The 72089-nt window shown below is 36.4% G+C and overlaps 1 protein-coding gene across 1 annotated transcript; it reads left to right on the forward strand.

Moving 5' to 3' along the window:
* The first annotated feature begins 3859 nt into the window (after window positions 1-3859).
* On the forward strand, window positions 3860-53357 carry LOC131068819 (uncharacterized). The gene is made up of 4 exons (XM_058004095.2): window positions 3860-4511; window positions 9469-9581; window positions 9933-10037; window positions 52418-53357. The coding sequence occupies exons 1-4, from the start codon at window positions 4043-4045 to the stop codon at window positions 53273-53275; spliced, it is 1545 nt and encodes a 514-aa protein (XP_057860078.2). The 5' UTR covers window positions 3860-4042; the 3' UTR covers window positions 53276-53357.
* The last annotated feature ends 18732 nt before the right edge of the window (window positions 53358-72089 follow it).

Below are 72089 nucleotides of genomic sequence, written 5' to 3' on the forward strand. Positions count from 1 at the left end.
TTTGAGCAGTGAGCTCTAGGCAGTTGGCCTTCCTGCATGTGCAGGCCCCTCTTGTAGCAGTAATAATCTCTTATTGGCCAGTAAGTGAATATTGTGGGTCATAAATCCCATCGAGGTTTTTCCCACACCGGGTTTCCTCGTTAAATCCTTGTGTTATGGTGTGTTTTTCATGTGGTTGTTTTTATCTCTGTTTATTGCATTGCTTTCTGCTTACCGGTACACAGTATTAATATGTTTTGCATGTTTTAAGTTAAGAAAATCTATTAACCGGTTAGATACTGATTCACCCCCCCCCTCTCAGTATCTGTGGGAATCCTAACATAGGGGGGGATCTCTTCACCTGACCAGTCTTTGAGAAGTTGCCTATCAGATTTTGGGATAAAGGGCACTTTAAGGTTGAAAGGTGAATGGTCTCAATTCCCTACACTATCAACCTTTGGGTCAACCTTTGGGTTGAAGGATTCTCTAAATGTGGGATCTGAAACATCTCGGTTCCCTACGAATGGAATATTTTTCGGGAAGGAGGCAGAATGATCTTAGCTCCCTAAACTAACAGACTTTGGGTTGAAGGATGCTTTGAGTTTGGGATCTGAAGGATTTGGGCTCCCTGCGATTGGAATATTATTCAGGTAAGAGAGGAATTTGGGATTGCGTACTGGTATATTGTTGGGCTAGGAAGAATATGAGGGTAAAAACTGGCCGTAGGGTATGTTTGTGCTTTTGAAATCCACTTCTGTACGACTCCTTAGGCGATCTAAGAACCCTTTACCCCTTTACAGGTTCCCGTGAATGTTCAGAGCAATAACCCTCGTAGATATCAAATATTGGCTGCTTTTGTTTGGATAGCCTTTTGAATGGAGGTCTGTGATTTTGTCGAGAATTCCAGTTCTGCTTATTCCTTTGAGAATTTCTGCAGCTCCCAATATTCCATTGGTCTGGTTCCTGCCATCTGCTGCTGCTGGGTTGGTAAATGCTTTGCCTTGCAGGTTCAAATTTTTTCCTTCTCGCCCGCGTAACTCCTGCAGACCACATGATTTTTTCTTTCATTCAATTAAGGGGGCATATTATTACTAATTACTTTCAAGTTTATGTGTAGTTCATAGGTTAAATCTAGATCATGACTTCAATTATTTGCTTCTAGTTGTGTCTTTTTATTTTTTACTTTGGTATTCTTGCTCATGCATATTCATGTGCACACCAAAGTGGGGGTAACATGTGAAGGTTAAAAGTGCATACCTACACCCCTTATTTTTACACCAATTTGCATGGATGTCCTAAGTAATTTTTTTTAATGAATGTTCTAATTGATCTTGTGCTTTTATTGACCTTAGACTCATATTGACAATTAAGAACAAACTCTATCATCTACTAAGATATTTACTTGACATGAGCTCACATACTTTTCTTCAAGGTTCCCACACGTGACTAATTTTTACCCAAGTTAATTTCACATGTGGTTTTGACTTGTTTATCCAAAATTCAAATTTCATAATGGGTCTGATATGATCACCTTCCAACTAGCCATTGTTCATCAATTCCCATGCTAAAAAAGTCAAATAATGTGTCTAGGACAAGTATAAAAAGGCACCCTTAGGTCATTTACATCAATAAAGACAAACCCTCTACACCTATCTATTAAAAGGATCACTAAGTAGTTACCATTCGCTTGTAAAATCAACCACATCAACCCTTGCAAAAACACAAAATAAAACCTTTGCTCTTGCACTATGTCATTCTAATATTTGTTGCAGTACATTTTATTTTTGTATCAATTCTCAAGTGTAAATCACCTAGCATCGTCACATACACTTCACTAACATTTATATTATTGCACGTTATCTTTCAATTCTTTTCAAAATTATAAAATCAATCAATAAGGTTTACATTAGGTAAAACAATCCATAGTAAGATCCAAATGATGTTTATCAACACCACTAGGTTTTTCTATTATAGGTAGAACCACTAGGCGAGTATCTTTTATGATTATAAAGGATTTGTAAACATTGAGGTCAAATTTACACAAGAACTTGGTCAAGTTTATTCAAGGCTCATGAAACTGCCCCAAGTTCTTGACTAAATTTAGGATGCATAAAGCTCTTGATCATTTTGATCCATTCATCCCAAATCTAGATTTTGACTCTAGGTAATAATCATCTATCATGGTATTTTCCATCTCTACTTTCATGGTACATTTTTGTTGTTGTTATTTTAATCCCATTCAAATGTAATTAGGTATGTTTTCTAGCTTAGCTCTTTATCAAGAATAATTTGATTATTATTTTATTAATTTTATTTATCCCAAATTATTTATACAGGGATATATTATTTCCTTGCAATAACATAATTTGAAATACACATTTTATTTAAATGTATTTTATATTCTTTATTAAATATAATTTATTAACATCAATCTCCTTCCTAATTACTACATGCATATACCTTACATTCTCTCAAAACTTCTCCATACTATGTCCTTTAATCGTAAGATTATTCTTGACTTCCCTATAATCATTGTTGCAATATTTAATCATGGAGGGTTGACATAATTAAGTCTTTGGATGGTGAGCTCATATTTTTGAACATCTACTATGGTTATGAATTATGTTGTATAAAATGAATCTTTTCCATGTATACACAAAGATGATTATGAATGATTTATATTTATTGCTAACATGTGTAAATTGATAGTTGTAATTACACCTTCATTCATTCCTCCCCAGTCATATAACCATCTATAACAACTCATTACTCATCTAAAAATAAGAGTTCCTTTACTTGTTGGTATGTGTTCGTGTTCAATGACATCTTTCTAATTTGCAAATGTAACATGTTTTTCATTATTAGGGGACTCATAAAACATATGGCCAATTAATTTTACAACTACAAATTAAATGTCAAGGGTTAATTTGGAATGTATGAACGAAACTCAAATTTAAACCTTGCCAATATTAGATATATAAGTTGATACACCAATAATTCCTCAACATACATTTATTTTTAACTAATCAACACTACTCTAACATATAAGTCCATAATGTCATACCTATTTTTTCATAACTATTTCAATTTGAATGAGGTAGAACCTATCCATAAAAGTTTGAAATTGGTGGGAGATAGTTTAAGTTCACATTTGGTGATAAAACTCCTCTCCAAATACATGCATAATAGAATCCATACCTCATTTATAACAACAAATCTAGTCATTTTGAATTTTCTATTGTGGCTTGCCTTTCCATCTAAAGTGGAGGTTGAGGATTAGACTTTTGATTATCCAACATTTTAGATGCACTTTTTATACAAATAATTATTAGTAAAAAATTAAATACATCATCTATTAGATTTAATAAATGATTAGTTATTTTGGTAAAAATATAAGTCTAAAATACTAAATAGATATAATACCTAATAAAAATATTATTCATGTATATATAAAAATTTCTTTTTATCCTTAAATTTATGAAGAATCTCTTAATAAAAACTCAAATAAATATTATAGTAAGGTTGTGCGTGCACTTCTAACTTTTTTGGAATGTATATATAAAAATATCTTTTTATCCTTAAATTTATGAAGAATCTCTTAATAAAAAGCTCAAATAAATATTATCTTCATAAAAAGACTCAAATAAATATTATAGTAAGGTTGTGCATGCACTTCTAACTTTTTTAGAATGTATATATAAAAATTTCTTTTTATCCTTAAATTTATGAAGAATCTCTTGATTAAAAACTCAAATAATTATTATCTTCATAAAAAGACTCAAATAAATATTATGAATCTACACATTTAGCAGCACTATATATATATATTGTTTTAATAGTAGCTAAGTATCCTGTAAATATATATTTTTGTATAGTAGCTAAGTATAGTGTATCATTCTCGGAGTACACATAACTCTTGGAAAAAGAAGCGAGATGTATCTCATGTAAAAAGAAGTGAGATGTATGCTCATTTCGCATAAGGAATTCGAACCGTGGAATACAGAAATCACGTCTGCAATTCCTTGTTTTCACATCAGAAGCAGAAATTGCAAGTGATTGAAGGATGGATGTGAAAGCCGCAGCTCGTTCGAAACGAGCTCAAACACAGAAAGCCAAATCCAAGCATAGCACCAAACATACCCATCATTCTAAAGAGCAGAAGAAAAATGAGGCTCAGCTTACTCAAGACCACAGGAAAAATGAGGCTCAGCATTCCCAAGAGCACAAGAAAAAAGAAACACAACAGGGCCAATCCTCACATCTTCAAAAAGTTTCCCAACCGAAAATTGCAAAACCCTCTCCAAAGGAGGCCCAACAGGGCCAATCCTCGCATTTTCAAGAAGACCCTCAACTCCAAAATGCAAAACCCTCGCAAGACCTCCCTACAAATTGGGACCGCTATGAAGGACCCGATCAAGGCGGAGATGTTCCACCGCAACAAGAGAGCGTACCCATCAAAAGCAAGGGTGCAGATTATGCCTACCTGATTTCTCAGGCTCAGGAGCAAAGCGGATTTGATGCCGTCATGCCAGGTCTGGAATATTGTCGCCAAATATCCCACTTATCTTTTAAATAAAACATTGATTGCTTTTGAAAGCCTTTTGCTGTCATTTTTCATGATACTTTTCGTGTTATGGATTTGTTTTGGAGGACACCTGTTTCATATTTAGCTTGCTAGTTCTAAAACTTTCTGGGTTCATTTTTTTTGGGTTTTCGTTTTGTTTTTTCTCAAGTAATTCTCCGTTTTAAAATTTTTCTGTGGTAATCTTTAGCTGAGTTTCGACGACCTAAGAAATTTTTCCTGTCAAATTCATACCGGACTTGTACCGTGCGGAGGCTGATTCTGTATGCCGCACTCAGCGAGTTGACTTGCCTCTGCTATTTCATTTAGTTTCAACACTTAATTGTGTATGATGAATTTATTTTCTGCTTTTTACTATTAGGGAGAAAGGCCGAGTGGACAAAGAGAGAAGGTTGAGGATTCAAGTGATACTCGTACTTTATGTAATAGGAAGTAGTTCCCGAGTGCGCATCAATCGATAGGAACCGGAAAGCCTACCTTAGGTTGTTTTTGCTTTTGACCGTTAGAGAGAAAGGCTGAGTGGGATAGATCAAGGAATTTCTTTTTCCCACATTAGGAGTTACAATTACATGGAGGAAACGATATTTGGTTAGCTATTGATTTTTCTGTTCTCTGGCTATCCTGATGATGGATCACAAAGTTGGATCCAAAACGTCATGAAAGTTTCACACAGTCCAATCTAGAAATCTGTGATAAATAGACAATATAAGGTTACCTATATGAACTGTATTTAGCTGGCTATCTTCATTCTTATCTCACAAATTTTGATATTCCTAGCAGTTGAACTAAACAACTACATTAGAATACGCTTCCCCATAAAATAAACAGCACAAAAGGCATTACTGAACCTAACTCCTATTGGCCTAACGTATGGAAAAATATTTTATTTTATGTCTTTATATTTAGTTGATAAATGATACAAATTCATTGACTGAGTTCTCTTTCCTGTGGATAAGTCTACACCAGGCAGCTTATTATTCTATTCTGACATTTGTTTGATAAGAGATGTTTCACTCCTCTATATTCTACGTATATAACATAGATATGTAATGTCTGTTGGGCTCAGTTGAGGTGCAACTTCCAGACTCTAGTCGTGGAAATTGCCAAAAAAATGTGATAATTTGGGATTGATTGAGATTTGCCTCTGTTGCCAACAATTTCTCCAGAAAGATTGACGGCTTTTTGAATTAAAAATCAGACAAATCATCACGATTTAATTGGGAAAAAAATCAGGATTGCAAGTAATTGAGATCTATTTGAAAAATTGGTGCACCCCAATTTCTTGAAGTTTTTTTGCAATTTAAAACTTATGGCACAATTTTTTCCCTATTTAAAATTTTTTTCCGCATTTTTTAATATGCCAATTTTATTCCAACTTTCTTCCCAATGAAAAGAAAAACTCTTTATATTTTGGTTTGCAGAGTTAATTCCAAGAAAGATTTTTGCTAGTATGAGCAAGACAACTACTTTTCTCAACATCTTCAATGCTTTTCCATCTGGTTATGTCTATTTAATTGATTGCAAGTAGCTATATACTTCAGAGCCAATTACATATTATTTGTAAAATATGTTTAAATCGCATGTTTATTGGTTTCACTTTCATTGTTTCCTGACTTTTTAAATGTGGGAATGCAAAAATGGGGATGCCTAGAAGTACCCCAAAAATCCTCGAATAATGTTGGAATAGGAAAGTAGATCAGGGGCAAGTGCATCAGTATTTTGAAGTTCTAAACTTTTAAAACAAGAAATTACATGAAACTTAAAGAGAGCAATCATCAAGACACCAACACCAGATTTATCGTGGAAAACCCTTTCGGCTAAAAAACCATGGCATACAAAGCTTTCATTAACAAATAACGGGCACCAACCCAGATTACAAATGTGAGCACCAGCCCACAGTGAGCATCAACTCTCAGATAGCACCGACCTTCCGTTCTGTTGAAGCACCAACTTTAAATTGTGTTAAAAAACAAGATTCAATAAAACTTTTCTTAAATGCTCTGCATAGAACCATTTATAATGCACTGCTGTAACCTGTATTCTGAAATCATGCAGACATTCACAGCATAGAAATCATTATCTTTCTTTCTTGACTCCTCACAGTAATCTCTCCTTACATACTAAACTCCTTAACACAACTGTTCAAAAGATACTTTCTTCTCAGCACCTACACCGCTTCAATAATCACATACTTGTCACTCAAAAACATCGTTCTGCACTGCACTTCTTTTCAGGAACACATTCATATTATAATGTTCGATACAGTTGTTCCAAAAACTTTTGAGAGCTATACACTCATAGATGGACCACTCTGCTAAAGGAAAGTAATAATGATTCAGCTTAATCACCTCTCACTTTGTTGAAACGGCTCAGTTATAGTTTCTAAACTCTACTACACACCACGGCAATGAACCACTCTTACACAAAAAAACGTCCCGCCACTTACATTTGCAAACGCACAGCGAATATATATCCAGATACGTCACAATTAGAAAGAAGCTATTTCCCTTTTAACCATCCCATAACAAAAATACTCAACAGGGGAATATTTTTATCTCAGAAACTCATTATTATTTTTGACAAAGAATCACCCAGCATATCAACGCTCAATACACATCAACCTTGCAATCATGCATCGACACCAGCCTCAACCCACTAAGCCACGGCTTCCAAATCTTCTTACGTTACAAAACCACTGAATAAGAACGACTTCTTTTTCAAAATTTCATTGAGTCCTTAAGCAGCATATTTTTTTAAAAGTAAAACCACCCACTCATGTCTCTCAAAAGTAACATATCGCTTAGTCCAGAATTGTCTTTTTCAAGCATCGACTGCTAACTAACTGAAATGCACATCTGCCACAATTAAATTTGCTAATGCACAATAAGCCTCCCAACAGTTTTGAAATGGCACCATTTCTAAATGATATTGCACAGCCAAAAAAAAATGTATTCCAAAATGTCTCAAAATGTTTCTAGAACACACGGCACAAAGGAAAAACGCCCAGCTTTACTAGAAAGATATGACTGCCTTTTTAACCACATCCATGATACATCACACACCTGTGATGAACCTGTGAAAGATGAGGCCACCTGGCTTGGATGGCAATATTGGTTGCCAACTGTGCAAGTTTGTCTCCTTCCAGAATAATCAGAGGAAGAAATCAGATCTATGCTAGCTATTAGTCTTATCCTTTGTAGGAAAAAAAAACCAGATTTGGTCTGGAATCTTCTATTAGAACCATCGACTTCTTGAAAAAGCCTAGTTTTGTTTTGTAGTGGCAGTTGTATCCATTTTGTCTGATCTGTTTTGTCTTTAGCATCAAACCGCCCTAGGATTTCTCTTTGGCAGCTATGTACCAACTGTCTGCAACTATCTGTGAACGAGAAGCTTCTACCAACTTCAGCTAACTCGTTGCTAACTGTGGTTGGCCTCTTTACAGATTGGCATCCCTTCATTGAAGGCAATCCGATTGTTTACTTGCCTTGCACTACAAGTTAATGTACTGCCCAAAGTAGGTATATATTGAAGACTCTACTTTGTCTTTTGGTATGCTGAATATTTTGGTCTGCCTTTGTGCACGATTTGGGTCTTGGGACGGAACCCCCAAGAGATCACCACTGCTGCTGTGTGTTGCTATTCGAGCTCTATATGGTCTTGAGACGAAACCCTCAAGAGTGTGTGTTGAGTTCTATGTAATCTGAAAGCTCAAATTACTGTTGTAAAGAAACTCCATATCAGTTCAATAGCAAATATATTCCTGCTTTTGCAGTTCTTAAGTTGAAACGTGTTTATTGATACTCTAAATCTGTGTAAGCACTAAAAAATCTGAATGTGCTATAAGCAATTTTGAGCTCCTTACAGTGTGTATTTCTTTTTCTAAACTAGTCTGAATCTATATTGTGCAACCAGTTTGTATCTTTGAATTTAGTAGTTAAGTAAGTACAAAGATTTAGGTCATATAGACTTAACTCTTAAGATCCTTACACACCTGTAACCCAAAAACGCATAGCCAGAAGAATTAGTCACGTACATCTGAAATGGCTCACCACCAAAGAATAATGAACATCTGGATCTTTAAATCAAACTTAACAAATATCTTTCAAAATTTTGATCTCCACATAACTGCAAAGGAAATGCAACAGTCCAGATTGTCTTATTCTCGAAGAGCCCGCCATATGCCAGATTTTCTTATTCTGCAAAGCATGATGTGGCAAATGATTAATCTTATTTGGCACAAAAAATGGATAAGTTAGCTGCTGACATTGACAAGCAACCAAGCTAGCAGGTAGCACAACCAAGCAGACAAGCAAGTAGCTCAACCAAGTTCTCTGAAATGTAAACGACTTTGATCAGCAACCTTTGACATCAATGACAACATGCTCAACAAAACTTGGGCCCAATTTATTTCTTCTGAAGCTCTTTTCTCCTAGGTTAATAGTTTCAGTGGTTATCCTGGAATACTCCAGTTTTTCTTCTGAACAGAATAATAATCTTTACATCTTGGGTTTTCTTAAACTGTTGACATGTACAATACAAATTAGCCATTTATACTTAATTACAACAAGATTATAATAACTATATTTTTTAACCTGGTTGAGTCCATGGAGCCATTTCCATCTGTGATTAGAATATAAATTTTTTAAATTTCTAGTATAGTAGACTAGCTAATGCAATAATTTGTTGAATGCTGATCTTATATGTTACTGGGCATTAAATGTGAACATTTTCTTATCTACTTTGATGATCCTATTGCTTTGGCCAGTGTCAGTATTGGTAGTTCTTTCCAGCATAACAAAATGTCAATTTTTGGATTGAAGTAAAAAATAAAAGGTGGAATTATCTGTGCTGGGTCTGTGTGAATTCAATTATAGTGTAAAAGATTCTGACATTGATCTGTATTGCAGCATATGCAGAAGGTATAACTTCAATGCTATATGTTAGAGGACAAAATCTCCTATCATGGGGCAAAGATGACAATTTTATTGTCAAGGATGACAACGCATCTACAGAATATGAGGTCATTATAGCTACAGCACTTTTCCCTTTTAATACGTTATATGAATTCCTCAATGTATTATGAAATAACTATACGTTTTAGTTTGGGATATTAACCTGAGATATGCTCTTTTAATGTTACCTTTACAGTATAGACTTTTTCTTTAAAAGCTTTATTTGAATTTCCTCATTTGTTGGTTTTTTTAACATAAGGGGAATGCTTGGAAAAAAATGCTTGGGCCGATTTTATAAACATAAGAGGAATAATTGGAAACAGATTTTGGAGCTATTTATTTTGCTTTAAAATTCTTTTCTACTGAAGTTGAAAGTATCTGAACGATAAGGGGTTGGCTGCCGGGAAGCAATTGTTCAGGCATCATTTCTCTCACTGGATTTACATTGGCTAGCTTCACAACTTGCACAATTGGAGTGTTCTAAAAGGCTTTTTATTGAAGAAGACAAGCTTCCTGCAGAAATGGTATGATCATGGACCTTTAAGATGTATTTTTTATTTGTTTTTGTCTCTAATGTTTGTTGTGATTATTGAAATTAGTAAATTGTTTATGATTTAAATTGATGTTTCTTATATTTAGGTTTGAAATTAACTGGTTTGAAGTAAACAATTGATGTATGCAGCAGTAGTAATGCTTAAAGTTAAATTCATGCTCGCTCTCTTCAAAGTCAGCAGAAAGTCCCAAAGGCCTATATATTTTCTGAAAAGCTACCCTAGTATTTCTTTGGCAATATTTAATTATAGGGTATAAAACTGTGCAAGTTCCACATGTTTATGTAGAAACCTAGATTACGCATAAGGTGAAATTTTGCAAACAAATAAATCAGTAATGTAGATGGGAGGGTGAGGTATGGTTTCTAGGAGTGGACACTGTCTACTTTGGTGTGTGTTGGAGGACATCAAGTGAGCTAGCTAAGCACTAAATGATCAACCAAAGGGGATGGTCCATGTGACTGTAGTCGGTATAAACTTATAGCTTTTAGTAAGTCTCACAAAAGGGAAAAAAACAAAGGAATGAAAGGCTAGAATAATGTGTCCTGCCTTTGTATTTGTATTACTTTAGCTAAATCTAGCCTATCTTGTTTTACAACTTTATTTATTTTTATTTTTATGATTGATTGTTAAGTGATGGTTAAATCGGTTGCTCTCTCATAAAAGATATAATGGTATTTACATGCTAAAGAAAACAGCAATGGAGACTGGGTATATCAATCTTGTGTTTTCAGTACAATCCATCTGCTGTTAACATTTACAGTTTTAACGTAAAAAGAGAACAACTGGCCATTCAGCTGTCAAGTACTAGCTGATGCATCTAAGCTACTCTCATATCACCATTGACCAATGCCACATCCTGCCGCAGCCTTCAGCCTTGTAGGAAGGCAGTTCACTTGCCCTTGAATCATAATCTAAAATCTTGAAAAGGATCTATTTTTCTTGACCCAAAACTACTAGGTTTTTACAAATTTCTTTTTAATAAATGCCTTGGTCCATTTCTTTCCAGTGTTGGCTGTGTCCTCTTTATTGTACACAACGTGAATCATTGTCAAGAATGACAGAGTCCTCTGTCTAGAAGAGGATCTTCAAGCACCTATCCAAGAGTCTATTTGGTTTTTTACGAAACTACCCATTAAATTGTCTTAGTACAAACTTATTTCATATATGAACTAAAGTTACAATACGCATATAATTTACCTTATAAGAATATGATAAGGTCCATTAATGGGTTTTATTAATAAGATTGTAATCTCTTAACCTAAGTTGTTGGATCGAGGTTTGGGTTCCCTAGTATGATGATTTTTTTGTTGTCCTGAAGTTCGGTATATAAAATATTAATAATAAAGAAAAATACCCATATTTTGCAAAAACAAAAATATACAAAATTGAAAACACAATTCATAGTGGTAAAATCAATACGAAGTACAATCAATAACCTTCATCTTGCCCTTCATTGAGAGAACCAAAGTCATCACTTGGTTCATTTGAACCACAAGCAACCATAATGCTACTCCCACTAGCTACATCCTATGTAGAAGCCTCCTCATCTTATTACATCCTTAAACCTATGGTGTGCTGTAATATTCACCCCTGATTTTTTGTTTTTTGTTTTGTGATAGAAAGAGAAGGAAATGCAGAAGTGTTTGTATTTCATGTTTCATTTATCATGATGTTGTGTACAATGAAAATAACATTGCATAGAAAGAGTTTAAACATATACTATCTTTCAAATCAACTTGGAAAGCCAATTCAAATAAAAATGCAACAGCAGTAATCAGAAATCAGACTTACTGAAACACATTGTAGACCTGGTATTCATGCTAAGAAGTGTATGTTTCATTTATCATGATGTTGTGTACAATGAAAATAACATTGCATAGAAAGAGTTTAAACATATACTATCTTTCAAATCAAAATGCAACAACAGTAATCAGAAATCAGACTTACTGAAACAAATTGCAGACCTGGTATTCATGCCAAGAAGTGTATTTTTTCAGTTCATGATGAAATCAGCAACCTCTCCAAACTTATTTCAAAGAGTCAGAAACAACTAGTGATCATATGCAGATTTTAAAGTCAGACATACCACTATCAAGAGCAGTTTGAATCTCTAACAGGCTTACAACATTTGCCAAAACCCACATGCGATGCAAGAATAGGTGCTCAATACATTGGGCTGATTTTGCCTTATAAAATCAGTGCTCCCTCAAATGATGCAAATAACCTATCACAACGAGTCGCCCAGGTCAAGGAACATGTTTGAAACAATATCCATAAGCCAAAAAGTCTTCCTCCATGAAATATGATCAAAACTATGATATTCAGTAATTCTGAAATAGCACAACAGCACTCAGAAAAAGCTTAAAAAGTCTACCAAACTCAAATAGCACTTCAAAAAGGCTCACCACTTACCAAAATCACAATTTCCATATCTAAATACTTTATATATCTTTGATATCTTCAAACCCATTACACAAAACCAAGCCAAAATCACTGTCAAACCAAACCCGAGAGCACCAACCTGCTAGGGTGGATGTTTCAACACCGAAACCAGCAAACAAGAAGAGGGTTTTTGTCCTCAACCAGGAAAAGAAGAACTTCCTGAGCTCATTCCAGCAGCATAACTTTAAGTTGTAAAAATAAGCATATCAAAATGAGAGCTCAAAACATGACTATATAGAGTGAAAAGGAAATTAGGGCAACCATCCTTCAATTTCAAACCTTTTCCCTCCAAAACAGAAACTTGAAAAATCCTCATAGAAGTTCAATTTTTTTTGAGTTCTCAAATAAAACATTTGAAATTTACTTATATGTTCTATTATTCATCCTTAATGCCCCCCTTTGGGAGGATAATATAAGCTCAATAAAATAAATATTTATCCTCTTCCTTAGGCATTGATTTTGGATGTCAAATGACCCCTCTTTTAAAAACAACTTTATGTTACTAGGCCAAGGGGGGGTATTTTTAAAAGCACTTTATAAAGGCTTAGTGAATAAAATAAAATAAATCTCTTTTGAGAGCAATATAACTCACCAAGTCCAACTTAAATCCATTATATAGAACTGAGAGAGGAATAGAGACCATGACCAAGTGCTAAAAATAGCACGCACTTAAAATAACCTTTTGTTTTAAATAGCAAGAATTGCCCAAAACCCTAAAAATGAAGATGCTGCACATTGAAGCTAAGAGGAGACTGAAGCTATGACCAGCTGCCAAAAATAGGGGTTATTATAAATAGTAACTGCTAAAAAATAGCAATTGCTAAAAATAGTAAGTTAGTCAAAACTCCCAATTGACCAATCGGTATACAAACTCACACTTACTAGAAATAGTAAGTCTCAAGCAAGTTGTCTGAAATCACTCCAGAATTCGTTGTTCATCTCTGTTAATCTGTCTGAACACACTAGTGACATCAAAATACCCCTTTGATCTTGTTGACACCGACTTAGAAAGTCAACACCAATTGCACTATAAGAGAACAAGAAAATTGGGACATGGCAGCATAGAGTTCTGAGTAGTTGGCTTGTGGCTACTTCAACTTTTAATTAAGTTATATGATCATTATTGTATTTTAATTTAGAAATTTTGGTTTTCCTAGGTTTTATGTTTAGGCATCTAAGTTAGCTAGGTGTCATCCAATGCACAAACAAAGGTATATATAGGAACTAGTGGCTAGTTTATTATCATCATATTGCAATTTGTGTTTTCCTTGGAGATTTTTTGAGGTTTGCCCCTTGAAGCGGCTTATAGTTCTCTAGAATTATCAAGTATTTGCAACATATTTCCTCTTTTATGCAATTTATTTCACTACAAGTGGTATTAGAGCATGATCTTAGCATTGTGAAGGTAAGTAACAAGGTGTTTTTTTCTTTCTGATTTTGGAAGTGAATACCTCTCTTATTTAGGTAAAATATTTCTTAATTTTTAATGAGTACATATTCAACTTGCTATACTCCAAATTTGAGGCCAATTGGACCATAATTGAAGGAGTTGCAAAATTAGGGTTTCCATAAAATTCCCTCTTAGGGCAACAAATAAGCAATTTTTTTCGAAATTCAAGAGGGCTGAACAAGGGTGCATTAATCCACTTCTAGTCTTGCCTAGAGGCATTTGGAGTTATTTGAGAAAGTTATTACAAAATTAGGGTTTCCACCAAATTTGTCCCCAAGGCTACAAATCAGAAAATTCCTTGGAGATTTTATTGACAAAAAGGATCGAGGCCCAAGTAAGTTATAGTTATTTTTTTGTGATTTATTGCAAAATTAATATTTTCACCATTTTGGGGCTTGCAACAAGGAGTAAAAAGAATTCTCTCACATATGGAAAATTTTTGAGCTTTGAAGATGTGGTTATCGAATAGAAAATGTCATAACATTCCAAGGGATAGTCTCATCTTGATTGTCCAATGTTTGCAGCTCCCATTGGTGTAGTAGATATAGTGGCTCATTACATTAGGAACAATTGAGATGAACTTCTAACTACTACTCATGAGATTTCATTTAATAGGCAAGATAGTTGAACTAAGAGGGTTGCAATTAAAGTCCCTACAGATGATAAGCTCTCATCAAATGCAAAACATGCTTAACAGTGGGGCTGATGGAGATGTGGCCCAATTGTTGTCATTAGCAACGTATTAGTCTAATGCTATTGCCTAGCTAGATTTGCAAACAGTTATAGATAATTACTTAGTGGACTTTGTTGTGTCTTCATCTAGTACTAGGGAGCCAAAACTCCAACATTAGGCTTTTTAGGTACCCATATATACAAATATTTGAGATCGAGAAGATGGTCTAGGATATGCTAGAGGTAGGTATAATTAGGCATAGCTAGAGTGCTTACTCCTTTCTTTGGGAGATTGTATGTAAGAATGATGACTGACTCTTGGCACATGTGTTTAGACTATGGAGAGCTCAACAAGTACACTGTCAAAGATAAGCTTACTATTCTAGATTGATGATTTACTAGATGAACTAAGTGGAGCTATGTTTTTTACAAAACTTGATCTCAGATCAAGGGAAAGTCGGGTGGTGCAACAACATGTTGAGGAGACTCCACAACTTCAGAGTTAGAGTCTGCTGAATCTCTCCTATTAGGTGGACCTAGGGGAAGACGAACACCCAAATCCGTAGCCTTTAGAGGCTGATCCTCAGGGCTCAAAATAGGAGAAGAGAGCTGAAAAAGCCCTTGTTCTTCATCAAAAACAACATCCCGATTGAATACGAGACTATCAGTGTTTACATCAATCAGTCAGTAAGCTTTTTGGTTATCAGTGTACCCGGTGAACATAAGTTTTTGACTCTTAGAATCCATCTTTGTGCGTCTGGCATCTGAGATTCAAACATATGCAAAAGAGCCAAAGACTTTCAGGTGACTAATTTTGGGCTTCCTACCAGACTAGGCTTCCTTTGGAGTCTTCTTCTTCACAGCCTATGTGGGAGACTGGTTCAGAAGATAGACAGTAATGTAAACTGCTTCTGCCCAAAATTTCTTTGGAATTCCAACATAGATTGAGCCATTTCAATTATTGTGTAGTTTCTTCGCTCAACAACACCGTTCTGCTGTAGGGTGTTAGGTGCGGTAAGCTGAGGTGCGGTAAGCTGATGTTTGATGCCATGATGTGCATAGAAGTTGGAGAAATTAGAAGAACAAAATTCCCCCCCATTATCTGACCTAAGAGTTATAATTTGTTGACCAAACTCTTTTTTTACTAAGGCCTTAAACTTCTAGAACATACCAAACACCTTTGATTTTTGTTTAAGAAAATACACCCACATTTTGCAACTGAAATCATCAACAAATAACAAGAAATACCTAGACCCAATAACTGAAGGAGTGTTAATCGGACCACAAATGTTAGCATGAACCAATTGCAATACCAAGAAATACCTAGACCCAATAACTGAAGGAGTGTTAATCGGACCGCAAATGATAGCATGAACCAATTGCAATACCTTAGAAGCTGGGCAAGAATCACCGTCCGTAAATGGAGTCCAATGCTGCTTTTCAGCTTGACAAGCTCCACAAACTCCATGATTTTGAGTTTGAATCTCAGGTAGACCAACAACAAGATCCTCCCAAACTAGCTGAGAGAGATAGTGAAAGTTTAGATGCCCATATCACTGATGCTAGAGATATCTGATGGAAGAAATTTTTGCTGCCATGGCGTGCTCCTGAGAATCACCAGTGTCAACAAGTCTATAAAGACCATGATCATCAATACCCACAACAATTGTAGCATGAGTGTCCCAATCAACATTATTGCTTTTGTGCGAACTGAACACCACATCAAGCCGAGGAGAGTGTCTCATAATTTGATTGACAAAGAGAAGGTCGAGTTCCATGCTGAGAACATAGTATACATTGAGGAAAATTAAATTCCTCCCACTAGACTGAATGTGCATGTTGCCCTTATCGACAACAGTATACTCTTCCCCTCCAAAGATCACAAAATTGGTGAAAGGCTGATATTCTGTGATTCAGTCATGTTGATGAGTGAAGTGTCGAGAAGCCCCTGAATCAATATACCAGGTAGAGGACTTCACATGATTTGTAGGTCTTTTAGCCATAAAGGTGTAAAAGGCAGATTCCTTCTGCTCAGTGTATTTTGCAACATTAGCTTTCGACTGAGACCCTCCTTAATTCTTTTGTTCAGAAGCCAAGTGTGATCAACAGTCTTTCTTCATGTGACCATACTTGTGGCAATAATTACATTGAATGTTCTTTTTCTCGGAGTTGTCTTGGGATTGACCCGAGTCTTTTTGTTGAGAGGATTGACTTTTCCCCTTATCCTTAGCAAAGGATTTAGCAGAGAAGGCTTGCTCTGTGGAGGACGAACTAGCACCTCTTCCAAATTGCTGTTTCTTGTGATCTTGTTGTAGAAGTTTGTTGCACACCTCTGGAAAACTTCAAGTCAACATTAGTTGAGGTAGTGTTGAGCGTCTCAATAAAGTGCTCATAAGACTTTGGTAGACTTTTCAGAGCGATGACTACAATGTCTTCTTCCTCCATCTTCCAGCTAATCACTTCCAACTGATCACGAATGTCCTTAATTTTGGTGAGATGCTCCTGCAAAGACATTCGTTCAGGCATCATGATGGAAAACAGTTGGTTCTTCAGAGAGAATGTGCAACTTTTGTTTGATGTTTCATGGAGATCCTTTAGATGGGTTTAGATCTCTTCAGCTGTCTTGCCTAGCGGCACTTGAGGCACCTGATCATTAGTAACAGAAAGTTTGATAAGCATCACAACTTCCCAATTGTGCTCGTCAAATTCGTCCAAGTCTTGTCTAGCTGTTGTAGTACGAGTTTCCTTACCTAGAACGAGAGCATAAAGGCGGCAATATTAAAAAATGGTCACCATTCGTTGCTTCTAGGTGTTGTAGTTTCTGGCGTTGAACCTCTGACTGCCTTTTAACATAATGTTGGTCAAAGAAGCTATCTTGCACGAGATCTTGCATGCATTTTGAGACACAAAAAATATGGTAGACATAAGAGGCAAGAATTTGAGTGCACAAAATCTGAGGCGCAAATCCCAATGCACTAAAACAGATGTAGATTTAGGCACAAAATACGAGGTAGAAATGCTTGCTGGCACATATTCCAATGCAAGTTTTGCTAAAAACCCAATTTTTTTTTTCTGAAGGCCTAGAAATCTTCCTAAAAAACCCAGAAAGATTTATTGCACAAGAGGAAACGACAGATTGTAATAGAGGATTTTTACAAACCCTAGCTGTAGACAACATGAAATCCTCAGAAAACGAAGCAAATTTAAAAAACGCCAATAACATAAATGCCATAGGATTGTTGCAGAGGCAGGAAAAACAAGACCAAAAGCAAGTGCATGAGAAAAACGCGAAGTCACAAAAATCTTCCCGTTGCATAGGACAATGTGCCTTAGCCACAAAAAACACTTGGAAATAGCAACAAACATGAACCCAGATTGCGAAACAAATTGTAGAGCTGCCAAAACGCTTCTGTTCGAGGACCTTGGAGAGCCGAAGAAGATTGGATGCGGGCTCTCAAAAAAAAAAGGGGCCCAAAAATATTAGAGCCGTCGAGTTTTAACATGCGAGCGGTCAAAAAGGCGAGCTGCAAAAAAAATTGCGTGGGCTCACAAACCCACAATCTATAGAAAATGAGGACGCACGGGTGAACGACCTAGGAAGTAGGTCGTGCGGGCATAAAAGGGACAAAAAACAACACCCACGAATCTTACAGAATACAACCACTGAGTCAAACAACCCCAAATATATATATATATATATATATATATATATATATATATATATATATATATATATATATATATATATATATAGATATATATATATATATATATATTTTTCAAACAAGTCCACAAAAATGTTGATAAAGGCATACAAAATCTCACATGAAAAGTTCACAAATTACAAACTTTAAGAAATTCACCCAAGATTTTGATTACAGCTTTGATACCATGAAGATTTGGTAAAATGCATTGTATTATTTACAAAATGAACAAGAGTTCATATAGCAATTACATTAGATGATGTTTCCTAAATGAAACAATCGTTCATTGAAGCCAAAATCAGAAACAATCTAATGAAACTAAAAATACAATATTGACCATTAATTAAGATATACTAATATTATTCTTATAGTTATCACCAAATTCAAATTAAAGAAGAATATATTCCGTAGTGTTGTTGTGTTTTTTATGCACATGCAAACACAAAATAAAATACCAAGGTATCTTATCCTCTCTTGAACAAAGTCTCTCATATGCTATGCTTTGCGATCAAATGAGACAACTCCAAGGTTACGAAATGTTAGGTCTTGACTTGTGGATAAGTTCAGTGGTTTGATGTGATAATGTTGGAATCACAAGGGGGCTTACGTTGTACATGAATGCTCAATCTTATCATGGATCAGGATAGGTATGCTGATAACTTAGGATTTGGCAATGAAGCTCCGGACTTAATTCTTACTAAAAAAAAGGGGCAAAAGGAATAGGGTTCAGGAAATCTATTTTAAGCCTAGGAATGTAGGAAATGATGAACAAAATTAGTGGAATCAAACTAGGCAAGGTCTCACAAACAGGTATTGACACAAGCTTAGTGCAATCATCTAAGGTATACTTATGGATTTTCAGACTATTACCATCAAACGTTGACACCATCCAAGTTGATGCTTGTCAAGGGACGCATAATAATTGAAGTTAAGCTTACTCAAATTCCCAGTTGACCACACATGGTGCACTTACCAATGACAAGAGGCTAGTGATATGGATTAAGGATTCCACACAAATATATTCAACAAATCTTCCACTCAATCTAATAAACATGACAACAAATTCTAATCTAACTTGGAAGAATTGAGACCCATGAATGCAAAACAACATTTGAAGAGCAAAATCACCAACAAATTGAACAATGATTTAGATTCAAATAGCTGCAGCATATACCAACAATTCTACAAAAACTCTCGCTTACAAATGAGAGGCAATGGGGTTTATATAGAGCCTCAAAAGAAATCAATGGCTTAGATTGATTCAAGATCAATGACCAAGATTACAAGATAAAACCCTAATTAGGGTTTGTACAACCACCATTACATTGGCCAATATGAAACGAGGGTAGGTAAGATAAATAATATTTGATGTAGCGCCATGTGTCACCTATTCCCTCCTTGAATGAATGTTGACTTGGCACCCTTTGATTGAACGAATGGTGACTAGGATGCCACCTCAACTTGCCTTGTACACTTAACCAATTTGCCTTGTACATTCTTCATCTTCACAATGTTTGGAATCCCTTATGATACTTTACATTCCATCCTTATGTTAAGGAATTCCATGAACTGTTCCCTCCTCATGTTTGGAAAATTTCCCAATCTTGGAATCCTGAAATATGTCCTTCCTTGATGCACTTTGATATTGGAATTCCTTGATGTAGTTCTGGATTTCATAATGTGCAATCCCTTTGTGCTCATGTCTTGAACTCGCTTTCCTTCATTTATTCATCATCAAGGTGAAGTCTTCTTCATGATTGATCTGGTCCTCATCTTCACCTTCTAGAATCTTTGTGCAGAAATCCCCATCCAATCTTTGAAGTATTGATCTTCCTCATCCGCATTTGTGTGCATCCTCCTTCACCTCAAGCCTTGATCATCATGCTTCCTTTCCTCGTAACAATCTTGCAAAACAAACAAGCATTGAATCAAATACCCATGTGATAAACTTGATTTCAATCTTGGTGGGAAATCCATCCGCATAGGAACGGATCAGTCCTCAAGACCATCCGCATCATCCCCGTCCATCCTTCACTTGGTAGAAATTTGATGCCTATCTGGACAACTTCCTTCCTTTGTAATTTCGTACTCAAGTGGAAATCCGACCCTCATCCAGACTTACTGTCCTTGAACATCATGTGTTGAGTGGAAATTAGAACCTCATAGGGACTTTGTTCCTGACATTTGTCCCAACATGTGATAGTTTATCTTAGAAAATTGTAACACCAATTCTGGAAAATATGAAGGTCCGGATTGAAATCTGGAAGATTTTCCTTAAGAAAAACCGATTTCAGACTTAGGATAAGTCTTATCATAATTGCTAAGTCTGAAGTTATCCATTTAAACTCAGAAAATCAAGTATGTGGAGCCCAAAAATGAATGTCCAGGTTTGGAATATCACTTGGAGGTCTTAAGACACTCAGAAAATATCACATTTGTCCCAACATGTGATAGGTAATCTTAGAAAACTGTAAGACCAATTCTGGAAAATATGAAGGTTCGGATTGAAATCTGGAAGATTTTCCTTAAGAAAAACCGATTTCAGACCTAGGATAAGTCTGATCATAATTTCTAAGTCTGAAGTTACCCATGTAAACTCAGAAAATCAAGTATGTGGAGCCCAAAAATGAATGTCCAGGTCTGGAATATCACTTGGAGGTCTGAAGACACTCAGAAAGTGATTGATTTTTGATATCACAGTTGTAATAAAAATCTGATTTTCTGAGGACAAAGTCTGAATGCGCCCTCCAATGCCTGAAAACACTCAGAAAATGGTGTGTTGAAGTCTGATTTTCTGATTCTTAAGTCTGAATACACCCTTTGAAAGTCTGAAATTGGCTCCAAAAAGTCTGAAGACACTCTGAAAATGATGAATATCAATGGCTGGAAGTGGTCACAGCCATGTCACATGCTTGCATTTGAATTATTTTGACCTTTAAAACTCAGAAATGGTCACATCTGGGCACAACTATGTGCCTGGAAGTATACCACAATGCTTGGAAAAGGGTGTGGAAAAGTCTGATTTTAGTTCTTAAAGTTTGAAGGCACCCTTCCAAGGTCCAACGATGGCTGCCCAATGTCTGAAGACAACCTGCAACTTCAATAAATCAGTCATTTAAACTTGTCGCAGTCATAGGAAACACCTGTATTTGATGAATTTCACCTTCCCAAAGTGAAGTTTGTCAAATCTGGGCACAAACAAAGGGCTGGTAAAAAAAATTTAAGTCTGAAGGCAAATCTGAAAGGGAAGTTTCAGATTTAGATTAGCAATGGAAGCTCCACCAGATGCCCAAAAAACTCATAAGAATGATGCACAAGTGAAATTTCCCAAGTGGGCAAGTGGCTGGAAATGAAAATCAGTCTAAAGACAACTTGCAACTATGGAGTTTCAGACTGTAACAACAATGGTAACCCTTGAAAATGCATTAAAAACTCTTCCAAACAACCCTTAACCAAAATCGCCTTAGTGTAGATGAGCTGGGCAATGAAGAATAATTCTGAAAATGTGTTCCCAGCCAACAATGGAGGTCAAATCACTCCCAGCAATGGCGCCCAACAAGGTCTGAAAATAATGGCAGCCTCTTAACACTTAAAAATATCACCAAAAGTCATCAAGATATGGAGGAATCAGCCTCCCAAATAAAATCGCCCAAGTTCAGCCATGGCACCACCTCCCAAATTTGAAAATTACTCTAAAAAACTTGCTCCAATGGCTGCCAAGAAATATCGCCCAACTGGGAATAGGCAAAAGATGAACAACAAAACAAACTTTCAGCTCCAAATGTGTCAAGTAGACACTTCAGCTCCAAATGTGTCAAGTAGACACTTCACCAAAATCACCCAAGTCAACAACTTAGCAATCGCACTCAGCAAATATAATGATATTTTAATGCTGGTCACCTCTCTTTAAACATGTTTTCACCTTGAGTTTTCACCACACAAGCAATGTGGGATAAAATTTTTGCTCTTTTACACTTGTGGGAAAAGCAACTTGCTTGGGAAATAATATTTATTTAATTTAAAAAAAATTGCAAGTCATTAAATAATTGTTTTTAATTTTTAAATAATCGTCAACACTTGTAAAAACAATTAAATTTGGGGTCAATTTATTAAAAATATTCCAAAATTTAGATCAAAATTAACCCTTGGGGGAAAATCGCCCCATGTTGGGATAAAAATCCTAATAAAACCTCATTAAAAATCATTAAAATGCTTCATCTACATTTCAAAGTTTGATAAATTCCATCTTTAAGACATTTTTGGGGGAAGTTTGTATTAGTGTTATTTGATGATATATTAATTTAGGAAAATTTTGGCCTCGTAGTTTTAAATTTTTTTTTCTGGCATTATAATTATGTTGATCAAAGCATTATCAATTTGGCACTTGGTTGCGTGCCACTTGTTAAGGGCATTTGAGCCCCTAACATGCCATGTAAGAATCTTCATGGAGCCCTAAGATAGGGCACTTCTCCCTTTGATTTTAGAAGGTAGTTTTTGATTTTTGATTGGCCCGTGTTCAAAGCCAAATCTTCTCTCTTCTCCTTATTCTTTTCTTGCCTATCTTAACAGTTGAGATGCAAACACCAATATTGAGGAGTTTGGCAACAAATTGGCTAATTGATCTAGGGTCCACAATATCAATATGATCTTTGACTACATTTCCAAGCTTCCATCCTTTGAGCTTTCAACAAAATCATGCCTGTTATTGTCTGCCTAATTAACATAGGAAATGATTGCTAAGTTTGACATTGTGCCCTCAACTAGATCACTCTCCTTAATCTAATGGTCTATATTTGCAGTGTCAACAAGGGGATCCTCTTCCTTTTGAATGTTTGGTAGCTAGTGCATTGTGGGGATCAGATTTGAACGGTTGAAACTGTTTTCATTATGGTCCTTGCTCTTACAATTCAAACCAAAAAATTTATGTATTTCCACTTAAACTTCTTGAATCCATTCATTGAATTGTGCGGCAAGCATAATATGTTTTGGAATGTTCTTTTATTAAGATCACGTTGATTCACACATACAAAAAGTAATTACATCCAATTCCATCACCAATTTGGGAAAGACATTTCTCAGACCAACATTCTAGAGGGAGATTTTGTAGTCTCACCCATTGTGGGGCATCCTCAAGGGAGCAATCCCTAGGGTTGAATTTTGGGGCCTATTTCTACACAAAGAGAAAGAAACTATTGTTCAGCCACGAACCACATTAAGGACCATATCTGGTTGACCTTTATTTTGGAAAGCCTTAACAAAGAAACCCTTAGGAAGGAACTGCAAGGTGAGACCATCAACCCATTTGTCCTTGCCCATTGTTCAATTTCCTACTGTAAAAATTTGTCTCCCACAAATCTCCCAACAATAACATTTTTTACCAAAGAAGAGGTCTGCTGAGTGACAAAAGTGGAAACATCAATATACTTGATGTCTTTGTTTATGATCTTCAATTCCTCAGCTTCCTTTCACATTTTCTGATTTTTGCTGTGAGTCTTGCACATCAGTTTTGGTACTGGTGCTATAGTTATACTTCTGTCACTGTCAGTGATATAAACTTACCTTACACCTATGTATCTGAATCTTGGTATATTTATTGCTTCTATATTGTTGTCATTGCAGCCAGTCTTAATTTTTTAATATTTATAATTTTATTGCTGTCATTTTTTTAATTATATACACTACTGTCACTATCTTGATTTTGATGGCAGGCATGGCTAAACTTGTAGAAATTTGAAGATGGGAAGAGAGGGGACGGTGGGGCGTGTTTCTGGTGTAGGGGTTTGCAAGTTTCAATTATAAAGTGACAAAAACATAGAAAATATATGGCTATCCCTAATCTAAATTGGTAGAGGCAACTGAAAGATTTGTATCAAAATTAGAGCTTGAGCTTTAGTCATTGCCAATATAAGGGGCTGTCTCAGGCAATTGAACCCTAACCAATCCCTCGTGTCTCCTCATCAATTTGTATAGTGTATTCCGGATCAATATCCCAATGTAATTTCGGAGTCAAACGATACACAAGAGTTTGTCGATCTTGTAGCCGTAAAGCACTATGTATAACCACCAACTTCTCCGATTGTCTAGAGGTAAGGTTGTTCCTCTTGAGTGATTGGATGAAGCCATATGTGGACTAATTACTTTCTGCAGTAGAGGAACTGACAACTTGTGAAAGAAGACGAAGGGCAAGTAACTACAACTCCGGTGCAAACTTGCCATGCCATGTCCACCATCTAGGCTTGGTTGCATACCATTTGGGATTTAGAGCATAGGCTACCTTATGAAGTGGGGTGTTCATAGTGTTCCACTGTCACGTCACAATGGGCTTAAGATGCTCCTTGTAAAAACTTTATTTGCCCAAGCATGCTATCAAAAGTCTCATATCTCTCTAAGGCTAGGAGAGTTAGTAACAACATATGTAATTACTTGCACAATAGGCTCAATAAAGGAGTGAACATGTCTACAAGTGACATTAAAATCTCTAAAAATAATGATTACAAGTTAGAAACATTGATAAATCATTCAATTAACATTTTAATAATTAATTAATAAAATCAGCAATTTTTTTACCTCATTGTGGACCACCAATCATTAGTAAGATTTTTTGTCTCTCACTTATTCTTTCTAGCGTGCTTGGCTCTAACCATCTACCCCACGTTGCATTAACCACCATTAATTGTTGAGTCTCCTTGATCAAATAATCGATTGTATTAAACAAAGGAGACAAAGGCTCCTTAAATAGATTTGCAAAGACATTGTTTCTTAATGAAACAATTGTGAACTAAAAACGAATATAGAAACAATCTAAACTAAGATGACCATTAAAGAAACATTACAGTATTTTAATACCCTCCCTTAATGGTCATCGTTCTAACTACCCTACAAAAGATAATCTGTAGGTCTTTTGGTCACAAATGTATAAAAGGCTGCCCCCTTCTAGTCATAGATGCATAGAGAAAGCTGCTCCCTTCACTTCAGAACGCTCTTCAAAATGAGCTTGTTGCTGAGACCCTCTGTGATTTTGCAAAACTTTTGGAAATGACCAAGAAAACCAAAACAAATTGAGCTTTGTCCAAAATTGTCCGTCTCTGTAGCCAAAGATACCTAGAATAGCTTCTCAAACTGAAACCACGATTTTGAGGAAAAAGCAACAAACCTTTGTGCAGATTGTTGCCCTAGCAACTCTAGGAATTGTTGCCCTCCCTGATTTTGCAAAACTTTTGGAAATGACCAAGAAAACCAAAACAAATTGAGCTTTGTGCAAAATTGTCCGTCCCTGTAGCCAAAGATACCTAGAATAACTTCTCAAACCAAAACCACGATTTTGAGGAAAAAGCGACAAACCTTTGTGCAGATTGTTGCCCTAGCAACTCTAGGTGCAAGAAAACATGACTTTTGTGGAAAAAATCGTCAAACCCTAAAAACTAAAGTTGCAAATCATCTTTTTCGTGGAAAAAATGGTAAAACCCAGCAATAATTTTTTAGGAAAAATTTATAAACCCAAAATAACCAAAATCTCACGCGAACTTTGCTAATTATAGATGATTTTTGAGGACGAAATTGAAAAAACTAAACACGATTTTTGGGGAGAAAAATCAATCAAAACCCACAGACAATTTTTTAGGAAAAAATTGTGAAAACCCAGACATTGAAACATCAGGGAATAGCTGGCACAAAATTCGAGACACAAATTAGCATACGAAATCTCATTTTTGAGGAAAAATTATAAAAACCTAGAAGTAATTTTTTTAAAGGACATTATAAAATCCACTCAAAATTTTTTAAAGGAGAAAAAAATTGTAAAAAACCCGTCACTAATTTTTATGGAGAAAAATTAAAAAACCAAACACTAATTTTTTATGGACAAAAATTAGAAAACCTAGAAATAATTTTTTAAAGGGAAAAATTATGAACCCCATCCAATGATTGAAACGGAGTGGTTGAAGAAACAGACGCAGAATAGACTGAGAGCACGAGCAAATTTACAATCATACACACCCTTTGCACATGCGTATGGGAGCGAAAAACTCGCAGACAATCGAAACAAATTCACGTGCTCTGTAAACAAATGCCTAGAAAAGGACATGGTCGCGGGGGAGAACCAAATCTTGATACGCATAGAAACCCTCATGTGAATTCTAGAAAGTAAACGCGAATTACAAAGAAAAAAATTACCCAAAAACCTTGAGCCCTTCTACGAGGGAGTCAGACCCAGACCGGTACTAAAATAATATTATATCTATTCTATAATGGTCATCTTAGTTGTCGACTTAGTTATCTTTTTAGTTCGTTTAGTGTTTTTAAGTTCAACTATTGTTTCTTTTATTAGAATGGCTTTTTAGTTTTTTTAAAGCGTTTTAGCTTTTTAGCTTCATGTTGAAGCTTCAGTTTAACGATTCATTCTTTTTAGAACACCATCATGTAAACCTCTATATATACGTTGTATATTTGTAAATATAATCATCCAATTATTTTTCATAGTATCAGAGTGGGTCGATGGGCTTTTTTAGGATTTGGTGAAATTTTTAATAAAAATTTGTAAGCCTCTACTTGGAATTTATTTCCTGAAATTTTTAATCAATTTTTTTATAAAACAATTGTTGAAGTTTTTCGGTGAAATTTTCAGGGGTTTTGGGTAGTTGGTTTCACGTGGGTTTTTTGTGAGCCATTTTCCTCCTTTCTAGTCGCACATCAAGGGTTTTCATTTGCAAGGTCATGTTTGTTCTGTTTGGTGGTTATGTGGTTAATTGTTTCCCGTCGTGATCTACCCTTTTTTTCTGTATTTTTCGGCCACGGGTTTGAAATAGGCATGCGTAATAGGGCCACCACTATTGTTTGTTCGGCCTGCAGAGCTTGCACATAGTTTTTCAACCATTTTTTTGGATCCTTTGTGCAACGAGATTTTTTGCGATTTTTTATTGACGAGATTCGTCGTGGTTTTTTTTGTGACTCCTTTTTAACGCTCGTTTTCTAGTTACATCTAGGGTTTCGCTAATATTTTGGGCGCCATTTTTTGGAATCGCGTTTTTCGCGAGAAGAAGCCTGTGTTTGTTGTTTTTGGCTTGTGATTTTTAAGTGTTGTTCTGTGCGCGATTTTCTGTGTTTGCTCGCGACTTGCGTTTTTTTTTCAACCAATATTTTTCTCGTATGCGACTGTTTTGGGCACCTGTTTTGGTTTGGTGTGGGCATGGCCGTGTTTTCTTTGCGACCTCTGCTTTTCAAGCTCGTGCGACATGGTTTTTTGTTGCTCTCTTTTCTTTGTCTTTTCGGACAGCTCTATTCATGGGTTCTTTGCACCCTTTAGATCCGCGACCTCCTATTAGTTCGTTCCATCTTTGTTTGGGCCTTTGGCATGTTTTTTTGGAAATAGATGACCTAGGCATGCCGTGTTTGATGGTTTTTTTTTATATTTTTAATCCTTAAAAAAATGATCTAATGGGCTTTTTATAATTTTTTTGTCCTTAAAAAAAATTATTTTGTCCTTAAAAAAAATTATTTTGTGGGTTTTAAAATTTTGCCTCTTAAAAAAAATTATATTTGGGTTTTTAATATTTTTTTTGCCTTAAAAAAATAGTTTTTATAATTTTTTGTTAATAAAAAAATTGTTTGTGGGTTTTCATGATTTTTTTCTTGAAAATTGTTTGTTGGGTTTACACGATTTTTTCCTCGAAAATTGTTTGTAGGTTTTCACAATTTTTTTCTCTAAAATTGTTCGCAGGGTTTATAATTTTTCCTTAAAAATTATCATCTGTAATTTGCAAAGTTTGTGAGGGATTTTGATTATATGGGTGTTACCGTTTTTTCCACAAAAAACGATGATTTGTAACCTTAGATTTTGGGTTTTTCAATTTTCTCCTAAAAAATCATGAACTCTCTTTTGGAGGGTTCTTATTTTCAGGGTTTGATAGTTTTTTCCACAAAAATCGTGCTTTGTTGTACTTAGTTTTGGGTCACACTTGGAGTTGCTAGGGCGAACATTTGCAACCGTGGTATCTTGCAGTCTATTTTGGAGTTGTTGGAGTGAACAATGCTCAATGCTCTTTTGCAAAAGTTTTTGCCATTTTTATCAAAATCGTGTTTGCTGCTCATTGGAGGGTTTGCCGATTTTGCCTCAAAATCGTGGTTTTAGGCTTCTAAGGATTACATCAAGTTGGACGGCTTTTGGTACACTTGGTCATTAACATTCTGTAGATCTTGGGAGGGTCTCCATAGCAGCAAAGTGTTCTTTGCATTTGTGCATTTGTGATCAAAAGACCTGAAGTGTCTTTTGCAGGGTATTGAGTACGATGACCATTTGGGAGGGTATTAAAATAATATTATATCTATTCTATAATGGTCATCTTAGTTGTCGACTTAGTTAGCTTTTTAGTCCGTTTTGTGTTTTAAGTTTAATTATTGCTTCTTTTATTAGACCACATAGTTAGCTTTTTAGGTTTTTAAAGCATTTTAGCTTTTTAGCTTCATGTTGAAGCTTCAGTTTAATGAGTCATTCTTTTTAGAACATTGTCATGTATACCTCTATATATATGTTGTATATTAGTAAATATAATCATCCAATTATTTTTCAATTGGCTCCTGCCTTGATACCATGTTCAAATAATTGATTGTATTAAACAAAGGAGACATAGGCTCCTTAAATATATTTCCAAAGACGATTTTCTTAATGAAACAATTGGGAACTATGTTTTAGTAGTTGACTAGTGTAGTAATTTTTACTTGTCATCATATAATTATGTTCTCAATTGTTATGAAACAATTGTACTTGCTTTTTATATAATTGTCAAATTTGACGTGTTCATATTCATCGAATTCTTATTTTACTGATTTTTTTACAAAATCAAACTTGAAGCATTAGCAAATAATACATATAAAGCTTAAAATCAGAATAAAGATTTGGCTCAAAATAATTTGTCCCTCTAAAATTTCACTTTTGAATATCTCTGCAAAGAGAGGGTTTTAGAAAGAGAGTGCCCATTTTGTGACATTTCCCTAGATTAGGAGGAGTGAAGACTTGTTTGCATAGCTGAAGACATTAAAGGATCAACAATTTGTTGCAAATATTTGCATAATTTGACATTGTAGTTTCCCAATTCTTTAAGCTTTCTTCTATCTCTGCTAAGTCCTCCTTTAGTTGTTGCACCTCTAATGCAACTCGTGAACATATCTGACAACATTTTTTTTTTTCGTGGCAGGCTAGGAGCTTTTTGTTTGAAGAAATAATAGTTATTGCATTGACTTTCAATTGATTTGTTGTCATCGAAGTGGTGATTGTTCGACATGCCTTGCATGTTTGAAATCTTGCCAACTGTATAGAGCTTGGTAGAAAGTATGTCACCTTCGTGGCATAGAGTAGTTGGTTGGAGACAACTTTGAATATTGTCTACAATATATGGGCACCACAAATTGTTAACAATTCGAGTTATTGAATAGCAATACTGAAAATTGGAGAAATCATGTGGAATTAAGTTTCATACCAATGATTTGCTCTAGGTATAGAGACTTTGAATCTGTACATGGTCCTTTTTCTATATTTCGAGATGAGAAATAGGGTGCAACAATAGAATTTTTCAAACATTTAGAGGCGATATGATTTGTACAATTCTTGCTTTTGCCTTCATTAACGTTACCAACATTTGACAGTGGTAAGCATTTGTGGACAATTTGATCGAACAAGCTAGTAACTGGATAAGCATTCATTCTAGATGTATTTTCCACTGTTGAGTTAGATGCGTTTGATAGAAACAAGTCAATAGTATCAGTTGACAATATGCAACTACCCTTTTCATTCGTTCTAGTGATATTGTCAATGTCAATGGTATTATACACAGTGGATTTAGGATAAGAGACATATTAGAAGGACGATCAAGATATAGAATGAAACATTTACTTGTGCAACTCTTGCAGTTTTCTTCTACCTTGTAACTGGATTCTTTTGACAAGGATGACATAAGACTTTGTTCAAAGAGCTTGCATGCCGTTGACTTGATATAGTTAATATTTTTAGATGCTGTAATTCCTATCAAAGATGTAGCAGCTCTATCATAAGCAGTGGCTGTGTCTTCAACTTTATCAAATGTTCCAAGCCATTGTTGTTGCTTAGATATTGGGTCTCTTATTTCTGTAACCCAGTGACCCCATTACCGTCTTCTTACCCCTCAATTCCTCTTTTGGATTTTAAAAAATATGTGCACTTTTTGGGATTCAATTTCAGGTTATGAGAAGATTGGGTTTTCTTCATTGTAGTTACCATAGCTTGATTTCTTAAGCAGTCTTTTTATATTTTTTTTTGGATTTAGAAGCAGTCTTGTTGAAGTTAAAATGGAGCAAGCTTTGGTTGAACATGAAGAGGCCAAGATAGAAATAAATGTTCCAATCCGCAAACTGCCCATTGATTTGTCAGAAGGTAATTAATTTTTAGAGTTTCCATGTTGAGGAAGTTGCCTTAGTTGATTGTAATGGCAAAATTCTAAGTCACAGGGACGATTGTGTTGGAGTGAGTCATTCAACATCTAAATCTAAAGGAATTAAGTACTCTAATTACCCATATCATTTCAGCTCAACATATAAGACTAATAGCAGAAACTTATTTCAGTTTGCCATCATGAAAAACATCCTTATATGGAAAATGTGGAGGGTGCATAACCTTTTTTCTCCAAAAACATCTATACATTAGATTTGGATCCGAGAGATCATTTTTGTTTGGTGAGGGATATTCAAAAGCTGGATATTGGACCCTAATCTCTTGCAACATCAAAAGATGTTTCAACCTATGCTTTTGTTGGAAATCTATTAGCTGGGTGCTCTACATTTACTAATACTGAAAGTTTGGCAACTAGCTTACCAAACAATGTTCTATTAGAATAATATCTTAGTTATTAATTATTAATGGTCAATATTGTATATTATTGTAAAAATATTAGATGTTTCTAGTTTTGTTTCAGTTATCGATTGTTTCATAATGGAAACATTGAACTTGTAATTCTATAAATGATTGTTTGACCATTCATTTAATTCATTCAGTATTTTACCAATTACTTGCGTAATATGGTTTAGAGCCAGAACACAAAAAAATCGTCAAATTTTTTTTCTAAAATTTTGAAATAAATTTTTGAAAAGTTTTTTAGCTCAAATTTTTTCGGTCCTTTTTTTTGGCTTTAGTTAGCACGACCTTCATATATATATATATATTTTTTTTTTCGGCATCAAGGGTTTTAGTAGCTGTCTTTTTTCGTGGCGTGTAATTGTGATTTTTCGGATTTGTAATTCATGATTTTCTTTTTTTCGTGTGAGATATTTCCATCTTTTTGCAAATCACGCGGCTACCCAGTCATTTTCTTTGTGACCTGCGACTTGTTTTTCGGCTTCACCCGCGATTTTATTTTTGCCTGCGATTTTTTACTGTTTGCCAATGCCAAACGTTGAGTTTCTTCTGTGAATTTTTTTCTTTGCTATCTTGAGCGACTTGCAAACCCACAACGGGATTATTTTCGGCAATTTTTTTGTTTTCAGCCTGCAAAATTCATGTTGCTAGGCGAGATTTCTTGCCAAGGGAAACCAACACCAAAGGCTGAAAACCAAAAACCAAGAGCAAAACAAAACGAAACAAATCAAAACCAAGAGGCAAAAGGGAAAACCAAAAACCAACGGGAAAACAAACAAAACAAAACAAAACAAAGGGAAACTTAGTCTAATAGGAAAGAAAATAAAATAAAAAATTGAACTAACAATACTCACAAGACCTAAATATATACAACTCCTAACATGATTTCTCAGGATGTGTAGGAGCAATAGGGCATTAGTCATGGTTCAAAGCCTTGCAAATTTATCTTTAAACTCAGAAAAGTAATCTTTCGTAATGCAAATCTCAAACTCAAGCAAAACTTCAAGAAATATTAGCAACTGTGGCAACTCATCGGGACCATGATTATTCATAAGCAAGTTGTTCTTCCTAAATTTCCGTAATCAAATTCATAACTTTCAAATTTTGGAGCAAGGAAAGAGACAACCTGGTGGTTTTCGTCTTCGGGTAGGAATTCTTACACATCATACTTTGCTTCATCAAGAGGTCGAAGCTAGTGATGTATCATCCCGCTCGCATCCGCAACATGCAACCCAGAATTCCAATCCTTAGTGGGCACACAGTGGCAGAATTTGGACTCAAATGGAAACTTGGAAACATGGAGTATTTCAACCACTAGCTCCTTTTGAATCTTTAGTAACAGGTCTAGCCCTGACCCAAATTGCTCTTTGTACTCTGATTCCATCTTGGTGACCCATTGATCATCAAATATTCCTTCCTGCCTTGAGCTGCTTATCATTTCTTCCATCTTGAGGATGCAGGAATGAACTTCTTCATCAAGGACTATTCCTTCTTGAAGTGCACTAAAATCACTTCCCTCTTCATGTTTTCCTCCTTGGATGGATGAAATTTGGAAATCTCTCACATCATCTCTACTTTGAGCTAAGTCTTCCATTTCTGGTTCTTGATGATCTTTAATAACTTGCAATTTTGTATATTCATCCGCTTCCATATGCTGACAATCCCCTTGGGTGGTTCTCCTTGCTTGGATTTATTCCATTGCTTCCTCGATCTTCACTCCAATTGCTTCTTCCTTTGGTCTGATGCAAGAAACGTTGTCCCCCACTTGAATGCTTGGATCATTGGGTTCAATTGCGCTGTCCACTTGTAATTCATGTCCATTATCTCCAAATGGTGTTGCAATGCTTTGTTCTTTTGACTCCCTTTGTTCGAGATGGACACTCTAGATTTTATTTGTAATGCATTCCTTTGTAGGCACTAATAATTTGGACTGATATCTGACTTGGTTGATAGCCTCTCCACACATTGGACAAGTGAATTCTGAGTGGGGTGCATGGTGAATCCGACACCAGCGGGGAGGCAATACGCCTTCCAGTCGTTCATTACCCAATTCTATTTGATTTTGAATTCTCAACTTGAATCTCGAGAAAGGATCATTTCCATTGCAATCATCATCGGGCTTTATGCACAATTCTAGATTTGGAACATCCCAAAAGAGAATCCTCCCTTGTAGAACCAATTCTATGCTTGACAAGAATGTCAAGCTATTCATCTCATCATGCTTGGTGGTTTCATGAATCCAGCACCTCCTCGGTAAGGCAAAATTTGACAAATTCTTGGGGTGCAATTGTGCATTCAAATCTTCTTGAATCTAAGTGACGTCCACAAGGTGAGTGTCCTGACAACAAGAAATATGAAACGATTGCCCATCCATTGAGAAATCTTTTTTTGATTTTCTATTTTCTGATTTATTTGGATTTTTTGAATTTTCACTTTTTTTGGATTTTCCGACATATAAGAGATCTAACATATCTCTGATTTGGCACTTGAAAGCTCCTACTGGCTTCAACCAACATGAATTTTTTTGGTTGTGAAAATGAATGAGTTGATGTTCGCCCTCCTAGTGCCAATTCTGTTGACGTGTTTTTTATGACTACGTCTAACACAAAATAAAGTTACCAACAATCACCTCTCTCTCTCTTGAACAAAGTTAAACCGTAATGCTAAGATTGCAATAAGATCAAACGGCTAACTCCAAGGTTCCTTAATGCACAGACATGACTCAGTTGGCGGATGTGTTCTACTGGTAATCCAAGGGGCCTTACGTATGCTCACATAAGATTTTAACAATTTGTAGCTTCAAGGACTTTAAGTGTAAATGATTTGTCAATAAAAGCTCTTCTTTTTGGATTTTTGGATTTAAGATATGTAGAAAGTAAAGAGGAAAGGGTCAAGAGAACTATGCTAAATCTAATCTAATCCTAAGAACAAAGAGACGGGATCACTTGAGCAGAATCAAACCACTCTTTGCTTTGCCAACATAGCACAACTACATGAAGGCGGTGCAATCTTCCAAGGTTGTGTAATGGTTTTTCTGGTCACCAATGAATGCCATCAACTTGAACAACATCCACCTGATAACCAAAGTTAGGCACACACATAAAATAGGCTTTGACTAACCTTACAAAGTAAGCAACAATTAGCTGCATACAAAAGGTATGAGCTCGGATTCTACAACAAGTAATCCTATCAAATCCTACTCACTTAACAACATGAAAACAAATCTAATCTATATGAAGAGAGTGAGACCATGCGAACTTCAAAACAACACAAGAATACACCAACAATTGAACAATTTATTAAGTGACTGCTCAAAAACTCTTAGCAACAATCTCTGAAATCAACCTCTCCTCTACAAATGAGGGGGGTCACCCATTCATATAGGCCTTGAGCCATGAGAACATGCAAACTCTAATTAGGGTTTCACCCTAGAAGATTCCCCACTCAAGATGCAACAAGGTGGGAATCAACAATTAATGCCCACTAAACCCATATACAATAAATTCAAACATCCCAAAATGGCATCCATTGTGCATTAAATACACCACTTACTCTCAAATTCGCCTAACATGTAATAAATGCTCCACCATGTCTAAAATACGATAGTTACATGCAAAAGATGCTCCATTGACTTAACATGCGCTTACCCGACTGCCACTTGGCAAGAAACCCCTAGAGAGAGAAAACTTAGGAGAGGAAAAAATGATCCATGAAGAATTTTCTTGAAGTTTTTCGAACTTTTCTTGCTCTGGAGGAGTTTTTTAATGATTTTCCTCCATGTGCTATTTTTAAGGAACTTTTCAAAAATAGGGTTCCAGGTTCTAGATTCCAAGAGAGAAAATTTTCTCACGAATCCAAATCTGAAAGAATTTTGAAATTTGGATGTGATTTGATGCCCGAAAATGGATTATTCAAAATTTTTCTCAAGGGGAAATTTCTTGTTCAGTTCATCCTTGATTCCTTCCTTGCCTTTTTCCATCACTTAGCCAAATTTTCACCTTTCCTAGAATTTTGTTCCGAAGGAAGGAATTTCCAACACAGCGCCAAATTTTCACCTTTTTGCCAAATTTTCACCTTTTCCAGGAATTTTGTTGTGAAGGAAGGAATTTCCATCACTTTGTTAATTTTTCCACTTTCCTGGAATTCTTCACCTTGGGCGCATTTCTTCCTCGAGAAAGGAATTTTTTGAATTCTTGAAGTTTCCTAGCTGAACCTTGATTTTCATGTTTTGCTTCCAACCTTAGGCATGTTGTGGAACTGGAGAAGAAATTTTGGAAATTTGTTCCTTGAGGAAGGAATTTTTTGTGCTTTTTGAGTTCATATTATCCCGAGGAGGCTTTTTCATCAATTTGCCACATTTCCTATTTTTTAGGAACTTTTCTAAAATTTAGTAACTGGGTCCAAGATAGAGAGAATTCTCTTACGAATCCAAATCTGCAAAAAATTTCAAATTCTGATGAGATTTGGTGTCTAAAAATAGATTTTTAAAATTTTTGACCGAGGGAAAATTTTTGCTTGTTACCATTCCATTCTTGACCCTCATTTTACCCTTTGCCTTGGAAAAATTTATTCATTCTTGACCTGGCGTGGATTTCACTTGGTGGTGGAATTTCATCATTTCCTGGCCTTAACCATTTAATACCTTTTCCTTGTGCATGGGCGCCATTTCCTCGTGGAGGAGGAATTCATCAACTTTGGAGATTTCCACAACCCCTCTCCTTTAGCGCCCTAACTCATCCCTGGGCGGAATTTTCCACTGGGTAAGGAATTTCACAATTTCCATGCCATGGGCATTTTGGCGCCCTACTCCATCCTTGGGCAGAATTTTGCATGTGTCATGGAATTTTATCTTTTTAAAATTTTTCCATGCCTTTCACATTTTGGCACTTTAGTCTACTCCTTGGGCAGAATTTTGCATGTGTCATGGTTTTTATCATTTTGAAGTTTTCCATGCATTGACCATTTCAGCGCCCTAGTCAGGACCTAGGTGCTGATTCCATTAGGTCAAGGAATTTTGCATTTTTAGAGTTTTCCTTAATGTCTTGCTTTTGGTGCCCTACCTAGGATATGGGTGCCATTTCACCTTGGTGATGGATTTTCAAGTTCATATTCCATACTTAGCCAGTTTGAATGCCTCTAGCTTCAGGATGCCATTTCAGGAATTGGTGTGAATTCTCCAGACTTAGAAGATTTCCCGAGTTTTCCACTTCTAGAAGGTGAGCCCACACTTAGCCAAATTTTGATCACTCTGCTTGCTCTTTGACTTTTCCGGATTTAGAAATGATCGTGCATATTTGGTCTTCAATGTCAGCCTGCAAGGACCTGTCACAAATAGACTTTCCAAAAATAAAAACTTTTTCAAAATGTCAGTGTTAGAGAAAAACAGGATGCAGGGACACTTTCTAAAAATAGAAACTTACTAAAAATAGAAATTGCTAAAAATAGTAAGTTTGATTTTTGGCAAAATTAGACCAATCCGAGGGACAGTGAAATCCCTAAAAAATAGGAACTTTCTAAAAATAGTTAGTTACTCATAATTCATTCAAATTTCACTGGGAGGTTCTTTGAAGGGTCTTGATTCTAGTGCAACGTTTAGTTTTTTCAAAACCCTAAAAAACCCCTAAAATCTAGGACTGAAGGCAGGAATACCTAAAATAGACAAAACAAGCCCTAGAGTTATCCAAAATTGCTCAAACGAAAAGCAGACTTGATCAAATTGAACCCACTCATTTGTAGACCTGGAGGAGACTGACGAGACTCCCGCGAAATGACCCAAAGAACAAAAGCCAAAAGACCAAGAGGGCCTAAAAAATAGGGGGTCCCCATTTGCAATGGGGCAATGTGTGAAAATGTCACAACAGGACAAAAACCCTTGCACTGGCAATCTCGAGGTTTTTGGACGAAATCCTGAGTATTCCTTGGCAGTTCCTATCCAGGGATTGCAGGCTGAACTATACTAGATGATTTGAACCAATTTTCAGCAGCCGTTCACTTTAAGGACTGTAAAGCGGAAAAATCGCGGTCGAACCCTAGTTGATCTCCCCCCTTCCAACTCCGAGGAGAGAGAAGGGAGGTTCGCTAGGATTCGATGGGTTTTTCACTTAGGGGAGAGACTTTACATTCAAAAGAGGGGCTGAAACTCATAAGATTCAATCCCACACGATGTAAGATTGGATGCTAAATGAATTTCAAGGGTTTGGAAAGCAAAGCTACCCTCTTTTGTAAAGAATGTTGATTAAGGAAATTAAGCTAAGGATGCATAGAAAGTCATAAAGATTCGCTTATAAACTGAGTTCGGGTTATAGGATGAAGCTGCGGACCTGGAATTAGCAGTAAAATGTCGATACGGCGCTGTCCTGCAAATTTGAGAAAAAGTTGTCGGGACGATGGCGCCTGGCGCCACGGTCCTCTGAAAAATCCGCGAAACGAAGGGGGATCTGTTCGTCTCTGCACAAGGATTCCAGATCTTCAATCTCAGCCGCGCACCTGCAACCTACACACAAAAAAGCGAAGACGGTTGGGGGGTTAGGGATTAGGGGTTTGCCTTTAGGTCAAACCCCGGTTTTGGAATTAACCAAGAAATGAGCAAGTGCTGTAAATGTAAATGACTGTAAAACAAGTACTAATACCTTGTTCTAAGGATGTTTGTATCCTTATGTGCAAAGGTTTAGACGTTGTATGTTGTAGTATGTAGCATGTAATAAGTGATCTCCTCTTCAATGGTTGAATCCTTGACTTGAATGCAACACTTAGCCTTGAATGGAGACTTGGAATGATTCACTTAGCCTTGAATGGAGACTTGGAATGATTAATTGCTTGAATGCTTGAATGCTTGAATGCTTGAGTATAGTTTCCACGCTTTGTACACATGTCCTCTTCATATCATGCCAAATGAGAGAGAAAAATGTAGTTTATATACTTGACAATTAGGGCTGATAGACTGATTTTCCCGACCTTAGGCCGACCAGGGAAGTATATTTCCAAATTGCAATAAAAAAGACCCGATATCACTTCGGAAACCGGGCCCAAAATAGGACCCAGGGACCAGGGCGCTGGGCGCTCTGGTCCCACCTCCGGGACAGCGGGGTGCAAGGAGGTTCAGGCCAACAGTGCTTGAAAAATGCAGTTTTCAGTGTCGTGAGCAAGTTTTGGGGTCTCCATTCAGGTTGTGTGTTGCGTCGCCATTGTGAAGACCGAAATGCAGTCGAAATTGCAAGTGTCGCAATTTTAGGACGCTACATTTAGCCCCCACTTTAGCGGGAGTATGTATGCTCATACTTCCGGTAGAGTACAAGGAAACAATATTGAAAGACTTTCACCACGTCAAGGAGGCAAGACACACCAAGCCCCCAGTGGACTAAGGATCTTACGACTTCGATTGACAAAGTAAAAGGGAAGATCACGAGGGAGAACCATGACTGTCAGTAGTAAGGTTCCCTCACTATGAGTCATGTAAGAGAAATACCGAAAATTTTCAAGGCAAAGCTAAGTTCGCCAAGAAATTTTCAAGTATCGTGAAGGGATAGTCAGGGTGTATGCCCCCCTACGTTAAAGCGATCGCACGCGCCTCAACGGGGGTGATTGTTTTAACGTAGTGATACACATAAGAAATGAGAAAGGAAAGGAGCACGTTATCGCAAAGATTTAGCCCCCAAGTGTGAGATAAACCCAAGGATAATAGACACAAAACACAAAACACAAGGTGACTTCGCTTTCCTCGGGGTCAGTATGCTGTATGATAAGTTATGTATATATCATATGTATGTATGCATAATTGTTCTTCATTCCCCAATCAAGGAAGGTCACCTAGAAGAAGGGAACACATGTGTCTTTTGAGTCAACATGAGAGAGACCAAAGAGATCTCAATGCTTTGCATCGTCCTCAAGTAGACAACACTAAGGACAACAAATAGAAGAATGAGAATAACATATAGAAGAAGTAACAAAAGAGAGGGGGAGAGAATCTGCCATGCTAATGTAACTAGTCTAGCACGTCATCTACCCCCCGATCTTGCTGATCAATGTTTCGGGAAGGCAGGGAACACGCTAGAGGAGGAACATCCAACACAGCAGATGGAGCTATCACAAGATCCAAACAAGGGCTATGTTCATGTTCCAAGCCACATTGTTCTTGTCTAGGAGCTAGGATAAGTGCTTTAGAAAATTCGTTAGATAAATGGTTATCAACATCAACAAGTTCATATTCGCTATCAGAAGCAAGAGGAGTAACATTTTCATCATGAATAACATTTTCATCTATATCATCATCAAGATTTATAAAAATAGGATCTTTAACTCGCACAGGATCAAGACCATCATGCATCTTATGTTTAGGAAATTTAGGCTCAATATCCGGCTGAGGAGAAAATGGAATAATGCTTGTTGAAGGTGTTTTTGGAGATTGTAAAGTTTGAGAAGCAGCTGTTTGAGCCCTAAGACGACGCTTTCGTCGACGTTCACGTGCAGAACGATTACGTCTAGTCTTAGTAGGAAGTGTAGAAGATAGAGGAGGAGGAATGTTCTCATCCTTATCACTTGGGTGTTTAGGTTGTGGTCTCTTAGGCTGGATAATAGGAGAAGAAGAAGGTCTCTTCTCTCTATAAAAGGCAGGAGGAGGAACTGCTCCATACAAAGGAGGAATTTTTGGTTTAGGGAGAAGACCAAGTCCATCATGACGAGGAGGTATAGGTCTACTCTTAGGAAGTTTATTAGGTATAGACATAGTCGCATCCATAGGGATGGGTTGAGATTCTTCTTGAGGAAAGACATTAGTTTTATCTTTCAAAGGAAGAACTTCCTTCTCAAGAATGATAGGAATGTCAAGTTTAGGTGTTCTAGGTTCACTTAGAGATAAGATCATATCTGTTTTCCACTTTTGATAAGATTTGAAAAGATGATCACTTCGCGGAGGAAGAGATTGGAATTGTTTGGGCCAAAAGTAATCAATAGGAACACTAGAGGTTCTTTCAGCTGGTTTAAAGAGACTATGATTGACAGTAACAACTTCACCATTATGGGGAAATTTCAAACACTTATGAATAGGAGAAGCAATAGCTTTCATGGAAGATAGCCAAGGATAGCCAAGCTTCACACGAAATTGTTCGGAAGAAGGAATAATAGCAAAGTTCACATCAAGAGTTTTATTATGGACCTCAATAGGCAATGTAATAGAACCAATTGCAGGAGAAGAAAATGCATCAAATAGTTTCACAATCACATCTGTTTTGTCATAGATCACTTGATTCAATTGCAAAGTAAAAAGAAATTCTTCAGTAATAACATTAACCATGCACGAAGGATCAATAAGCACTCCACGGCAAGGCATATTCTTGACTTTTGCAACTATGTATAAAGGACCATCAGGTGCTCTAATGGTTTCACTAGAATCAAATGTGATGGAAGGTTCTTTAGGGATTTCTTGCTGCTCTACAAAGTTAATCACATTCGGAGTCATAGACACAAGACCATCAGATGAGAAAGAGGAATCATTAGCCTCAATCACATTAGAAGTATGAGAAGTATGAGAAGGTAATGGATCAGTAAAAATCTGAAGATTTTGGTTAGGAGGAGCTACAGATGTGTTGCCTTTATCATTCACTCCAGAAACAGAAATAGTATTATTATCAATCAAATCCTGAATTTTACCCTTTAAAGAAAAACACTTTTCAGTATCATGACCAGGCTGACGATGAAAATGACAAAAAGCTTTGTGATCAAAATAAGGTGAAGTAATCTTTGCAGGATCAATTTGTCGTATAGGAGGAAGAGTAAGCACATTTTGTCCCAATAACTTATTCATAATATCATGCAATGATTCATTCAAAGGAGTATACTTTCTTTCTTTCCTGAAAAATTTAGAAATAGGAGGCACACTTGATGCTGCATTCACATTGTTGTTGATGATGTTTTCATTGAATTTGATGGAATCTCTGTTCGGTTTAATCTTCCCAAATGGTTGTTGACTGCTATCACCCTTATCACTCGGAGCCATAGGATGTGATTGTTCCATTTGACTCACAGTCAGTTGATAATTGTGAAGAGTGGCACACAACTGTTGGAAAGAAGTAAACTCAGAAAACAGAAGTTTGTCTCGAATATCTTTTTGCAAATTAGAAATAAAGATTCTTTGAATATCATTATCAGGCACTGGAAAAGAAATTTGAGCATACAAATGCTTATATCTACCAATGAAATCAGTCACTTTTTCTTTAACACCTTGTTTACAATGCATTAAATCAATCAAAGTAACTTTAGGACTTATATTGTTTTGAAATTGTTGAATGAAAGCATTTGCAAGTTGTTCGAAAGAAGTAATAGAATAAGAAGGCAACGAGCAATACCATTGTAGGGCTTTGTCTCTTAATGTTCTGGTGAATAGTTTTGCAAGCAACCTTTGGTCATAAGCAAAATCAGTACATATTGTTTGAAAAGTCTTAACATGTGTTAGAGGGTCTCCTTTACCATTATAAAGTTCCAAATGCGGGATTTCAACATGCTTAGGAGGAATAGCTCGAACAATGTCAAGAGAAAGTGGGCTTGCAACATCAAATGTGGGCACACTAAACTTAGATTGATTCATAGAGGCAATTTGTTGCTGTAAAGAAGAGACAGTTTGTGCAAGATTATTAATGGTAGCTTCAGTCGAAGAGTTCATATTAGGTGTGTTAGATTGAGATGGAGGTGTGATGTTATTGAAAGAAGGTAAAGAGTAAGGTGGTGGGACCCTATGATAGTCAACCATAGGGGATGATTGGATAGGAGGAACACTACAAGGAGGAATGGAATGGTTAAATGAATTGCCCCCTTGCGTCATGTTCATTTGTGAAGATGTAATAGGAACACTCATTGAAGGAATGTACGAAGAAGTCGGATTGAATGAAGGAATAGGGTTAATTGAAGAAGGAGGATTGCCCCCATGACTGGTAATCACAGGAGGAATGTCTTGTATAGAGGTAGCCATGATGTTTGATGTAAAGGTAGGTAAACTAGCAATAGAAGTCATCAAAGGAATAGAATGATTGACTTGTGTAGGAGGTTGTGTATAACCTAAAGATTCAGCACAACTCTTCATAGGCATCACATTCGAATCCACAATGTGTGCGATACCGCGCAAGACATCAATTCCATTCTTATCATTTTGAAGCATGCGTTTTAGACCCTCAATTAAAGGAAGAGCTTGACTATCGGGATACTCATGAGACATCCATTGGTGAAAATCATCAAATTGGTTATCCAATTTGGAAAGTTGTTCAACAGAAACTTCATGGGGAGCTTCTTCATCATTAGGAGGATTAGAGGAATTACCCATGTCCTCGTTAAAAAGGCTACTCAAATTAGGTTCCATCTCCTCGGTAATTAAACCTCGGAAGGACTTAATTCTACGGCTTCGTCTAATGGGAATAGTGTAAGTAGGGCTTATTGTTGTAAAACTCATGCACTAGAAAGAGAGAGAAGATTTTGAATTTAGAGGTAGCAATTTTCAGTAAAATCAGCCAATCTTCTGGATTTAAGCTGTTAAATGCAATCACAACAGTCTCCCGAAATTTCGGAAAAAATGTTCGGGACCGTGGCGCTCGGAGTGCAACACGGTCCTTGCAACTTTTTTAGAAATTTGCAGGGATGAAAGGTATGATGATTTTAGAGATAATTTGAAAAAATTGAGGGATTTTACGATCTGTAGATAGGCCAAATTAAAGTTGCAATCTCAAAATTGAACCCTATCAAGATTGTCGAAAAATGCAAAATTTGAATTTTGAAAAAGAGAGGGAAACTGAAATTTTGAATTTTATGATTTTAGAGGGAATGTCAAAAGCAGTGCAAGTTTTGAAATTTAAAAATTGACTCAATTTCACGCTAAATTCAATTTTGAAAGCGGAAATCAAAGTTGTTGTAATTAGGCACTTAATTTCAAAAGTCACAAAATGCAAGAATTTGAATAAAGCACTGAAATTTTGAATGAATGCAAATACAATTTTCAGATCTAAGACAGTAAGAACACAATTTTGACACAAAATTTCAGTTTCGATAATTTTTGAATGATTAGGAGCCTTAAACCAAGCAATCACAAGACCAACTTTGACTGTAATTTTGAAAGTGTTAAAATTGATAAAATCAGCCAAAATTCTGGATTTTAGCAGGAAAATACAGCAAGATCTCGCTCCCGAAATTTTGGAAAAAATGTCGGGGACGATGGCGCTCGGAGTGCAACACGGTCCTCGCAACTTTTTTCCAAATTTTCAGGGATGAAAGATATTGTGATTTTATTGCGGAATCCAAAGTTACAGCTGATTTGGAGATGTTTTGATCGGTCAAATTGTCGGACAAAGGTTGAATCAAGAGGGTTTCAAAAATTAGGGTTTTGACTTTTAACCACTTAATTTTCAAAATTAAAGCACTGATATGAATTGATAATTTGTAATAGAAAAGCAGATCTGAATTAAGCATTAACAATTAAGCATTTCACAAGTTCAATTACTAAAAAGAAATTTTAGGGTTTTTATGCAATCACCTCTAAAATTTTGCAAAAGATCAAACATGGAAATGTAATCAAGGAATCAATTTTCAGATCTAATCATGAATAATCAGAAAGGATGTTCACGTCGGGTTCACCAAAATGTAAAGCGGAAAAATCGCGGTCGAACCCTAGTTGATCTCCCCCCTTCCAACTCCGAGGAGAGAGAAGGGAGGTTCGCTAGGATTCGATGGGTTTTTCACTTAGGGGAGAGACTTTACATTCAAAAGAGGGGTTGAAACTCATAAGATTCAATCCCACACGATGTAAGATTGGATGCTAAATGAATTTCAAGGGTTTGGAAAGCAAAGCTACCCTCTTTTGTAAAGAATGTTGATTAAGGAAATTAAGCTAAGGATGCATAGAAAGTCATAAAGATTCGCTTATAAACTGAGTTCGGGTTATAGGATGAAGCTGCGGACCTGGAATTAGCAGTAAAATGTCGATACGGCGCTGTCCTGCAAATTTGAGAAAAAGTTGTCGGGACGATGGCGCCCGGCGCCACGGTCCTCCGAAAAATCCGCGAAACGAAGGGGGATCTGTTCGTCTCTGCACAAGGATTCCAGATCTTCAATCTCAGCCGCGCACCTGCAACCTACACACAAAAAAGCGAAGACGATTGGGGGGTTAGGGATTAGGGGTTTGCCTTTAGGTCAAACCCCGGTTTTGGAATTAACCAAGAAATGAGCAAGTGCTGTAAATGTAAATGACTGTAAAACAAGTACTAATACCTTGTTCTAAGGATGTTTGTATCCTTATGTGCAAAGGTTTAGACGTTGTATGTTGTAGTATGTAGCATGTAATAAGTGATCTCCTCTTCAATGGTTGAATCCTTGACTTGAATGCAACACTTAGCCTTGAATGGAGACTTGGAATGATTCACTTAGCCTTGAATGGAGACTTGGAATGATTAATTGCTTGAATGCTTGAATGCTTGAGTATAGTTTCCACGCTTTGTACACATGTCCTCTTCATATCATGCCAAATGAGAGAGAAAAATGTAGTTTATATACTTGACAATTAGGGCTGATAGACTGATTTTCCCGACCTTAGGCCGACCAGGGAAGTATATTTCCAAATTGCAATCAAAAAGACCCGATATCACTTAGGAAACCGGGCCCAAAATAGGACCCAGGGACCAGGGCGCTGGGCGCTCTGGTCCCACCTCCGGGACAGCGGGGTGCAAGGAGGTTCAGGCCAACAGTGCTTGAAAAATGCAGTTTTCAGTGTCGTGAGCAAGTTTTGGGGTCTCCATTCAGGTTGCGTGTTGCGTCGCCATCGTGAAGACCGAAATGCAGTCGAAATTGCAAGTGTCGCAATTTTAGGACGCTACAAGGACGAAAACCTTGATTGTGTGAGGAGGTCTGAACAATTATAAATCCGTAGCAGCAGATCCAAATTTGAGTTTTTAAAAGGTGCACACCTATTGGAATACATCTGGAAGCAAATCAAGAACGTTTGGTGGGCTTGTAGGTGAAAAACCTGTGAAGGGTGTTCACTAGTTATGATTATCATATCATAATTCCAACTAGGCTTGGCATCAACTAGAGTGAAGCACACCGCCATACCAGCACTCAAGAAGCAGCAAATCATGAACGACAACATTGAATTAGCCCTGGTAACAACAACCTTGGGTGGAAATTCCTCAAACCCTAGGTAGCAACCTTTTATTGGCAACTTACATTGCCATTGCACTTTCCTACCAAGATTGTTATCAAATTGACAACTACAATTCCAGATATGCAGTTGCAATTTGTTTTAAGGCTTAATAGTGATTAGCAATTCATTATCTGTATAATCTCACTTGTGTTTGAATTACTATCCTAGTCTAATTTAGAACTTTGTCAAATCTGGTCCTATACTAGTTAACCCTAGGGATATATCAAACCGATGAAAGTGAGTTTAACATCTTCTAACTATGGATGATCAACTTTGTGAACCATCATTAGAATTGCATTAGGGTTAACAAAAGCCAAAGGAGTGGGATCCATTGCATATATATATATATATATATATGAATTTAAGGGCACCTTGCAATGGTTAAGTGGTGATGCTTTAATAACTACCTAGGTTTAAATCTTTGCTATGTTTATGTGCTTGCGGGCTTTATGCCCTTGTTGGCCTGCAATGTTTGCAAGCTATCATTTATTTAGTATTTCTTGTTTTGTTTTATACTTATTTAATTTTACCACTATAATTTTATGTTAAAATACATATTTGAAGTAAATTAACCAAAATAAATAAATTATAATCTATTATTTGTAAATTATTTATTTATTGGGTAAGTACTACTAGAGGGGGTAGCTCCCAAATTAAATAAAAAAGAAAGTTACATTGCTTTCAAGATGGAGTTAATTCCATCCGCAAGAATTAGAACACAATCAATCTATTGGGGGGAAAACAGTTCCCTAGACATACTTATGAAGTTGGCAAAGGCTGACATCACATTTTTCGAGACTTTCCCTAAAGAGCTCAAGGGCTTGCGTGGCAACCTACTTGTTGATATCTTTTGCATCTAAGATACCAGCTATAAATTCACTTCTTGGATTGGTTTTGATGGCTGGATGGCATTGATTACTAAATGAATAAATTCTGCCTTGATCAAGAAATATGCAAAAACTAAGGCCCGATGAATGAAAATTGTAGCTTGAACCAGAATTGTAGAGGGCATCTCCATAATCGCCCCATCTTGTATGTGATTGCCTTGCAGTCAATGTTCGCCAATAACTCGCTTTACAATCTTTTTTGTATCATCTTCCTCAACTTTAAATAACCCGTTGAATTGTTGCTCCTTCAACTCATCTAATCATCTGCATTTGATGTAATCTATCAACTATCTTGTAATTTGGCATTGAGATTTATATAAAGCCAGTCTAGATCAAATTAGGTAAGCACGTTCCAATACCCCTCATCATTGAGCTCCGAAGGGCAGCTAGAAACAGAAAAGAGATCAGCTCTCGTGATATCACTTGGAGAAACCTTCCACAGTTTGACAAAAAATCACATTATTCGGCAGAAATAAGAGAGTGATGGTTCAAACATATGCCCCCCCACATTTGACTGCTATTTCATTTTGGTTGTGTAACTTGGGTTAGAATCAAGACATTGGCTTCTCCTTTGTTATGAACTTCTCCAATTCCTCTAATGGGGATGTTGAATTGACAATTACTTTGAGGTGGTCTTGTAGAATGCCACGGTTGGCCAGCCAATTTGCCACCATGTTGGCTTCTTTGTACACATGAGGTAGGGAGAAACTTCCTATCTTGTCCAAACAATTCCAAATCTTCTTTATCCACGACTTCAGTCTCCAACTTTGCACACATTTCTTACTGATTACATTGATGAAGATCTGGGAATTGCCTTCAATGTCTATGTCTCTTAGACCTTTCTCCTCACAAAGCCACAAACCACAAGCTAGAGCCTGCATTTTTACTTAATTATTAGTAGTGATCCCCAATTTTTGAAATAAAGTGCATAAACACGCTCCCTTATCGTTCCTAATGATTCACTCCGCCCCAATTGGGCCTGGATTACTGTTAGTTGCCCCTTCAAAATTAAGTTTGAAGCTTCCAATGATAGGTGCCACCCATTTGGCATCTCCTCTCTGAGTGGCTTTATTTGAAATATTCCCTACAATTGGTTTTAATTTCTCCCATCGCTTCTAGATCTTGTTATTCCAATTCATAAATTAGGTATTGGTTTTGGCAAATCTATTCAGATCGACCACTTTGCAAATACCATCTTCAATTTTTTGAATAACTTCTTCAACTAAGAGGCATTGATCACTAAATATCCTCCTATTGCACTCTTTCCAGATGTGCCAAACCAGCATCAAAGAGGCAATTGGCCAAAAATCTTCACAAGAATTATTTTTAACTCTACACAGCTAATTGAGAAGAAATTTCATGAGATTAGCATGTCTTGGGGAGCTCCAACCAAGGAGGATTTAGAGCTAGTCCCAACACCTTTTGGCAAAAGGACAAGATAATAAAAGATGGTTTGTAGATTCCTCATTTGCATTCATCATCATCGCAAGGTAAGGATCAAACTCATGAACTAAGGGAGGATCCGGTATCACGGAAGTCTACATCAAAAAGAAAACATGGAAAGAGGACTTTGTTATTGAGGGAAGCACCAAAGGGAAGGCACTATAAGGCAAGGGTGGAGGTCATCGACATCAAGGATGAGATCATCCTCACGGAATAAAGATCAACATCAAGAAGGATCAACATAGAGGAGTTCAAAAGGATGAAGAATGAAGCCCAAGATTCACAAGAGCAAGCATAGAAATGCACGATCTAAAAAGAGAAAATTTTCACAATCTTGAATTTCCTTTGGAAATCCAAGTGAATCCAAGAGCCATTGCCAGTATAGCTAGAAGAGCTAATCAAAGTTGAAGGATAAACTTGAGCAAAGTCATCATCGATGCAGTTTGATTGAGCTTGGATAATGGTGAGATGTTCAAGAAGAGACATGCCTCCATCACCTACTTTTGTGATGAGTTACAAGGATCAGCTAGCTGAGGTTGCGCACAATCATCACTTATCCAATCATATTATCAAGATGAGGCGTCCAAGTTCAATGCACCTGACTCATCCATTAAGGGGACAACTTCTACATGTGGGCACAAACTTCAATGTACCGACTCTCGCCATTCATTGGTCAATTATTCAAGGAAGGATATGTGTCTTATAAATGTAATTTTATCATTGGTCAAGCATTAAATGCTTTGTAATGTGTTTAACAAACTCTAATTAGGGTTTTCTATCTCTCAATCTTGGCTATTGATGGGGATTTGATCTTGGCCACTCATTGTAAAGAGAGCATTATATAAGGCTCACTCTCATTTGTAAAGGTTAATAGTGAATAGTGAATAGTTTAATAGTAGGTTAATAAGCATTAGATAGCAAGCGAATAGTTAGAGTAGAATAGGAGGAGAAGGCAGAAATTGTCGCCAAGCTTGTAAATAAACATCCTTTTCATTGAAGATATGGTGGAATGTGTTGTTTCTTCTACATAATTGCATGGTTTCTTGTTGGATCCTCATGTTAGATGATGATAATTAGATGGATGGAAGATCTTTGTGCACGATTGATGGTGAAGCTCCTATGTTCATACTACTAGTATTTCATTGATTGTGAAGCATCTTGCGTAGTAAACTGAACTCGTTTATCCAAGCTTAACTTCAATTGCTACTTCTTCATTGATATGCATCATCTTGATGGTTTCTATGTTCGTGGTGGTGATTTGAACATCATATGCTTACCTCGGGAGATCACACTAAATTTTGTGGAGTTGTTGCTTCACATGGCAAAGTCTAGTTGAGTTTCACCAAAGATTGTCCATTGCTCTTGCATTCTTAGGATTAGATCAGTTTCCTAAACCCCTTTATCCTTTTGCTCTTTTTTCCAAATAAAGTAAAATTTCACATTCCAGCAATATTCAAGCATTCAAGTTCAATGTAAGTCCCCCCTTGTGATTCCAGCAAAATCACATCAACCAATTGAGTTATCCACACTCATGACTTGACAATAGAAACCTTGGAGTCATCTCGGTTGATCATATAATTTAGCATCCGAGGAGATTTTAATCAAGAGAGGATAGAGTGCGTTTGGTATTTTATTCTATGTTGCATTGTGCATAAAGACACATGAACAATGACATTACCATTTCTTGTACTTGGCAAAATATTGAATACGTTATCCACACTCATGTAGGCAGCAGGAACATCCACAAATCTCTTACATTGTTCTTGTTTGCTTAAGTCGTTAATTGAAGAGAACATTATTGGCTGACTTGGAGGATGCACCAAATAATTTATATTTATTCATTTTATAATTTATTTAATCAAAGGGCTAGTTGCTCAGTTACCTATTAAAACATTATTATGTTGATTGAAGGGTGAGTTAACCAATAACCTGTGAGGATTTTGTTCTGACCGATAATATAGTTATATGGCTGCCTTCTGGAAATGCATGTCTCCAAGTTCTTTTTTTGTTTTTTGTTTTAGATTTAACTAGTGAGGGATTTTTAACAGGGCCCACACTCTGTAGTCTGTACAATACAACACATCATCCACTAAGGACCAATAAGGTCAACAACCGATGTCCATCATGGGACTTGGACATGGGGTCACTTTCTTAACATTGAACATGCTAACTGCTGCACCATGTGCTCACGTACCATGTATCCAAGGGTTGTTATGATGCAGCCTGGGAGTTCTGAATCTTTTAAATGCTTTCTGTTTCAATAAATATAGCATTTTTTTAATGGACTTTTTTGTAGGGTATGTTAGTTGCTTTTGGTTATTAGGTGTACGATTGTGCTGACATTGTGACTTTTGGAAAGTTTAAATTTTTTGTTCAGTGATCCTTTTGGCACTAGCAGTAGTTTTAAACACTAAGCTTCCAATTGAAGGCTTGAACAAACAGCAAAAGAGGAACATTTGCGACTGTAGGCATCAACACTCTTTTGCAAGGGGGGGATCAGTAAAATATCTGTGTAGGTATTTGTGCCTTTATGCAGATAAAAAATGACTACTATAGGCAGGGAAGTGATTGTTCTGAGAAGTAACTCTTGAACGGTGTTAATAAGGAAACATATTGATTGAGCTTATATATGATTCCTCCTGAAATTAATGAAGTCCAGGAAATGTTCATAATGTTAAGGATCATGGGGTGAAAGTTTGTCTCCAAAGGATACAAGCCCTTTTATGGTATTTTTACACCTTATGTTGATAGCAATGATACACACTAGTTTAGATGGACAATTAGAGAAACCTGCCACTTTATTTATTGTCTCCCTCAGTCATTTTCATCAAGCTGTCGTAAATAGGGCACTCGATGTAGCAATCTAACTTAATTTTTGGGTCAGGATTTGACAAATTATGATAGTTGGCAATAGGAAGGGAAGATCATTTCTTTTGCTATGAGGAAATTTCTACTAATTTATGGGGACTTGAACTGAGGCATATAGCTCTTTGTCATAGGCACTTTAATTTTAATTTTGCATGAGGTATAAGTTTCAAATAATAGGGCTACTGAATGCCATCTCTATTTATAGCTTATTGAGAGATGTCTATTTCTGCTTGGGAGGGACTTTACAAGTTGGGTATTTTGAATAGTTGTGCCAAGCAAAATGCTTTCTTGATGTATCAAGGTACTTTATGGTCTAGGACACCTTTTTATTATTAAGTTGGATGAGTTGATTGGGAGGGAGAGCAGCAGGTCTAAACTATTTAAAAAGCAGATGCTATGATGCTATTGCATATTTTTGCATGCCATTTTTTAATTAAAAAGACTTGGCTTTCTCAACATGTCTATGAATCGTGTATATTCTGGACAAAGAAATACTAATGGACTTCAGCTTTGTATCTTGGTAGTGCCCTTCCTAGGAGGAATTGAGCACAGTGAGTCCCTGTCATATACCCAAAACCCCTGGAGGGTCATGGCAATCGAACAATCAACATTAGCAATTTGCAGCTGAATTGTGATCAGGAATATCTAGAGGACAGAATGAGAAGGCAAATAGTGGTCCTATCTCATGAATTCCCATGCAAGAACATTATCCCTCTTATATATATGGATAGGAAACTTAATATGCTTCTTTCTCAAACACTGAGGAATGACAGTGTCATTATGTTTTGGGATTCTGGAAATATTGATGTCCTTAAAGGCAGCAGCTATAACTAATCTTTTAAATTTAAGAATGATTTGGGGTGCAATTAGAATGGGTGAAGATATATTTTTGCAACTAGCATTTATGGAGGTCATATTTTATATCTAGATGTTTGTAAATTTTTTGCTTGTCTCATCCTATTAATTATGTTTATTGGCTAGTTGCTTTTACTGAATGGTGTTAATATTCTAAATGTAAAATTCTAGCTTGTAGTTGTTTGAAAGAAAGTGTGTTCAAAACAAGATTAGAGATTGTCATGCTTTGATGATGACTAAATCAAACTCTGAGGTTCTGCCACTGATGTAAATGAGATAATCTGAAGCTGTCAAAACATACATTTTCACCTTTGGTAAAGAGCGGAGTGTTAAATCTGACATTCTGGTTTCCTATGGTAACTTTGAAGCATCAGTAAATTCAATTTGAAACTTTCCTACATTTAGTTGTTGAAAACTGGAAACTCACTAAAATATGTGCCTCCTTGCATATATTTACAGGAAGGTATTATATTGTAAACTCACAGGTCCAAAATTCTTGCAGTTGCAGAAATTTATTGCAATCTATAAATCTTTAATCTTTGCTCGCTCCTTTGGTTCTGATAGGAAATAATCATCAGAGAAATTCATATACTTTTCTGCAGACTTTCCTCACCATATGGATGCCAATATTTGTTCAGTAGGGTTTTTCATACTGGGAAATCAACCTTCAATAATTTAGGGATTTGAGAATAAATTCTGTTTCTAAATTGACTTACCTTTGAAGATGGAACATTTGACTCTCTCAATTTACTGTATCATAAATATTGTATTTAGAGGAAATTAAGTAAATACTGCAGTTTGTCCTCATTGGCATCTTTAGTATAAAACATTTTATCTAGAAATTCTTTTTGTCAATTTACTTCATGTGCCAAAGACTATTCTTTTCTATTGATTCGGCTATTGATATTTACAAATATCCTTGATAAAATAGGAAATTTATTTATATAGTCTCTAATTGGTCCTGTGCTTTGCTTGCTTGTAGTGCTCAAGTGATTCTCGGGCTGAAAGTCACCAACTCAGGGAGCAACAGCAAGTACATACTCTTCAAAATGAGTCAAGAGCATCTGCTCAGTCTGGAAAACATGAACTTGGTGAGGTAGAAGATGAGGTTTTTTCAAATGAAAATAAATCAGCAGTATGTAATGTACAATCTATGGAGGAATATGAGAGAAAAGATCTCAAAGATACTACTGGCAAAAGCATTTTAAGCTTGGAACAAGTGTCTTTGCCAAAAGTACTTGGTCAAGGCACAGTTCATAGTAATAAAGAAGCAGAAAACCTTTATTTATCATCTTTGGACAGTCCAATCAAGGGTGGTTCATCTCTTTACAAGGCGGATTTACAAAAGAACGTGGAAAAGTCAAATGGTATTGAAGATAGGAAATTCCATACGAGTGATGTGAAAAATAGTAAGGAAACAAATTTAGTGGTAGGAAATGATATTAGAGCAGGGCCTGTTAGATTTGAAGCTGCAGCAGCTGAGGCTGAGCTAGATGCTCTTCTTGATGCTCTGGACAAACCCTCTAATGTTGGTATGTTGGAAGTGCGTGGAACAATATCAGATCGAATATTTACAGAAAAGTCATTATATAAGGATAAGCAGCCTTTTCAGGATCAATTACAAGGTCCTACTAATATTATATCCAGGAATAGCCATAGTTTGACTTTGGATAACACACACTCTAAAAATGTAAATAGAGGGCATCAAGTGGACACGGCAAAAAATACATCAGGATCAAAGTCCAGAGTTGCAACTCTTCTGACTCCCAAGTTGAGCACATTTAAGGATGCTCCAAAGGTTGTAGAGGATGACTTTGATGCATGGCTGGATACAATTTGAACTTCCAGCAAGTAACCTTATTATTGCCTGTAAAATATTTAACATGTTTTTATTCTCTTAATTAGCAAAAAAGTTGAATTTACAGGCATATATTTCATAATTTTAGAAATCTGTTTTAAAATTTGCTTTGACTTCTTGTATAGTATATTTTTCTCTTTTTTTGAATTGCATAAACCAAACTGTAGGAATGAGCCCCATTTAACTCTTTTTTTCATGCATATAGCCTAAGTCACAAGGTTCGAATTCGAATTCAAATTCGACAGCCCTGAAATTCGGATGAAATTTGACAAGGGAAAAATTCGATAAAAAATTCGGATAAAATTCGCCTTCTATAATTTTGTATATTTTTAAATATATGTATACTTCTAATAATTTATCAGAATAGCAACCCTTGTTGGAGAAAATCCGAGGGTGACCCAGCAGTTGCAGACACCCATGACCCAATAGATACAAAACATATACAAAGAATACCTACGACCAGCTGAGTTGTGTTTAGAGGCGGATAGCAGTGCTTTATCGATTAAATTCGATTAAATTCGATTTTTTTTTATAGAAGTTTGAAATTCGATTAAATTCAAACCTCATCCATGAAAATAGTCGTATCCTGTGACTTAGCATATAGCATCCTTACAATTTTATTTGTGTTCCTTCTCATTCAACAATAGAAACATAATGTTAATGCCTTTGGATCCTGCTTGATACTCGAGAGATTTCTTTTGCACCCAGTTATTGTATTGTTTATACTTTATTTCTTTCCTTGGAACATAAGTGTAAGAGTTGGGCATGATCATAATTTGCTGGGTATGTACTTCAGTGTCCAATTAAATTGCATTGCTCCAATTTAGTTTGTGATTGTGTTGTTCTTTAGGTAAAGGGTGCACAATTTGAACATGACATTTGTGTTCTATTTGATCTTGGGAACCACACATTAGTGTTTCCTTGAAGACTATGATTGACTTTGAAATAAAGCAATGCTTAGGTTGTAGAAAAGTAACTTAAAAAGCACTGGATCACAAGTATTTGTTGCTGACATCAGATTGGGTTCAGTTATGTTAAACCCACAAATGCTTCGTTTGTCATTTACATTGGGTTTCAACAGGCAATCTGAGATATTCTTTAGCATGGTCCTTAGCTAGCAATAGTTTAGCTCAGCAACATTGAAAAGTTGGGAATAAGTTTCTACCCAAGGATTAGACCATTTGACTGATCCAGCAGTTGAACAAGTTTTCAAATATCATCTATTTTGCCTTTGGTTTTTCTTCATTATTTTTGATATGAATGTTGGTAATCATTTATCTGAGATGCACAAGAATATCTACCGCTCATGTTTAAATGACATTTTCGTAGGATTGAGCAGAAAAGTCCAAGGGCTACAGATTGCATGTAAGATTGGCTTAATGTCTACTGTATTTTGAAATAACAGATTTATTGGAACATATTATGTACATCTTTTATGTTTGTAATTAAGAAATTGACCAAACTTCAAATGAGAGTTTGGGAATAAGTGGAATATGTGAAGCAATGTACCCTGAGGATGTATCCCTTGAATTTTTAGCCTGTCTCCAGAAACAGGGATGTTTCAGGAGCTTGCGAGTGTTTTGGAAACTTGGAGGCGGACACAATGAATGAGGACATCACCTCAATTTGGGAAGATGCTTTCTAGGGACATCCCTTTAACATGGAGTGCCAAGGCAATGCATTGGTGTCACTATGAACCTGCAGTTTGAGAACAGGAGAAAAAGTGCTATTGTTAAGGTCGACATTTAATATGAATAAATTTTACCCATGTATGGCTTTAGAAAATTGCATTTAAAGCATTTGTAGTTTTAACATAACTGAACCCAACTGAAGTAATAATGCAACCCAATGTATCTTTCAAGCCTTTAAGGAATACCTTCTTGATAAAGGGTATTGCCAATAACTCACACATCTCCGATATCTTATTCCAAATCCAGCATGACACCCACAAATATTGAAGCCAAATCAGAATTCACCCTATAATGATGTGTTTTGCATAAAAATAATTTGCTCAACACCAACTTAATTGCATGCAAGACAACCTTTTCTTTGATTTTAAAGACAATTTTTAACTTTATATTAGATATCTCACCCAAAATGCTATCTGTTATTTCTAGGAGATTTGACACACATTTGAATCCCTTGTTTTGCTCTAAACAACTGCCACCATTTGAAGGACTCGTGAGAGAATCCACTAAAATCATGCCTCTTAAAATGGACATTCTTTAATGTCACCCTAGTCCCACTGTCACATTAAGCAAGTTGTGTTTTTTTTCTCATGAGTGGTAGATATTGTGACATGATATTATGAGGGCCCCTGCTTGTTTGAGCAATCTTTACCTGTCAGGTTCTTGAAATTTGACATTATTTCATCAATGGGGATGGATAAATAATAATGGCCTCTAGTCACCTCAAGCATAAGAGAATGTTGAATATTTCATTCAAAGATTAAATTGGTGACCAAGCATCTGCGTTGTAATTAATAATGCATATCATCTCATTGTCTAAGGCATAATTTGCTAGGAAATTAATTTTCTTGTTAATTTCATGATAGGCATGCTGAATAGAGAAGGAAGCAAATGAGTATTGTAAGGGCCAAATATTTTGAAGAATACTCTCTATTTTCCAATTTTTGGTCTGTCTTTTTCTTACCACATTGTTAATTAGTAATTAGCATTGAATTTCCCTCAATGCAAATTGAAGAGAAGTCATATTACTTACATTCTTGATGGCCAAGAAGTAATGTGCTTCAGCTTCGCTTTTTGGCACCCTCTTATGATCTATGTTCCACCAAGCTTCCAAGATGCATGGATTTGGGGGGGATGCATTTCGGGGGTGGGGTTTTTTAGGCCATTTTTGGGGGCGATAGGGGACGGCAAAGGGTATATATAGAACTTTAAAAATATAAGGAAATTTCAATCTTCATATGATAACATTGATAAAGGTGCAAATGCCAAAGCAATGAAGCATTAATCATATGTTTATGTAGCAAAGATGTACACCAGTAAATGGAAATCAACTATCTGTAGCTGGCTGAATCCAATTGATCAAAGTTTCAGTTTCTTTGCAGGCCATAACTATTGGCTATTTACACCATGTTAATATTCAATTTCATTGATTCCAACCTTAATAATATATTATATAAGTAACATCAAACGTAGATCCCTGTGAAAAGAAACCCAACAAAAGAGAAATTTTTTATTGACTTATTGGAAGAAGGTATGCACCCCTAAACAATATATTATATAATAAATTAGGAGTAAGGTCAGACAGGAAAATCAACATGATTTTAGAAATGAAATTGCCTTGGAGAGTAATTCTAGGGAAGATTGAAGGCTATGGAATTGAGTTATGAAATGATATATTTACATTTACAAATGATGAAAATTGTAGGCAATTTTCTCCTTGTTCTTCCATTAGGATCGGTAATCTGGAACTTTATGAAGCCTGCCTAGTATCTGATACATTTAAAAATAAGACAGGAAATCAGAAATGGCAGAAACGAAGGCATTTGGGAGAAGATTTGAAGAGCAAACAAGTAGAGAAATTTGGGGATTGCCGGCTGTCCCTAGGACATCGAGGGATGTCCCAGGGACAAATGACTGTCCCCTCCGCGTCGAGGGGATGTGTAATGTCCCCTTCTCATTAGTCCGTAGATATTCACGGGATTGGCCTATCACTTGACCCTCGTAGGCCAAGAGGATTGATTAGGGGGTCGATTTGCAGTGATTTACAGCTTCATATTTTATGTCTACTTGATTTTATGGTGAAATAAGGAGATTACACGTATTGTGATACTTGTGCACTTTAATTATAATATAATAATATTTTAAAAGTGCAATTAAATTAATGTGTAATAAAATAATAAAGTGTAACAACAGGATAAGAAGAGAATCTTCTAGAAGGAACCACATGATTGGATATGAAAAGAATAAATAGAGGAGGTTGGTTCATTGTTCATCATCAGTTGTTGTGGATATCTCTTCTTGTGTAGACTTGTGGAGCCAAGGGTTCTTGCAGACAATCATTTGAGAACGAAAACTCCCTATGATTAGCATAACTGAGGAGGTGAGAGATCTTTCGAGGGGTTGCAGTAGAGAGTGGGAGACAAATCGGTCTTCCAAAGTGTGCTTATTGAGCTTGCTATATTTCTATGGTGGATGGGTTCATGATATTATCAGATTTTCATATTGAAGGGCCGTAGTGTATTGATTTTGATTGTAGTAGTGTGGCAATCCTATTGAAGAACATTTTGAAGTGAACTTGTGAGTTGCTGTTGTAAATTGCAGGTCTGAAACAAGTTCATGTTCTCCACTCCTAACCCACGATTTGGATCAGATTCCACCAATAAGTCATCAAATCTTCCGACTAAGGCCAGTGATAATTTTGTAAGAGTTAGGCGATTCCTTTTGAGACAATTTGAGGGTGTATTTTTGAAGAATCAGTGCTATATCAGTCTAAAAAAAAATCGTAGCAGTCAGCCTCCATCCTTCAATTTTGCTCATAACTCATCCATTTGGCATCAAATCTCATCAATAAAGACAGCGCTACACTTGTGAAGGAAGGGCGAACATTTTTGGAAAGGAGATTGAGGACTAGCAGCTGATCCTTCATTCATGATCCTCCATGAACAGCAGGGGCGATTTTGAAAACGCTTCATTTTGATGATGGAGTTGGCTCAACAAATTGGATATTGATTGCTTCTTCATCCTTACATCAAGGCATCTCAACCAGGTTCATTTTGATGTTGATTTCAATGAATGTTTGATGATATATATATATATGAAGTCATGGCTGTCTTTGTACCCATAAATTTATGAGTCAATAATAGGTTGAGTTTGGGCCATTATATTATCATTGTAAGAACTTATTGGAACATCCTTTTGAATGAAAGAGAAGAAATAAGGTTGCATTCATATTTCATTTTTGTCTGAGGTCTCATGCCAACTGTTTGTCAAAATGACAGCAAGCTGTTGGTGTATGTAAGTGTGTCTAAAGTAGCATAGAACTCTATAATTTAGTAGCGAATGCATCTTTGGTAATTGTCCAATTTATTAGGAGTTATTTATGATTTTGATCATTCATGAGAAGTATGTGTTTGATGACCTCCATATCACACTGAAAATTTCTGAGACACACTTTCAGCATAACACGCAAACACCAAACAACATAACACGCAGATTGAAGAGTCAAGTTTTCAGTAAATATTCCTTCTTTTTCAGTCAATTCACTACAGGGGATATTTCAGGATGGATGACCGACCCCACCCTGTTCCAAAGCTTTCCCACCGTTTTGGGGACGTTTCTGGAGGCAATTTCTTTTTTGGGATTGCTAGGAAATGTCCCCAAGCCGAGCCGTCCCTTTCCTCGGATGCCCTTGGTGCAAGGACAATGGCAAAAACCCCTGGGGATGCGTCCTCATATTTTCCTGCTTATAATTTTTTGGAGGCTGCACAAACCAGTTCTCCCTTCTCATCTCAAACTACATACCTGACACCTGACAGTCCTAGATTCCTTCTTGCAGCCTTTTTAAAATTCAACTTCATCCAATTGGCTTGTGAAGGAGGCCACTTGATTCTTGATTCCAATTTGTGAGTTGGCAATAGAATTAGCTTCACCAATCCCTTAATGGGGGCAAGTTTTAAGTACTTATAGTTTTTTATCATTGCCCCATGAACAAATAACATTGTTTTTTACAGATTGGTTTTGTACTCTTGAATTTGCTTCTTTCACTATCACTCTCAAATTTTGCCTGAAATGAAAGTTCATTCATAGATTTGTCCTAAAACATTGTTTGCTTCTTTCTTTCTGGATTTAGCAAATGATTATTGAGGAACAAATTATCTAGAGACAAGGAAAGGTAAATGTGCTTCTAGATGACTTTCTGTGAGGTGAAAAGAGCAAGTAGGCTCTTTAAAAAAGCATTGGACAAACCATTGCCAACATTTGATTGTGAAGATGCAGCCGACCAAGAAATGATTCACAAACTCCACAACAGTGTAATAGAGCACAAATCATGAAGGGATTGCATATCCAAGTAGGGAGAGTCTATCAAACGAAATTGTAGATGGCCAATGCCTTTTTATAGTAGTAAGATTCTGTTGGTGGACCTTTTATCATCTACCAAACACTTAGAATAAAATACCACAAGGATACTCTGTCCTCTCTTGAACAAAATCACTACTTGTGCCAAAATTGCGAGAAAGATCACAAGGCGACTCCAAGGTCTATATGTGCGAACAAGCGACTTTAGTGGGATAGCTTCTCGGGTAGTGTATGCTGAAAATCTCAAGGGAGACTTTCGCTTGATAAGTGATATCATTCAAGTTGAACTTAGGTAGATTTAACAATTTATGCTCTGTAAAATTCCCTACTAAACCGATTGCAGCTAATTGTGTGTAACCAGAAATTGCAGAAATATATTATTTAATTCAACTGATAGGAAAATTTATGAATTTTATTCAACTGTGTAATCCATGCATATCCAAGATTAACTTGCATATTTAATGGTCATCGTAGTGTTGACTGCATATTCAATATTCACATCATACAATGAAATATTTCAAGGTGCACCTGTAGAGTTGCATTGGCAGGAATGTTGCAATGGTCTCCCCTGGGCACGTCAATATTTGCTACGTTGATTGGAGTTGTGGATGGTACGATACAACATGCTCTTATTCCCGCTACTGATCATCAAATGTTTTTGGTCTCCGCCTCATTATACAACATGCTCTTATTCCCGCTACTGATCATCAAATGTTTCTGGTCTCCGCCTCATTATTTCGCGATCTGTGTTCTCTAACCACGAGTTTGTGGATCTTCGTGCCTTCTCCTTGTAACTGGAGGCATCCCGCTACTGCATTCGAAGGTTACACCAGCACTACGTTCTTGCACGTGCCCAATACTGCATCCATTAGCTACACTTCCCGTTCGATATTCAATCCTGGCATTGTATTATGTAATATGCTCCGTTCTGCTCCTGCGTTATGTAATATGCTCCGTTCCGCTCCTGCGTCTGGAACACGCCCTACGCGACTCTGGAGATGTATGAGAGAAACCCACGCGATGTCAAACTACTCCACGCTGCCACTCTCTGCTTACTCGATTCTGATCCCACCGATAGGCCAGTAACCCACTGACGAAAGGAGGATATATTATGTTTGTGTCTGTCACTCCGGACTTCGAATTCCCTTATTCACCATGATGTCTTCGATATCCCCGCTTATGCCTTTTAATTCCTCTCGAAGTAGTTTCATCAACTGCTTTCGTTGCATTAACAATACAAATTAATATACAAATTAATAATATTAATTATTTATATTCATCCCAAAGTAAGGATTAATATAAAAATAATTAATATCGTGAGCTTTATTTTCATGGTTTATAACTTTATTTGGGGGACATTACAGTCTCCCCTGCCCAATGTTGATTGCCCACAAGCAACTGTAATCCCAGATATTGAAGAATCTGCTCACTTTCCCAAGTAGCATCATCCAATGATAAATTCTGCCATTTAATGAGGTATTCCCTGATTGTCCTGTTCCTCAATTGCCGATCCTGAGTTTCCACAATCACTTCGGGAATCATTTCTAGTTTCCCTTTTTCATTCAGTGGTGTTAAGTTCTTTGATATTGTCACCTGCTGCCCCAAAGCTTTTTTGAGACGAGACATAGAATACATTATGTATTCTACTTTCTTCAGGTAATTCCAATTCATATGCCACTGCGCCAACTTTCCGGATCATCGGGTATGGCCCATAAAATCGAGGCTTCAATTTCTCTGCCCCACTTCGTTTGAGAGTTGATTGCCTATAGGGTTGTAGTCTGAGGTATACCAATTCACCAACTTCAAAGTGACGTTCAACACGCTTCTTGTCTGCATAAATTTTCTGTTGATTCTGAGCACATTGCAAGTTTTCTTTAAGTGCTTTCAATATATCATGGCATTCCTGAAGCATGTCCTGGGACTTGGGAACATTACTCCGATTGAGAGCCAGATCAATAAAAGAAAGTGCATCATACCCATAAAGTGCTTTGAAAGGAGTCATACTGATAGATACATGATGAGTAGTGATATAACAATATTCACCCAAATGTAGCCAACGGATCCATCTCCTGTAATAACTGCATAAGCCAAAGAATCCCCTTAATTCTGTAAGGTTCTGTGGTGGTGGCCACTCCAAAATGGCTCTTATCTTCTATTGATGGACCTGTACCTCTGTTGCACTGATCATATGCCCTAAATACAAAATTTCAGTCATTCCAAATTCACATTTAGAGGCCTTTGCATACAATGATTGTGATTCCATAATTCCAAGAATTGTGTTAATATGTTTCAAATGCTCTTCCCATGTTTTGCTGTAAATCAATATATCATCAAAGAATACTAGCAAAAATTTCCTTAACTGTTTGTTAAAAATATGATTCATATAAGACTGAAATATTGCCGGAGCATTTGTTAGACCAAACGGCATAACCAAGAATTCATAATGGCCATAATGACAACGGAAAGCAGTTTTATGAATATCTTGTTCTCTTAACTTAATCTGATGATACCCTGATCTTAAATCAATTTTAGAAAAATAAATGGCACCATGCAATTCATCTAACAATTCATCAATTCGAGGAATCGGATACCTGTTTTTGATTGTTTTTTTGTTAAGAGCTCTGTAATCAATACACATTCGAAGGGTTCCATCCTTCTTTTTGACCAAAACTACAGATGAAGCAAAAGGACTAGAACTAGGTCTGATATGTCCCATATCCAATAATTCCTTAATTGCCTTTTCTATTTCATCCCTGAATGTTTTAAGGTGTCTATAAGGAGTGGTAATCACTGGTTTAGCACCTTCTTCTAGTTCAATAGTATGTTCAAAACCTCTATCGGGTGGGACTCCTGGATGAATATCGTTAAAAACCAAATGATGTGAATCTAATATTGTTAACAAATCAGCTTGATAATATTTAGATTCAAAACCTGGTACCTTGTTGGAGACTAAACACTGTGCTGACCATGCCACATCTCCATGTTTGAAAATAGCTTCCATTCTTTTTGCACTGATGATCCTGGGGCCACTGTTAGACATACCATGAAGGACTACCTTCTTATCATCAATTTTAAAAGAGAATTCCATTCTTTTAAAGCTCTGTGTATATTCATCTAATGTTTCCATCCACTGTATGCCCAAGACAACATTAGTGTCAACCAAATCAATCACGTAGAAATCATCAGTAACAGTGTAATTGCCAAGAGTAATATTCAATTTAGGAACTTTATGGGTGCTAGACAAATTAGTTCCACCTGCTACTCTAACATCAAATCCTTCATGTGTTTCAGTTTGCAAACCACGTTTTTCCACAAGTGCTGCATCTATAAAATTATGTGTAGAACCACTATCAAGCATAACAATTACACGTTGTCCATTCAAAACTCCTCTAACTTTGAAAATATTATAATGTGGGGTTCCTGTCATGGATGCTATTACTCCTCTTTGTTTAGTTCCTGTTTCTGACTCAGTGTTCTGTGAAGCTCGTGCTATGTTAGGATCAACATTCTCATCATCCTCACTGTCAGACATAACCTCAATATAATGAATTTTCCCCTTCCCCAAACATCTGTGTCCAGGCTGCCATGCTTCCCTACAACTGAAACATAGTTTCTTCCTTCTGAGTTCTTCCCTTTCTTCTTTATCTAGCCTGTTTTTTGGGAAATCATTTTTGTTGAAAGGTTGTTTGTCTTTTTCTGGTTTAGGGGATGGCCCTTTGTTAAAAGATTTTCCTTTTGAAGATGGTTCCAATTCTCTTGCTCTTGTGACAGCTGTTTGTAAAGTTAGGGGGTTTAAGGATTTAACCCACCCTTTGAGGGAATCAGACAATCCATCTATAAATATCACAATCTTGTGTCTTTTTGAGATTTCAGTAACTAAGACAGCCAACTTTTCAAATTCAGATATATATTGTTCAACAGTTCCGGTTTGCTTAAGTTGAGTCAAATCCTTAAGATGTAATTCAGGATCTTTAGAATCAAACCTATCAATAAGTTTCTCAATGAACTCAACATAAGTGCCTATCAAATTATGTCCTAAGGTTATTTGTTCGTGATGCCACCATTCATGTGCTACACCGTTTAGATGTAACGCAACATATTTAATTGCCTCTTCTTCCAACATAGGATTTAATTGGAAGTATGTATCTAATTTTTGCACCCAAGCCCGAGCAGTTGTCTTACCTGAACCATCAAAATAAGGAATGGACATTTTCCCAATTTTTCTTTGTAATTCACTGTTATTTCCTCGCTGTCCTCTTGGCCTATGTTTCATTTTGACATCTAAATATTCTCTAAATGTCATTATTGATCGAAATTCTTCACCGGAATCTAACCAATCTTGATGTATTTATGCCTGTATTTCTCTTATTGTTGGTTCATTTTCAGGTGGCTGGTTTCTAGCAGTAAATGTGGGCATAAATGGTCTAGCTGTTCCTGTTTTTTCTGGCTGGTTATTAACTGATTGTTCATCTCTACCCCCATTATTTCCCCCATTATTTTGGTTATTCTGCCGTCCATTATTTTGGTGCTGATTCATATTATTGGCCATAAACTGGGTCATCAAATTGGTCATTCTGTTAACGTTATCTTGCATATCTTGCTGACTTCTAATTAATGCAGCCAACAGATCCCTATTGTTATCTGGGTCTCCCATGTTGGTTTCAAAGATAATTTCTTCGTCAGTTTCTATGTGGCTATTCTCAATTTCAAATGGAATAGACGTACTACTCTGTGCTAAAGGAGAGTTTGTAAATCTGTTTTGACGGGCCCTAGTACTTCGGAAATTATAATTTCCTTGGTGCATTAAATTTTTCTGAAAATACCCTACAGGCTGGCAGGATTTAATGCTCTGATACCACTGTAAAATTCCCTACTAAACCGATTGCAGCTAATTGTGTGTAACCAGAAATTGCAGAAATATATTATTTAATTCAACTGATAGGAAAACTTATGAATTTTATTCAACTGTGTAATCCATGCATATCCAAGATTAACTTGCATATTTAATGGTCATCGTAGTGTTGACTGCATATTCAATATTCACATCATACAATGAAATATTTCAAGGTGCACCTATAGAGTTGCATTGGCAGGAATGTTGCAATGGTCTCCCTTGGGTACGTCAATATTTGCTACGTTGATTGGAGTTGTGGATGGTACGATACAACATGCTCTTATTCTCGCTACTGATCATCAAATGTTTTTGGTCTCCGCCTCATTACTCCTCGATCTGTGTTCTCTATCCACGAGTTTGTGGATCTTCGTGCCTTCTCCTTGTAACTAGAGGCATCCCGCTATTGCGTTCAAAGGTTACACTAGCACTACGTTCTTGCACGTGCCCAATACTGCATCCATCAGCTACACTTCCCGTTCGGTATTCAATTTCGGCACTGTATTATGTAATATGCTCCGTTTTGCACCTACGTTATGTAATATGCTCCGTTCCGCTCCTGCGTTTGGAACACGCCCTACGTGACTCTGGAGATGTATGAGAGAAACCCACGCGATGTCAAACTACTCCACGCTGCCACTCTCTGCTTACCCGATTTTGATCCCACCGATAGGCCAGTAACCCACTGACGAAAGGAGGATATATTATGTTTGTGTCTGTCACTTTGGACTTTGAATTCCCTTATTCACCATGATGTCTTCAATATCCCCGCTTATGCCTTTTAATTCCTCTCGAAGTAGTTTCATCAACTGCTTCCGTTGCATTAACAATACAAATTAATAATATTAATTATTTATATTCATCCCAAAGTAAGTATTAATATAAAAATAATTAATATCGTGAGCTTTATTTTCATGGTTTATAACTTTATTTGGGGGACATTACATGCTCTATGTTTTTTTGGATTTTCTGGTTTAGGACTTCAAAAGATAAAAAAAAGGATGAGGGTTTGGGAATCCTATGCTACTTCTAAGCTATTCCTATGAACTCAAGAGACGGTAAAGACTAGGTGAAACTGGTAACGATGCTTTGTTTCGCCACACTCGGATAACTACACAAAGTGGGTGCAATCTTCTAGGGTTGTGCTTAAGATTACTCAAAGTAGAAGTTAGGCATCCACATTTAAAAGCTCAGACTAACTTTACACATCGAATGAAAATCATCAATCCAACAAAAGTATGAGCAAAATTTCACCAATCTAAACTATCAATCTTTCATTCATCTAACGACTTCAAAGCAAATTACTTAACCAAATCTAATCTAAGTGTTGAAGGGAATATGCAACCATTTAGCAATAAAAAGATTTCAAGACAATACTGATAATGAACTTTAATTACTCAAATAGCTCTGCGCAACAATTTCATAAATCTCTCCACATGGAAATGAAATGAGAGAGCGAGTTTATATAGAGTTTTTGAAAGCAAAATAAACGACCGAGATCAATCTAAGATCGACGATTGAGATCTAGACAATCTAACCCTAGATAGAGTTTCCCAAAATAAGATTAAATATCAACTGCAAATGAGACAAGTGGCACAATATGCTATCTTTTAGGATTGCACCCCGTTCTGATATTTGATGAACTTGGACACAATCTGGTCAACTTCCTCCATTGTGACATGTGGCAACATGTTGATCTTGAATTCTAATCCTTCCAAGTCATCTGCACATAGAGCAAAGGTAATCTCCCAGTGTAATTCCTGCTTCTGAAAGGCATCTCTGATGGATATGAGGTTTGATGCCTTAGCCAAATTATTCTTGAAGACTGGTCCTGTGATGGCAAAGAAGATGTCCTGAACTTTGATCTTCAAATTCTCCAACTGCATATCGTTTTCCCAGATAGTCTCCTTCCCAAGCACCTCTGCAACTACAAGGAAGATTTTGTCTTGAATTGTCCTTATCTGTCCTTCAATTCTATCAACATCAACTTTCACCTTTTCCAAGACCTCATTCTGTGCAACCAGTGTCCAGTGCCAACTGTTGAAGTCATAGGCAGCCCCTGCTTCAATTATCTTCTGATCAACCAACTCTTGAGATGTGATTACTTTCAGTTCTCTAAGACATGGAATGATTATATCCTGGACATACCCACGTTCTTCTCCTTCTCGAAATTTTCATAGCTTTCAACAGAAATAAATAAACGATTCCCTTTTTTAGGTTGAAGCCGCCTCCCACCCACGATAAGCATGCGCTACAGGCCAAAAATCATGATGAAAATTAACGCAACTCATATAATGCATTGACACAAAGGAGAAATAATTAACACCAAGGCATATATGTGATGCATATTTAAAACTAGCCGCCTCATTTAAAATCATATAATATGATCCTTTTGAAAATTCAAATGATGACATGGCAAGTAATCTGATATAGCAACTTGACTTGGCATATAATCTGAATTAGCAGTTGGCAAGCAGCTGAAGAAGACAAGCGACTAGCGTAAGCAGATAGCCAAGTAGCTTAAGTAGACAAGCAAGTAGCTGAAGTAGATCTAGGAGTCAAGAAAGAAGCTCAAGCAGCGCAACCAAATAAGTAGACATCTCAACCAAATACCCAAGCACCTCAACCAAGCAAGCAAGCAGCTGAAACACACAACCAACCAGCTCAACCAACTTAAGCAGCTCAAGCAGACAACTAGGCAATGCAATCTATTACTTCGATTAATCCTGTAAGATTTATACGATCATCTTTTGACATTAATGACAAAAATTTAACATTCTCCCCTTTTGTCATTGGTGACAACTCCAACTGCAACGAACTTGAAAACAAAACAATGGTGTTCCCGCTGAATTACTTCTCCCCCTTTGACCGCAATGACTGATTTCAATCTGCAAAATTGAACTCGGGCATAAAATGTGACAATAAATACTCCCCCTGAGTAAAACAATACTTCAATGTTGGAGTGAGATCACTCCCAACTTTTGTCGCAAACGTTCAAAAGCATCTCTTGGCAAAGGTTTGGTAAACAAGTCTGCAATCTACTCTTTAGTTGAAACATATTCCAACTTAACCTCCTGATTAGTATTTTGTTCTCTTAAGGAATGATACTTTATAGGAATATGCTTAGTCCTAGAGTGCAAAACAAGATTTTTAGAAATGTTTATAGCACTCATATTGTCACAAAAAATAGAAATAGGATGATTAAATTCTACCTTTATGTCCTTGATGGTCTGCTTCATCCAAAGAATCTATGTGCAACATGACACAACTGCAATATACTCCGTTTCCGTTGTAGATAATGAAGTAGATGCTTGCTTTTTACTTAGCCAAGAAACAAAGCAGCCACTAAGGAAGAAAGCACCTCCACTTGCGCTCTTCCTATCATCAAACAAGCTACCCCAATCTGCATTGGTATAAACAGTGAGTGTGAAATCATTACCTTTAGGATACCAAAGCCCATAATTCATAGTACCCTTAAGATACTTGAAAATTCTTTTAATAGCATGAACATGCGTTTCTTTTGGAATAGCCTGGAATCTAGCAACATAGCCACAACTTGCATTATGTTAGGTCTAGTGTCTGTAACACACAACAAACTTCCTATCATGGACTTGTAAAGTGTTTGATTAGCATCTGAAGACTCATAACCTTTACTAAGTTTATAGCCTGTGACCATATGAGTGCTTATAGCAATACAGTCCTCCATTTCAAACTTTATAAATATTTTTTCTAATGTACTTAGTTTGAGAAATAAAGATACCTTTCTTAGATTGATGAATTTATAGGCCAAGGAAGAAAGACAACTCTCCCAACATAGACATTATAAACACTTTCTTCATGTTGGTAGCAAACACTGTGCACATGTTCCCACAATCACTTCCAAAAATCAAATCATCAACATAGACTACTACGGTCAGCATGTGATTACCTTCTTCTTTCACATATAAGTTGCTCTTTTCTATTCCTCTTTTGAAACCTTGCTGTTGTAAATAACGGTCAAGCCTATCATACCAAGCATGTGGTGCTTGTTTATGTCCATAAAGAGCCTTTTTCAGCTTGCAAACATAGTTTTGATTTTCTAATAACACAAATCCATCAAGCTTTTCTACATAAACTTCTTCATTTAAATTACCATTCATAAAGGTAGAGTTGACATCCATTTCGAAAACTCTAAAAACTTTAAAAGAAGCAAAGGCTAAGAACATTCTGATTGCTTCTAAATGAGCAACAAGAGCAAAGGTTTCATCTAAATCAATACCTTCTACCTGAGCATATCCTTTACACACAAGCCTTGCCATGTTTCTCACAACTTGACCATCTTTGTTCAACTTGTTCTTATAGACCCATTTTGTACTAATCACATTCTTGTGTTTAGGCTTTAGGACAAGTTCCCAAGTTCCACTCTTTTGGATCTGATCTAGCTCTTCTTTCATAGCAGCTACCCAAGACTTGTGTTCTGCTGCCTCCTCAAAGCTTTTTGTTTCAATCATGGACAACAAAGAGATGTCTTCATCCTCATAATAATTAACATTCCTTCTTATGGCTCTAGGTCTGTCCTCTTGAAGAATTTGATTGATTGGATGATTCTTTTGAACAAACTTGGAAGAAGTCTTTAGAGAGGTTCTGATTGTTGTCTTCTTTTGATCATGTGATGGAGTGTATCTAGTTGAATTATTTGCTGTCCCAAACTGATTATCTGCTACCTCAACATTAGGATGTGTCTTGGCTGCTTCATTTTGACCAATTTCTTGAGTGTTACCAGCATTACTACTTGGTGTCCCAGCTTGCATACTGAAGAAAGTTGGTGATCAACACTTTTAGCTTCATCATTCTATAAATTATCATCACAACCTTGCAACTTTTCACGAGTGTTAGAAATATCACGAACAATAACATTAGTGCTCTGAACAATCTTATGCAATCTCTTGGTAAAACAGTTATAAGCTTTAATTTTGGAAGAATATCCTAAAAAGATACCTTCATCTGCTCTAGAATCAAATTTACCAAGATTGTCTTCATCTATTTTAATGTAACAAGGGCTGGGCTGTCGAAAACTTTGAAATACTTAACAGATGCTGCCTTACCATTCCATAGTTCATATGGTGTCCTTTCATGCCTTTGTTCTGAACGTAGACAACTGTATGGACTGCTTCCAAAAATAGTTACTCACATTTGACTCATTCACCATGCTATGTGCCATTTCTTGGACTGATCTATTCTTCCTCCCAACAACACCATTTTGTTGAGGTGTTCTAGAAGCTGAATGCTGTCTTTTGATTCCATGCTTCTCGCAAAAACTTATGAAGTCATTGGATGTAAACTCTCCTCCATTGTCTAAACGTAGGCACTTGATTTTCAAACTTTTCTCATTTTCAACCAAAGCTTTATAAGCCTTGAACTTCTCTAGAGCCTCTGTTTTCTCCTTCAAAAAAGTAAGCCAAGTCATATGAGAATAATCATCAATCGAAAGCATAAAATATTTTTCACCTTGCATGCTTGCAGTTCTTGTGGGACCATACAGGTCAGTGTGTATCGACTCAAGAGGTTTTGTTCTTGAATACTCTTTGATTTGAAGCTTCTCTTGGTTTGTTTGCCTAGCTGACACTCCTTACACACAGTGTCAGAAGGTTTAGTAAGTTGTGGCATGTCTCTAACAACTTCCTTTTTGCTGATTAGAATGAGACTATCAAAGTTCATGTGTCCCATTCTCTTGTGCCATAACCATGTTTCATCAAGCCGACTTAAACAACATGTTTCACTCTTAACATCATCAAGAAGTTGTTAGCTGCCCTACTAGCATCAACAATGTGTACACCATCTTTACTGATTTTACAACAATCTGAACTGAAAACTAAGCTATGTCCCTAATCACATAGCTGACTAACACTCAACAAATTGTATTTCAAACCTTCCACAAACAACACATTTTCAACTTTAGTCTTGCCATAATTCAACATGAGTGTGCCTTTACCTGCCACCTTTATTGATGAATTACCTCTGAACATCACCTTGCCTCCATTAGATTTCTTGAGAGTCAAAAACTTACTCTCATCTCCGTTCATGTGTTTGGAGCAATCGCTATCAACATACCAAATATCTTTCTCATTTTGTGCAAGAAGGGTTGTTTGCAACTTTGCACAATCAAAGATTCTATTTGAACTTGTTTCTCCTTCTTCCTCCAAATTTTGGTACTTTCCTTTTCTTTGACCTTTGAATCCTTCTTAGAAAAATTTGGCTTAACACTTTTTCTATCTCTTGCATTGTGACCAAAGTTATTACATTTATAACATACAACAATGTAATTTCTCAAAGTTGCAAAAGAGTTCCTACTCACAAGTGTGAATATCTTTTTCATTTTGTGCAAGAAGGGTTGTTTGCACAATCAAAGATTCCATTTGAACTTGTTTCTCCTTCTTCCTCCAAACTTTGGTACTTTCCTTTTCTTTGACCTTTGAATCCTTCTTAGAAAAAAATACCTTAACACTTTTGCAATCTCTTGCATTGTGACCAAAGTTATTACATTTATGACATACAACATTGTAATTTCTCAAAGTTGCAAAAGAGTTCCTACTCATAAGTGTGAAATCATTTCTAGTAGACACTCTAGAATTCATTGCCTTTTATCCAAAATAATTAAATAATTAAATTTTAAGTTGTCAAATTATATTAAATTTAATGACAACTTAATTTAATTATTTAATAAAGTATTAAGATGACTTAATGGAGCTCAGTGAAAAATAAATAAAGTCATTTTAATTTGAAAGAGGGAAAATGAAGAGACAAAGAAAAAAGAATATGAAGGGACATGCAGAAGGGGAAACAAAGAGTCATAGTGTTGTGTTTTAAAAGAACATTGAGAGGCTCATTGTGATTATGCTTGGTTATTGTTCTCTCTTGGAGAATTCTGGGAAGCTCTGACTTTCAGCAGGTTTGAGGACGGAAACCTAAGTTACTGGTTCGAGTTCGGATTCGGGTACGGATTTGCGGGTTCGGCAATTTTTTTTTTCTTGGGTACGGGTATGGGTTCGTTCGTATATATATATATATATATATATATATATATATATATATATCTTCAATATATACAATCCATACAAAAATAAAATATACAATGTGACTTTCCATACATAAATCATAAATCCATAATTGCCAATGCCAATAAATATCCATATATCGCAAAGGTTATTAGTAAACTAATAACTAAAGTCTGATATCATATTCATAATTTGTGAAAAAGATAATATTCAAGTTTCAAGTTTCAACTGATTCAAGTTTCAAAATGTGAATATGTCATGACACAATAAAAATTCAAATTACAAGCCATCTATGGGATTTAAATTCCATATTCATCTTCATCTGAACCATCCAACCCAAGCCCAAGGTCATCAAGTGGTTCAAATCAAGCATCAATTGAACCAATATTGAATGGAATGTCACACCCACTAGCCAAGTCTCTCTCAAGTTCCATAGCTGCCTCGTCTATAAAGACTTGGGCAAGTTGTGCAACTATAGCATCTAAATCAGCACACTCAGGGGCTAGATCCCAATTCTTTGTTGCACCCACATTATATTCAAGGTCCTTATGTGACAACAAACGAAGGTTGGAGTGTACGCAAACCAAATCCTCAGCTCTCTTTGCACCCAAACGATTACGTTTGACTGAGTGGATGAAGGAGTATGTACTCCGATTCCGCTTAGCTGAAGAAGAACTTGCAACCTGTTAAAAGTTAAAACATTATTAGAAATTTATAAATTATAAAATAAAAATATGATAGCATCAAATGGAATTGGAAAACTATAAAAAATAAAAAGATACATACTTGGGAGAGAAGTTTAATTGCAAGAGGCTGCAAGTAAACGG

The sequence above is a fragment of the Cryptomeria japonica genome, chromosome 7 (assembly GCF_030272615.1).
Source record: "Cryptomeria japonica chromosome 7, Sugi_1.0, whole genome shotgun sequence".
Lineage (NCBI taxonomy): Eukaryota > Viridiplantae > Streptophyta > Pinopsida > Cupressales > Cupressaceae > Cryptomeria > Cryptomeria japonica.

What these genes read in the sequence shown, in the direction of transcription:
- LOC131068819 (XM_058004095.2), top strand. Translation starts at nt 4,043, where the DNA reads ATGGATGTGAAAGCCGCAGCTCGTTCGAAACGAGCTCAAACACAGAAA. An exon ending in ATTTGATGCCGTCATGCCAG is followed by an intron (nt 4,512 to 9,468) that starts GTCTGGAATATT and finishes TCTGTATTGCAG; the next exon opens with CATATGCAGAAGGTATAACT. An exon ending in ACGCATCTACAGAATATGAG is followed by an intron (nt 9,582 to 9,932) that starts GTCATTATAGCT and finishes GCAATTGTTCAG; the next exon opens with GCATCATTTCTCTCACTGGA.